The sequence below is a fragment of the Eretmochelys imbricata genome, chromosome 1, assembly GCF_965152235.1.
Source record: "Eretmochelys imbricata isolate rEreImb1 chromosome 1, rEreImb1.hap1, whole genome shotgun sequence".
NCBI classification, from domain to species: domain Eukaryota; kingdom Metazoa; phylum Chordata; order Testudines; family Cheloniidae; genus Eretmochelys; species Eretmochelys imbricata.
In genome coordinates, this window is record NC_135572.1 from 269,776,770 (window position 1) to 269,848,858 (window position 72,089).

The 72,089-nt window shown below is 45.1% G+C and overlaps 2 protein-coding genes across 2 annotated transcripts; both read right to left on the minus strand.

Annotated features, from left to right (window-relative positions):
- Window positions 1-12,677: 12,677 nt before the first annotated feature.
- On the minus strand, window positions 12,678-36,268 carry NFAM1 (NFAT activating protein with ITAM motif 1). The gene is made up of 7 exons (XM_077807605.1): window positions 36,154-36,268; window positions 33,313-33,666; window positions 32,373-32,485; window positions 22,880-23,017; window positions 19,174-19,260; window positions 15,454-15,549; window positions 12,678-13,991 (listed from the first exon to the last, which is right to left on the minus strand). Exons 1-7 carry the CDS (start codon window positions 36,206-36,208, stop codon window positions 13,935-13,937), a joined length of 900 nt encoding a protein of 299 aa, XP_077663731.1. The 5' UTR covers window positions 36,209-36,268; the 3' UTR covers window positions 12,678-13,934.
- A 17,027-nt stretch (window positions 36,269-53,295) lies between these two features.
- LOC144259393 (suppressor of cytokine signaling 1-like) lies at window positions 53,296-53,948 on the minus strand. The gene has a single exon (XM_077807607.1). The coding sequence runs from the start codon at window positions 53,946-53,948 to the stop codon at window positions 53,436-53,438; it is 513 nt and encodes a 170-aa protein (XP_077663733.1). The 3' UTR covers window positions 53,296-53,435.
- Between the last annotated feature and the right edge of the window lie 18,141 nt (window positions 53,949-72,089).

Here is a 72,089-nt window from a genome sequence, read left to right on the forward strand (position 1 = left end):
GTACAACATCTCTACTGACCAATACATGGTAGAGCTGAGGCCGCAGCTCAGTGGACCCTTAGCTGAGGTGGCAGCTGAAATGCCTAAAGAACACATGAACAAGTATGAACTGTTTAAATCCAAGGCGAGAGTCAGAATGGGGATAACACCCGAGCAGTCTCGTCGGAGGTTCAGAGCCCTAAGGTGGAAACCAGACATGTCATTTACCCGACATGCCTACCACATTGTGAAACATTGGGATGCCTGGATATCAGGAGCAAGTGTTGAATCTCCAGTAAATTTGCCCTTCCTAATGCAAATGGAACAATTCTTAGAGGGTGTTCCTGAGGAAATAGAAAGATACATCCTAGATGGGAAACCCAAAACTGTAATCGAGGCAGGAGAGATTGGAGCCAGATGGGTGGAGGTGGCAGAGAAGAAGAAAACTGGTCGCAGTTGGAGCGGAGACCAGAAGGGACCACCCCAGACCACACCCTATTACCGGGGACTGCCCAAGGCCCCACCTACCTCCCAAAGAACCCTCCAGACCCCTTATCGTCCTGCCACCCCGTTCTCCAGCAACCCTCCTCGCCCCAGTGACCCGTCAGCTGGACGATGTTTTAAATGTAACGAGCTGGGGCATGTAAAGGCCAACTGCCCCAAGAACCCCAACAGATTACAGTTCATTGCACCGGAATCACACCAGAGGTCCACAGGCCCAGATACCTCCCAGATACCCTTGGAGCGGAGGGAAACTGTGAGTGTGGGCGGGAAGAAGGTCACCGCGTGGAGGGACACCGGAGCACAAGTGTCAGCTATCCATGCTTCCTTAGTGGACCCCAATTTAATCAACCCAGAGATCCAAGTGACGATTCAACCCTTCAAGTCCAACTCTTTCAATTTGCCTACAGCCAAGTTGCCTGTCCAGTACAAGGGCTGGTCAGGAATGTGGACTTTTGCAGTCTATGATGATTATCCCATCCCCATGCTGTTGGGGGAAGACTTGGCCAATCATGTGAAGCAGGCCAAGAGGGTGGGAATGGTCACCCGCAGCCAGGCTAAACAAGCCGTGAGGCCTAGCTCTGTTCCGGAAACTTCTATCAGGACCCAGTCAGAGGTGATGGACCCGGACCCCAGGCCAATGTCTGCAACAGCAGTAGTGGATCCAGTCCCAGAGACCCAGACGGAACCAGTCCCAGAACCGGAACCAGCCGAACAACCAACACCAGACCCCGTGCCAGCACTGAATCCAGTACTTGCAACCTCAACACCAGAGGGCCCCACCGAACCTGAACTGGCAGCAGCCGATAACCCTACACAAGAGGCTCAGCCGGAGCCTGAATCCCAACCTAGTGCACCAGCGGAGAGCGGTTCACAGTCAACAGAAACAGCTCCATCCCCTATATCGCTTCCAGAGGGACCAAGCCTAGGTCCACAATCCAATGAGGAACTGATGTCCCCAGCATCAAGGGAACAGTTCCAGACCGAACAGGAAGCAGATGAAAGCCTCCAGAGAGCTTGGACGGCGGCACAGAGCAACCCACCGCCTCTCAGCTCTTCTAATCGATCCAGGTTTGTTGTAGAAAGAGGACTTTTATACAAGGAAACTCTTTCTGGTGGACACCAGGAAGACTGGCATCCTCAGAGACAGTTGGTAGTTCCAACTAAATACCGGGCCAAGCTCTTGAGCTTAGCCCACGATCACCCTAGTGGCCATGCTGGGGTGAACAGGACCAAAGACCGTTTGGGGGGGTCATTCCACTGGGAGGGAATGGGCAAGGATGTTTCTACCTATGTCCAGTCTTGTGAGGTGTGCCAAAGAGTGGGAAAACCCCAAGACCAGGTCAAAGCCCCTCTACAGCCACTCCCCATCATTGAAGTTCCATTTCAGCGAGTAGCTGTGGATATTCTGGGTCCTTTTCCGAAAAAGACAGCCAGAGGAAAGCAGTACATACTGACTTTCATGGATTTTGCCACCCGATGGCCGGAAGCAGTAGCTCTAAGCAACACCAGGGCTAAAAGTGTATGCCAGGCACTAGCAGACATTTTTGCCAGGGTAGGTTGGCCCTCCGACATCCTCACAGATGCAGGGACTAATTTCCTGGCAGGAACTATGAAAAACCTTTGGGAAGCTCATGGGGTAAATCACTTGGTTGCCACTCCTTACCACCATCAAACAAATGGCATGGTGGAGAAGTTTAATGGAACTTTGGGGGCCATGATACGTAAATTCGTAAATGAGCACTCCAATGATTGGGACCTAGTGTTGCAGCAGTTGCTCTTTGCCTACAGAGCTGTACCACATCCCAGTTTAGGGTTTTCCCCATTTGAACTTGTATATGGCCGTGAGGTTAAGGGGCCATTGCAGTTGGTGAAGCAGCAATGGGAGGGATTTACACCTTCTCCAGGAACTAACATTCTGGACTTTGTAACCAACCTACAAAACACCCTCCGAACCTCTTTAGCCCTTGCTAAAGAAAACTTACAGGATGCTCAAAAAGAGCAAAAAGCCTGGTATGATAAACATGCCAGAGAGCGTTCCTTCAAAGTAGGAGACCAGGTCATGGTCTTAAGGGCGCTCCAGGCCCATAAAATGGAAGCATTGTGGGAAGGGCCATTCATGGTCCAGGAGCGCCTGGGAGCTGTTAATTATCTCATAGCATTCCCCACCTCCAACCGAAAGCCTAAGGTGTACCATATTAATTCTCTAAAGCCCTTTTATTCCAGAGAATTAAAGGTTTGTCAGTTTACAGCCCAGGGAGAAGATGATGCTGAGTGGCCTGAAGGTGTCTACTACGAAGGGAAATGTGCTGGTGGTGTGGAAGAGGTGAACCTCTCCATGACCCTTGGGCGTATGCAGCGACAGCAGATCCAGGAGCTGTGCACTAGCTACGCGCCAACGTTCTCAGCCACCCCAGGACTGACTGAACGGGCATACCACTCCATTGACACAGGTAATGCTCACCCAATTAGGGTCCAACCTTACCGGGTGTCTCCTCAAGCTAAAACTGCTATAGAACGGGAGATCCAGGATATGTTACAGATGGGTGTAATCCGCCCCTCTGAAAGTGCATGGGCATCTCCAGTGGTTCTAGTTCCCAAACCAGATGGGGAAATACGTTTTTGCGTGGACTACCGTAAGCTAAATGCTGTAACTCGCCCAGACAACTATCCAATGCCACGCACAGATGAACTGTTAGAGAAACTGGGACGGGCCCAGTTCATCTCTACCTTGGACTTAACAAAGGGGTACTGGCAGGTACCGCTAGATGAATCTGCCAAGGAAAGGTCAGCCTTCATCACACATCTCGGGCTGTATGAATTTAATGTACTCCCTTTCGGGCTGCGAAATGCACCCGCCACTTTCCAAAGACTTGTAGATGGTCTCCTAGCGGGATTAGGAGAATATGCAGTCGCCTACCTTGACGATGTGGCCATATTTTCGGATTCCTGGGCAGACCACCTGGAACATCTACAAAAAGTCCTTGAGCGCATAAGGGAGGCAGGACTAACTGTTAAGGCTAAGAAGTGTCAAATAGGCCTAAACAGAGTGACTTACCTTGGACACCAGGTGGGTCAAGGAACTATCAGCCCCCTACAGGCCAAAGTGGATGCTATCCAAAAGTGGCCTGTCCCAAAGTCAAAGAAACAGGTTCAATCCTTCTTAGGCTTGGCCGGTTATTACAGACGATTTGTACCGCACTACAGCCAAATCGCTGCCCCACTGACAGACCTAACCAAAAAGAAACAGCCAAATGCTGTTCAGTGGACCGGAAAGTGTCAGAAGGCCTTTAACAAGCTTAAAGCGACACTCATGTCTGACCCTGTACTAAGGGCCCCAGACTTTGACAAACCGTTCCTAGTAACCACAGATGCATCCGAGCGTGGTGTGGGAGCAGTTTTAATGCAGAAAGGATCTGATCAAGAATTCCACCCTGTAGTGTTTCTCAGCAAAAAACTGTCTGAGAGGGAAAGCAACTGGTCAGTCACTGAAAAAGAATGTTATGCCATTGTCTACGCTCTGGAAAAGCTACGCCCATATGTTTGGGGACGGCGTTTCCACCTGCAAACCGACCATGCTGCACTGAAGTGGCTTCACACCGTCAAGGAAACTAACAAAAAACTTCTTCGGTGGAGTTTAGCTCTCCAAGATTTTGATTTCGACATCCAACACATCTCAGGAGCTTCTAACAAAGTGGCTGATGCACTCTCCCGTGAAAGTTTCCCAGAGTCAACTGGTTAAAATCGTCCTTGAGATGTGGAAAATATTGTTAGTCTTTATGTACTTGGTAGTATATTTAGAGATGCATGTGTCTTATTAACTCTGTTTTTCCTAGAGCTCCAGGAAGAAATCCCAGCCAGTGTTTCACCCTAGCTGAGATTTGGGGGGCGTGTCATAAATATAAAGGGAAGGGTAAACCCCTTTGAAATCCCTCCTGGCCAGGGGAAAGCTCCTCTCACCTGTAAAGGGTTAAGAAGCTAAAGGTAACCTCGCTGGCACCTGACCAAAATGACCAATGAGGGGACAAGATACTTTCAAAAGCTGGGAGGAGGGAGAGAAACAAAGGGTCTGTGTCTGTCTGCATGCTGTGCTTGGCCAGGGATAGACCAGGAATGGAGTCTTAGAACTTTTAGTAAGTAATCTAGCTAGGTATGTGTTAGATTATGATTTCTTTAAATGGCTGAGAAAAGAATTGTGCTGAATAGAATAACTATTTCTGTCTGTGTATCTTTTTTGTAACTTAAGGTTTTGCCTAGAGGGGTTCTCTATGTTTTTGAATCTAATTACCCTGTAAGATATCTACCATCCTGATTTTACAGGGGGGATTTCTTTATTTCTATTTACTTCTATTTTCTATTAAAAGTTTTCTTGTAAAAAACTGAATGCTTTTTCATTGTTCTCAGATCCAAGGGTTTGGGTCTGTGGTCACCTATGCAAATTGGTGAGGCTTTTTATCCAACATTTCCCAGGAAAGGGGGGGTGCAAGTGTTGGGAGGATTGTTCATTGTTCTTAAGATCCAAGGGTCTGGGTCTGTAGTCACCTAGGCAAATTGGTGAGGCTTTTTACCAAACCTTGTCCAGGAAGTGGGGTGCAAGGTTTTGGGAAGTATTTTGGGGGGAAAGACGCGTCCAAACAGCTCTTCCCCAGTAACCAGTATTAGTTTGGTGGTGGTAGCGGCCATTCCAAGGACCACGGGTGGAATACTTCGTACCTTGGGGAAGTTTTGACCTAAGCTGGTAAAGATAAGCTTAGGAGGTTTTTCATGCAGGTCCCCACAAATGATAAATATATCACATGGCCTTGTAATTTAACGTATCACATGGTTCCACAATTTTTCATGCACCTTTGGCTGCCTCATTTGCACTCTGCCCACTTGTCCATCTTCCTCAGACTAACATTCCAAACCCTTCAGCAATCTCAAACAGTTGCCTTTATTTAATAAAATAATCAATCTGCTATAAAAAAGTTTCTTTCTTTCTTGTGAATGTGACCTCTTCCCATCTCTGGTCTGAGTACCAGGATGGGATGTATTCAGTTCTAGAAGTTCAAGACTAGTCACACATTCAAGGGCTGATCTCTTGTGACCCACCATGATTAGAAGTGGGAGATTTATACCATGGAACAGGGAATATAACCCCCTTTCCAGGGAGAGTCTACATTTATTCTTCGAGTACTCCTGTTCTGCCATGGGAGTCTTGAGACGTTTGGACCGCACTTCATCTGGAACCTCACCTCACAACTGTTCACCAAGGGTGGCCCTACCAGTGGTACAAGACTCTGAACAACATAGTTTTGAGGGTCATTGGAATATACAAGCCTCTCCACCACCACAAGGTAACAGTCCAAGGAGGGCATCTGGAGTGGTACCAACATGCTGCCTTAGGAAGATTCTCCGTATCACATGGGAAGATTGTCGCACCCATACCAGCATTCTCTCTGCAGCTAACATCACCAGCGTTGAGGTGAAGATTATGAAACATCAACTTTGCTGGGCTGGCCATTGTGTGTGGGTAGTTGATACTCGTCTTATGAAGCAAGTCCTCTTTTCTCAACATAGTCATGGTAAGCAGACCCGTGGGGGACAGAGGAAATGCTACAACAACATTCTGATAGTATATCTTAAGAAGGGATGCATTGACCCAATGAATTGTTAAGAGCTAGCTGGCATTAGACTGCAAAGGCATAATATCATACATCAAGCCTCAGCCCATTTTGAAGAGAATCGCCTTGCTCAAGAGGTTGAGAAATGGCAGAGGAGGAAGGGAAATGTACAGCCTCCCAGTCAGCCGTTGTGCTCTCTCCAAGCAACCACAGGTACTGGAACTGGGGGTGCTGCAGGAACCCTAGGCTTGAATTGGTTTCCATTATATACAGGGTTTACAGTTTGGTTCAATGACTGTCAACACTCCCACCTCCCCATAACAATTGTTCTAGCACCCCTGCAAGAAACCATCTGTCATATATGTGGAAAAACCTGAAGAGCATGGATTGGACTCCTCAGCCATCTTAAGTCTCATCAGTGATTTTTTTCCCCCCTGGCAGACATCCTCGTATCCAGGGATAGTCACCGACGACATTCATTCTAGGCCTGGATGAACCCAAGATATCTGACCTTGAGATTGTGATTTTTGCGGATAGAAAAGCTATTTTAAGTCATTTTTAGTGGGGTTATAGCTCCCTCTATTAAAATGGATTTCATTTTGAAATCCAGTGTTCGCTTTTTGCATTTTACTCAGGTAAGAGAGTGAAACCAGACTGGAAAGATTTACTTTCTATTTTTCATCCACTAGCATAGCACTATTGTGTTTGGGTAACCAACCTGGCAGAGGAGGATTTACTGCACCTTGAAATTGTGGTTTCCTTTATATGTTACTTTTAAAAAATGTAATAAACATTTCCACACCCATTAGCTCTGTAAAACATCTCCCTTCCCTTTTTTTTTTTTAAGAATCTAAATTTGGAATTAAAACCACTTGACAGTGTTCCCTTTAAATGAGCAGATGGTGAAAGTGTGACTGAAAAGCAGACATTTGCTTACAATTACTGTAGACATTTTCTTTGACTAATACTCTTTGCATGTTAGGGACTGCCTCACAATCAAGGAGATTTTTGGGGGATGTGTGCTAGAATTCATCTTGTTCTCTCCAAACCCATGTCTATTTATTTGGGGAATTACACCATGCGTATTTGAACCTCTGTGGAAATGTTGGCTCTTTTCCTCAATGCCAAAACGCGGAATACTCCAGGAGAGGAAATCTGTATCTTTACCTGCAGCTACACTATCTCAGCAGGTGATCCTTACAAATCTAAGATAAGCAGAATTGATCCCAATCAATATTTGAATTAGAAACCAAAAAGGAAAAAACAAAGTGCTGCAAGAACTGACATGGGCGATTCAGCAGGGAAAAATACGTCCTTCTAAGCCAGTATGAGGCAGCATAGTCTAGTTATTAGAACAGGGGAATGAGGATCAGACAACCTGGATTCTGTACCCAACTCTACCTTTGGGTTCTGTTCCCAGTGTACAATTCTGGGGCAGACATTTCACTACCTTGTGATTCAGTTTCCCCATCTATGAAACTGAAATAACACCCACCCAATGTTGTAGAACAGTTAGAGGTGCTTGGATGAAAGGTGTTGCGGTCTGTAAAGTACCGAACAGTATTACTGAACTAATGCCCTAATACTGTGTTAGAGATGCCTTAGGTGCCAGCTTACTTGAAAGTGCTCAGAGACCATGGTATTGAGGGTCGTAAAAAATCCTAGCTAGACAGATGGAATATAAAACTGAGGCCCTGACCCTTCTTGGTCATTCAGAGATCCAACTTTTTCCAAAGCAGTGGTGTTAGCGCTACTGTGCTGGCCATATTCCTGTTTGGGCAATTACATTACGGCTCCCTAAAGTTTCCCCCAGCATTTTAATTACCTATGATATTCTCAGATTTGAAGGCCAAAGGGACCATCTGATAATCTAGTCTGACAATCCTCCCACATAACAAGGGCCACTTACATGTAGCCCTACAACTTGCATTGCTTCTTCACTTCCTATTGTAAACTCTCGTGTAGCGGTGCTGTGCACTGTTAAACAGCTATCGTACTCCACCCCAGAGGTGGCTTCTGCATTTCAGGAGCAGGTGATACAAGCCCTGCCATATATCATTTGTAATGTCTGCCTGGCTCTTTGGAATCATGAAAGACACTATAGAAACGTTAGTCATTAATGATAATCTGCATTAGTATTTCATCTCTAAAAGAAAGCAGCAATGAGTCATTCTCTCTCTGACAGTAAGTAGGGATTCGTTTGCCCCACTACCAGGCATGTTTTTATATCAACACCTGGAAAAGGCAGAATATTGCTCATGGGAGAATTCAGGTTCACCCCCTTCTCTTTTAGGTGGAATACAGGGGCACAGGGTCCTTGCTGTTGCTTTTTATTCTGAGTACCCTCATTTTTATTTAGTGCATGTTAGCTCAGTGATAGACCCCTACAATAAGGGTAAATCTTGGCCATCAAACAACCTCAGAGGACAAAGGTGTCAGTAACTGGGTTTTCTGACCAGGCTCAAGCAGAAAAACCACTCAGATTGGAAAGGATTTTCCTTGCAGTCTGTACAGCAGACACACAGAGGACATTTTCTGTACCTATATCCTGCCTCACAACAATGGCTCCAAGCCTAGCACAAGACATCCATTCCTTTCCCCTGCACTCACCAGCCATGATTCTAGGACCAGTGGAGGGATCTGGATGCAGCTCTCTTTGGACTTTCATACCCCGCTGGTTTTGCATTTCAGTCTCCAGTTTGTCATAATGATGCTATCTGTAAGAAATCCCCCTCCCCCCCATCACATACCCCACTTCCATAGGACAGATAATGCAGTGCCAAAGTGCAGTAGGCCTGTGGTTGATGATGATGTTGCCAGTATGTGATGCTTCTGAAGAAGGTGAACCTGTGTAGTCCTGCCCCACTGCTAGCTTACACACACCTAGCATCTGGACAAATGCACAGTGCTATCCATGGGGTGGGTGGGTGGAGGGAATTCCTTTCTGACCCCGCATTCACTTCTTATTCTGCAGGTTGAAGCATGGGGTTTGGTTAACCTCCTATTACTGTCCTCACTGTGATTGTTATTTCTGGTCATGAAATTCCAACCACAGAAGTTGACTCAGTTTCTTGGTTGCCCAAAACATAATTTTACGACTGGAGATAGTGAGGCAGGGCTGTGGGAGGGTAAAGAAAGATAAAGGGGATGGACAGGAGATGCACTGGGGATCAAAGGCACCATCTGGTGGCTTGAGGTGTAGCCATTCCTAAATCCCCTTTTCTGTGAGGGTCACATTACTGGACAGTGAAAGTCTGCTGGGGGGGGAGGGGGGGCAAAATGTGCATGTTAAACAAACAAACCAAAAGAGAATAAGAGAGTCTTGACCCCAGCCCAGGTGGGTAGCATAGATGTGCTCCAATGAATACAGATGGGAAAAGCAGTCCAGATCCCACAGCCTGCCTTTGGTCTCTTCAGACTGGATGTAGGGATGGTCAGCATATTCAAGTCGCTCATTGCACCGGGCTAAAAGGAATAGAGAGACACAGAAGGTCTCAAAGGCAGACAGGTCCTCATACATAAGCCTTTAAATACTTCTAAGCCTGAATCTCATTCACTAAGCAATAGACAGCTAGTGCAACTCATGGCAGGTAGGGGTCATTGTCTTGTCGGGAATGAACATGCAGATTCATAGTGCCACAGACACTGCATTGGGTGCAACCTGTTGATAGTATTCAAGGATGTCTTCAGCCTGGAGGTTACAAAGCCATGAATCACTGTACCCAACCATCACCCACAAGATCACACAGTTTCCCATCAACGGCCCTCAGCCTGCAAGCTTCTCATAGAAGGTGCCCAGTATCTTGCAGGAGTGGGCTAAACGTGCCTAACAGTAAAATCTATTTGTTTCTTTGGAATATTGTTTGACAGATCATCTAGCGCAGAACAGCCAGGTGCTATGGTAATACAGGTGTTGTCGAAGAAGAGAAAAGGAAAAAAATAAAACCTTAAACCATCCATTTTATCATAGTTATTTGTTATGACTTTTGTGTTTCTTGATTACAGATAAAGGGCAAAATAAAAACGTGAGCTTGTTAAAAGATGGTACAGTAAAAAGATTTGTACGCTGCAGAAAAAAAAAAAAAAGTAATACCAAAAATATATCCAATCTCTGCATTGTCAAACTGGAATTTGTTGCAGAAGGTCACTGAAAGGGGTTGTGGCAGGATTTTTAAACAGGGGCTAGATCGTTTTAGCACCATTAACTATATGTGTAGCTATGCAGGCTAAGACAATGATATAAAGGCAATCAAAGTACATGCTTCACGACATAAGGTGACCATTTGCTGATGGCTCACTCATAAGGGTGGGGGAAGGGGAATATTACCTTCAATATGACTAGAGCTCATACAGGACAGTCATTCTTCCTTTATGAAGAAGGCGGGGAGTACAACTCCTACTGAATCCAATACTCAGTTTGACATGAGATTTCCCCACCTTCTTTCTGTAATTCCCTAGTTGCAAACAGAGCCTTACCCTCAAGTGTTCCTAGTACCAGGGAACCAAAGTGCACGTGCTTGTTATAAGCTAAATCCAGATGCATATTAGTGTTATGGTTAGGGAAAAGATCCCAGCTATCACCAGTAGTCCCTGGCCTAGAGACATGTTTCGGAAGGGAAAACAATCATTTAATTTAGAGCAAAAATGTGTGTGGAAGAAGCACAACAAGCCAATAAAACCAGATTCCAGGAGGCTGATGGCTCTGTTTTTTTATTTCATTTGTTTAAGCTGTCTGACAGTTACTAAAAACTAACTTATTTCCTCCTGTGGAATACAGACAAACAGTATTAATCCCCTGTACCCACCAGACAGTTAGGTACAAATACAAAGCCATGTAATTACTGATTTTCTCTGCACCACATTCATCATACCAATGCTATTTAAATGCTCTTTAATAACCTTTCTTTCCCTTGGTGGGAGGCCTTTCTTTACAGGTCTCCCTGGAAAACGTCTGTGTCTTAAACACTACCTACCCCACACACTCTCCTCCTTATCCATCCTTCCCTCTGACACACTCTGATTCCATGGGGTGTCTCATTCTTTCGGTAGTGGGTGATGCTAAAGGGGTATTTCTGGCTTGCAGCTCCACATCTTCATAATGGTCTCGCCTTTTTTGAACAATCCTCTACTCTCAATGGGCCAATCCCCAACCCAATGACATCAAAGGAAGGACTCTGATTGACTTCAGTGGGCTTTGGATCAGGCTTAAACTGCAAGACCTTCCATCTTTTCTCTGGTGTTCACATTGTCTTTCTTAACTAGCCAGAATCTGTCATTGTGCCTCCAACCCGTTGCCTACCTTCTTCGAACCATAGTACAGAATGAGGGAATTATGCTATCCTACAGCCCTTTCTTTCAATTACTTTATAATTTTTGATAACCCCAACTATATAATATATATAGTTGGTCAGATGTAAATATAGTGAATTAGTGGGGAAAAAGCATAAAAGAAAATGACAAACAAGACTGACCAAACAGAGGGCAGTTATCAACACTGCATTACAGAGTCTTTTCAAGAAATTTCCAGTTGTACATAAAGCATTTAGTGCTTATAAAATGCCATCTTTAAAACAATTACAAATGTGGGTATTTTTGGTAAATTTTAACTCCATCTAATCTATCAGCTTGTTCTAAAGATTTTCTTGCCACATTGTAATCAATTAAAATATATCATTTATCACCAACATTACTCAAAATTTGGCAAGGAATTTTTTTTTTACTGTAATTGCACCAATTCTGCAAATTTTTTAAGTCTGAATCTTTTTTTTCTAACTCATGTTTCCCATGTCAACTCAGGAAACATTAAAACCTGGTGACCCCAAAAACATTTGTTTTAAAATTCTCTCTCAAAATGATCAAAAGCATTTACAAATGGAAAAACAGTTTTACTGGGTCCTTGCGTCAATGAATTTCTAGACATTGGTAAGAGAAAAGTATTTATCATTAAAGAAAGTACAGATTCCACATTTGAAATTTCTTCTAATAAATGAGCAAAGCAATAAGAACATTATCTCTTAAAACATAATATAGGAAGCCTGGAGATCCTGAAAACATTTTCCATAGCCTTCCATCTTTGATGTATAGCAGCACTGTCTACAACTGGAGAGGATTCTATGACCTTCACATCAGTTTTAATTTGATTTTCCTCTTTAAAGAGATTTGTATGATTCCTTTCAGCTTATTCTACAGATTTTCGTTTTGTTTTTAGAAAAGCTGAGGTACAACATCTTCAGCAGTTTGATCCACTGTTTTGATCAAGTTATACAATATAGTTAATGTCACTCCTTTCCCATCAGAACTACAATGAGCGTAAGTTCAGCTGATAGGCTAGATCGGGGTGGCCAACCTGTGGCTCCAGAGCTACATGCGGCTCCTTGTATAGGCACCGACTCCGTGGGTGAAGCTACAGACACCAACTTTCCCGTGTGCCAGGGAGTGCTCACTGCTCAACCCCCTGCTCTGCCCCAGGCACTGCCCCCACTCCCCTTCCCCCAAATGTGCTGTGCCCTCCCCTCAAGAGCCTGCTGAGCATGGAAAACAGCTGATCATGGCAGGCGGGAGGCATGGGGGGGGAGGGAGGCACTGGGGGCTGGAGGGCGGGGAGCAGATAAGAGGCTGATGACATATTACTGTGGCTCTTTGGCAATGTACATTGGTAAATTCTGGCTCCTTCTCAAGCTCAGGTTGGCCACCTCTGGGCTAGATCCATGTGATGGCAAGGATAAGAGCTTGGGTGGAAAATTCACACGCAGGGCCTCTGCTCCATATATTGTGCGTCTGATAAGCTGGTCTAGTTGCATTTTTTAAAATACCATCCTAAACCCCAGGACTGACATCCTGGCCCCACTGAAATAAATGGCAAAACTCCTACTGACTTCAGTGGGGTGAAAATTTATCCCCAAGATATTACATCTGCCCACGCCAGGGCTTAAAAAACCAATCACACTATATAACAATACCTATTAAAAAGAAGAATGTTAACTCTCCCTCTAAACACCCTTCCTGGAAGGGACATCAGCCTAGGACAGGGTTATAAACAGGACAGACACCAGCAGGGCAGCCACTCTTGCAAGCCCTGTCTCCAAATAATTTATCTCAGGAGGAACATCACCAATGAGACATGGCCACAGGCAGGGAAGACTCCTGCTTCATTTTCTGCATCTCTTTTCTTGCTGCCCCGCCACACCAGATTCTGTTGGTTGCATTCAAAGGAAAATATTCACCCTGCAGAGCTGAATCCGACAGACTGTTTTGGAGCAGCACAGGGCTGTACTGTACATCTGCAGTTACAGTACAGGGCTAGCAGGTCTCTTTGCTTTACGCATCAGCATGTTTCAGCTTGAAGTTGTTGAGAAAGGGAACGCGGTGACAGGGGCCTTGGCTCCCAATCAGGTCCTCAATAGACATATATCAAGTTCATATTGGCATGACAGGAGAGAGCTAGGAGTGGGATAGCATGGGCTGCAGGTCAGGATTGAGGTGCACTGTCAAAAAAAGTAGCAGGGTCCCTGTATTGTACAACAAGTGCTATAGAGCAAGACTCAAAATGCATCGGCATAGCTGCATGAGGGAAACTTGCACAGATCTTGACTAAAACGATCTCTAAAAGTCAGACTTATAAATAACTGAAAGCAATATTCTCTGCAGGAGCACCCATACAGCCTGGGCCACCCTGAGATCAGAACAGAGGAATTCTGAGGTCCATAAAGAACAGATTAGAAAGAGACGAGGGTGGGGCTCTGCCATCAGTGTGCCATGAGTCTCTGGAGCATTCAGATGGATACTAAAGATGTGAGGGGCAGTTCCCTCATACTCAGGGATGTATAGTCCAAGCACGATCAGTCTTTTCCCTTAGATATTCTCATACAGGATATCAAAGGGTTCTTCCAGAGTTTCTTGCTGAGATTTCTACAAAATGATAAAAAGAAAAAAAGAAATGGAGGAAAATTATTGAAAAGAAGCCAGATTGATTCTTAAGAAGTATCCTCTGCAACTCTTTCCACTAGCAATGGCCACTAGTGATCCACAGAATGGAATTTACTCAGCCAGCGGAATGCTGCTCCACCAGAGATGAACATTAATAACCCTGCTCCAGGCATAAAGGTGCTTCCTATTTTCCACTGTTCCAAAAAAAAGCAATCTGCCTGGGAAGGGGGATTGATCTCGGTTATTCCAAAAGTAAAAAATAAATCAGTCTGGATTCTGTGAAAGAGGAATTCCCTGGCCTTCCCAATTCTGTTTCTTCAATAGCTGGATCTTTTCTACACCACTGTATCTTGCAGAGACAAGGCACCGACAGACATGGACATTTTCAGCACTGGGTCACATACTCCTGCTGTCGCTGTGAGCAAGGTTAGACAACTGAGTAGTTGAAATGCCAGTGGCTGCATGAAGTCCTGTCTACACTAGCATTTCCTCTGTGGCATCAGTGGGAAACATTTGACAAAAAAAGCGAAGTGTGGACTCTCCAAAGGGTGCATGTACACCAGAGAACTGACCTATTCATTACTAGCTGGACTGGTGGATATTGCAGTGATGCAGTGCACCCACACCAGCCTTCCAGTTATGGGTGCATTCATGCCTGCATCCACATACGGCATTCCTTGCAAACACAGCCACTGGGCTGGTGGTAGCAACAGTGAGAGTGCTGGTCTAAACCAGTCACTGGAATTTATCGTCATGTTGTCTAGGACTACCTTGAGCAGAATTACCGGAAAGGGTGGCAAAAATCACTGGCACCTAACTCTCTACTCACCTTCCCACTATTACTAGCATTGATGAAACTGCACCAGAGCTAGCGCAGCAGTGGGTGAATCTAAGACTCTTCAGTGCCAATGCAGCAACAGTGGTCAGCCTTGCTCAAAGCAAGTCCCGTCCTAATAGCAGCGCAAATACTTGTGCGGTACTGATGGTAATTTTATGTGTGGGCATGTGATGTGTTACGTGAGCTACGGACTGCAGCGGTAGGCAGCACATCAAATTCTCTAGCACAGGGAAGGCCATAGACATTTTGGGTCAAATTTATCCTCATTGACTTTGATGGAATTACACCACAGATTAATCTGGCCTACCATGTTTATCCTGTTTTCAGTCACTCTGTGTTCACTGCAGACAGAGGCTGGCACGTAAGCAGCTGGGAGCTCCTTAATGCAAACCTTCCCATTCCATTGCTAACATTGCGCCTGCTAGAGAACCTCCCCTCCATCTCTGTCCCCTCACAGAGCTGAGTCTGGACACAGAACACATGATAAGTGAAGGTGAGATTTAAAACATCACTACAATGCTCAGTTCTTTACTTTCTGAATGATGTGATCTGCTGAACACAAGGTATGGGGCTGCTTTTGACGGCAGGGTTGTAGAAGGCTCTTACCATTTCTTTCTTCTTCTTTTTCTTCTTCCCTGTTTTCCCACAGTCTTCATTTCTACCTTCAACCCTGTCTGGCTGTGAGATGATCATGTCTTGAAGCTACAAGAGACATACCCACATCACTCAGTAACAGGTCACTTTGCCTTAGCATCCACTCTCCAAACACTCTAACCTCCAAATTCACTGGCTCGCATGTGGCAGTACCAGGGTTCCGATAACATGCTGAGTGCTCCATATTTAGTGAAGAGCACCATGATGTGTACACAGTATCTCAGCTCCTTGACTGAATCACTCACATTGCCCAAAGAAGAGTGGTCATGATTAAAGTCTAACAAAGAATGAATGGGATAAAAGGTAAATTGGAATCTCCTGTGTTTCTGGTCTCAGAACACAAGAACAAGAGGCCAAAAATGAAATTGAAAGGTGGTAAAAATGTAAAAGTGATAAAAGGAGATACTTTTTCACACAGTACACAATTGGTCTGTGGAGCTCACTGCCACAAGATATCACTAAGGCTAAGAGCTTGGCATGATTCCAAAACATACCAGACGTTTCTATGGATAACTGGACTATTCAATGTTATAACGGTAAATATATTTTTTAAGTAAACAAGAGTTTTGGAAGGGATATGACCATTCAAGCGTTGGGACATATGCCAACCTCTAACTATTTAGGGAGAGGAGGAAACTTTCCCATAACTGCTGTGACAAAGCTCTGTCCTTGTCTCCATGGGTCTCGCGTTTCCTGGCTGATTTCACTAGCCTCAGCGGCTCACTGTGAACCCCCACGTAGCCCTTCTCTCTCTAGAGGCAAGGGTCACAGCCTACTGAGCCATTTTCATCATAAGCCAGTAAGGGAGGTGAGGGGAAGCTACCCTCCCTTGCACAGTCTCTGTGGTCTCCCAGTCTCAGTGATTAATTGGGGGGTAAAGGGGGAAGCCCGGGCCAGCCCTCTACTCCAGGTTTCAGCCCAGGGACCCTAATAGTGTCAGCAATGGTAGCTGACATTTTAGAAACAGGATGCGTACAATTTCCTGGGCCACTTCGCCACAGCAGCCCCCACTTCCTCAAGATCCACTTCACCCTTACCTCAGGGCCTCCTTCCTTGTGCCTGATATGGTTTGTACTGCTCAGTCTCTACAACAGCGCAGCTTCCTCCTACAGCTCCTGACACATGCCCCCACCTGACTAACTGGGAGGCTTTTAACTAGTTTTAGCCAGCCCCCTGATTGGCTTCAGAAGTCCCAATCAACCCAACTGTCCTCCCTGCCTTCTGGAAAGATCTTAATTGGCCCCAGGTGTCTTAATTGACTTGGAGCAGCTGCCATTTGCTTATCCTGGTAACAGGAATTTGTATAGCCTGTAGCTAATATATCTGTCTCCCATTACTTTACTATAGCCATCTGGCCTTGCCCCGTCACACTGCCTACTGCAGGGTTTCTTCCTCTGAAGCTGCTGCTGCTGCTTATTGGAGACAAGATACTGGACTAGATGGACTATTGGTATGATCCAATATAGCAGCTTCTATTATGCCATGTTCAAAGTCATTATGCAGTTGGAGGGCCACTGTTACAGTTGCTAGTAGTGGATTCAGCCCCTAGGCACTGTCCACACTACACTTTTCAACTTCCCAAGAATGTTCAGGCCTAAAAAGTTTAGTAAGACAAGAGAATATGAATAGAAATGCTTCGGTTACAATAATAATTTTAATAAAATTAATGAATCGGGGGGTGGTGGAGTTGTTTTTTATAACCAAAAACTTTCCCTCATATCTTTGCAATACAAACAGACCAATGCCAAGTTTAAGAACTGTGGTGAAGGTGTGTGTAGTTACAGCACCTGGAATGCCCAGCAGATTCTGGACACAGAATTGCAAAGAGTTTGGCAGTGGGAAACAATTGGTATTAACTGGATTCTGAAGGTAGAAATGGATCAGACTGGAGGTAGTTTGTAAACAAGAGCCCTTTCACTGTACTAGCATGATTTATTTTTGTTGTTCCTTTCTGTCCTTATTGTTCTACTACTGTAGGTAATGTGAGACATTATTTACTTAATGGATCCTGGACACATAATATGCATGAGAAGCAGAAAGTGAAACCAGCTGCAAATGAGGCAAAACTCACCAAACCTTGTTTTACTCTCCAAACTGAGTACAAAGGGTAATTGTGATGGGGTGGACAAAGCTCACGTTGGAGAGAGATAGGGGTGCAGGAACAAATCTGCGCCCAGGAAGCTCCACCCCAGCAGGCCTGCTGGGCATGCTCCGGTTGGAGGAGGGCCTTAAGAGAGAGTCTCTTCAGCACAATAGGCTGGTGAGTGGAGAGAGAGGTGGGGCTGCAGCCACTGTGATGGAGGGACTGCGCCAGGAAAGTGTCCCAGGAGGAGAGTGGTTGCATGAAGCTGCGACTCCTTAGCTTGCAAAGGCCCACGGACCAGGTTACAGGGATAACTGCAAGCCATGACACTCCCCAAGGAGGGACACAGTGGTAGGAAGAGACCCAGGGGAGGGTGTTAACTGGACCACACAAAGTGGATGCCTTCCCTGTGGTGACCAAGAGTGCCCTAGGTTGGAACCTGGTGAAGTGGGAGGGCCTGGGTTCCCCTACCCCTAACCACTAGGCAAGGCTGCCACCAGAGATTCTAACCGTTAGGCAGGGGTTTCACCCCGCTGACAATAATAAACAGCAACAACTGGGAAAAGTCATTGAATCCAATGTGTTCATAAGCCGCCCCCAACCCAAAACAACAAAAACAAACAAAAACCACACAGTACAGGGAAACCTGCACGAGAGTCCACCTAAGAGAGGCACTCCCTCATTTTGAGAGTGCTCCAAAATGTCCCCTACCATATAGGGAATAATTCTGCTTTACTTTTATTAGACCATCACTTCTGTTAAGTAGGGGACTCTTGTCGATCTCTTGAGCAGTTGCTCAAGAAGCATTTCACTCAATATGTTTTTCATCTTGACCGTAAGGGGAAAACACATATTATATATAGGGCTTAGAACACCCTGAGCCCAGTTTCCAGGGCTGGTCGACCTGCACTCAGTGTAGGACCAGAATGCAGAGGAGGCTAAACATGGCTGTAGATTCCCTTTCCCTGATCCCCACGGCTGTCAGGGGTTGCATCAACCCTGACAGAAGTTAGGGCAATCTCAGAGCTTCTTTAAACTTTTGGCCCGTGGTAATGGCCTTCAGAGGGCTGTTTTGCCAATCGGGGATGGCTAGGTTCAGCAGTGTCCCAGCCATGCCAATATACAAGGACTTCTCCATGCAGGACGAATCTTCAGCTGTCTGATCTTTGCCCTGCCTGAGCAGTCCAAAATGGCCATACTGGAGGCCAGTACCAGCCCATATTCCATGAAGGCCCGGTCTGGTCTGCATACAGGGAGGTTTCCACTGCCAGAAATGATCTCAAATCTCCCACCATGCCTCAGAGCAAATCTCACATTGCAGCATCTATATCAGCCAGGCCTCCCCGAACTAATAACGTTTGACAAAACAACTGTTTAACCAGAGAGAAGAAAGATTCAACATGCATAAGCCCAGCCTAGGGGCGGGAGGAACTCAGCCTTTCCTTTTCTGGGTGGGAGGAGTGGAAGCAGCAGTTAGATTTACTGCCTTTGTAAAGGCACAGCAGCTCCGTGGTGGTTTCTATGCCAGGCCCAATTTCAAAGGGAACCCCCAGCAGGACAGGGTCAGGATTACTTGAGAGGAAACTTACCGTAGCAGTGGGATTCGTCTCAAGCGACAAGCTGTTCATGTTATTCTCAAGGACAGAATAGACCTCAGCTTGGTGAGATTCTAGGCACTAGAGCGGGGAGAGGAAAGAGGGCTTGTGTCACATCACAAACACGCAGTTCATGGACGTGAAAAAATGCACAGTTGCCTGCTGTGATCAGGGATTGCCATCTGTCCTAAATTTGAGTTTGATGAGCCTAAAGCCTGTGTCCCCAAAGTCTGCCAGAGATCCTGAAGTCTGCAAAAGTCCTGGAAACTGCTTCCTGCCCTAACTGCATAGGGCAACCCTGTCCTTGTCATGATTTTGAATCATGGAGACATGATGAGATAGATTTATATCCTAGGGAGAAAAACAAAGAAAGCAGGGCCCCTCCCACCTGCCTCCATCTACTCCAAATTCTTCACACGGTGCAGAATAAGACCTTCCACTATGGGGGACATTCACTGCTCAGTGGGACAGGAGGTGAACCTGCAAGCAAGATGAGCTCTGAATGGTACAATATGGCACTAGTGTGCACATCACTCCCAGGTTTCAATCACAATCATGCTGGGCATTTGGGAATGGAAAGAGTGGCTGAGCTGATGTCCTGATGCCCAACAGGACACCAAAGGTAGGAACTTCACAGTCACTTATAAGGGGACAATTTGCATTTGTTTTTTAAATCGGGAACTATTTTTCCCTCCTTAAAATGCAGAAATAATATGGGAACTGATACATACACACCCCCACACACACTCTAAATCACACTTACATACATACACCCACACACTCCCCCTGAAACAGAGCTTAAATTCAGCCAGAGCTGTCCAGAGTAGAGCTCCAGTAAATATTTTCAAATTTCTGGCGGTTGCGAGCTGGCTCTGTGGCTGAAGCCTGGAGCCCCAAGCCCCAATACAGGTGCCCCGCAGGGCAGAAGCCGCGAGCCCTGGGTACCCTGCAGGGAAGAAGCCCCAAACCCTAGGGCACCCCATGGGGCAGAAGCCCTGAGACCCAGAGCACCCCGCATGGCAGAAGCCCTGAGCCCTGCCACCCCCCCTCCACCCAATGGGGCTAAAGTCCCGAGACTCCCTGCCCCAGAGCTGAAGCTGGGGCCCTGAATTGTGGGGGGAGAGGCATCTGGGAAATATACTATAAGAATTTAAGCTCTGCCCTGAATGCTCACACACAGGTACATGCAGAAACACACACACATGCTACACATGTGAGCATCTCCTTGTCCCTCAGATAATCGTGTCACTAAAGATCCATGTCAGACTGAATGATGCTCCAGATCTGCCCGGAGGATCTAATAAAACAATCAGGAGGACTTTTCCATGTGTATTTCAAGGATGACAGCAGGTTGCCAAGGCGGCTGTTTCTCTGGCAACAAGAAGGTGGGAGGAGCTTAGGCAGGCAGGAGGGGCAGATGCTGTTAGGGGGGCATTGCAAAGTGAATGAGACTGTCATGTCTCTTAATACAGCAAAGAGAAAAAGCAAGTGCCTGGGGTTGATCCTGGGAGGCGCTGCGCATCTATCACCCCATTCATTTCCCTGGGAATTACACACGTTCAGAACCCCTCTGGATCAAGCTCAAAGTGATCATGATTTAAAGAAGAGCGTGTTGGAAGGGGGATGAACAGCCTGCAAAGGGGCCCTGAGACGGACAGGGCAGCCAAAATCAGCAGAGCATCATGTGGTTCCTACCCCGACTCGCCCCTTCAAAGAGGCAAACATTAACAGTTATTTAATCTGTCCACTCATTCGGAACCCAACACACACGCACGTGCACGCACACAGTGCTCTCCTCTCCTCTTCCTCGCTCTCCGTTCCTTTCCTGCTGCTGGCCACAGAGAGTCTCTTGCCCTGTGCATTTTTCTCTCAGCAACCAAGCAGTGGTGGATTAGCCATTGGGCCAATGGGGCCCTAGCCAATTGGGGAGCACCTGGAAATATGGGCACCCCCATGTCCTGACCCGCTCTGCCCGCTCAGCACTCCTGCGGGAGAGCAGGGGAAGACCCCGCTCCCTGTCAGGAGTGCCGGGCTGGCGGGGCAGGGCAAGCCCCTGTGCCCCAACCCCATTTCCCCGGCAGGAGCACCAGGCGGGCAGGGGAAGCCCCCACGCCCTGACCCAGCTCCCTGTCAGGAGTGCTGGCGGGACGACGATGGGGCGGGGGGGGGGGGGCAGCAGGTGGAAAAGGTGGAGAGAGGCCCCCACTTGCTCTGACCTAGGACCCCACAAACCCCTAATCTGCCTCTGCAACAGAGAAATCAGGCTGTGTGTGCTACTGTGTGGTAACCAGCTCCGGCACCACACTAGCTTCTAATAGCGTAGATGGGACCAAAGGTGGTGCTTCAGGCCCCAAAACATTCCTTTTTACCTTGTCCTGTTAGATCAGCTAGAGTCACACCTGCAGGCACCAGGGAACAGGAGTGCAATCTGCACCCTTAGGTAGCTAGGCTGGAGGAGGCTTTAATCTCAGTGAATGGCACCTTTACATTCTGCCCAAGGTTCCCTAGGAACCTCAGCTGCTAAAGCTTCCCAAGAGACACTAAATGAGTGCATCTCTCAGGGAAATTAGCTGTGCCCCATTCTAAGATAATCCCACCTATATTTTGGGGACCAGCCCGGTCAGTTCCTAGCCCTTCATGGAGAAGGAGCAACGGGGGGGTTGCACCATCATGTCCACCAACACTTGCCTGGGGCACCTTCACAAAGCTGGCCCAGGGTTTAAAACACTGTTATTTTAAACTTTGGGTAGACACCTCGAAAGAGGCAACATGATGGAACGTGTAATTAAGATGGAGCTGAGGCTGCATGACAACGCTGACTGAGCGAAAACTGAACTGGGATTTTTTTTTTAAAACCTCCTTGCAGAAATCATCCACTTTTACAGAAAAACTCTCCATGTTTACTAAACAGTTGAATTAAAAAGAAATTTATTTCTAAAAGTAAAAGATTTATCAGATTAATTTCCCTCCCCCAAATTATTACCCTGGTATTTCCAGATGCTTTTTTTTAAACCTCAATTCCAAAAATTAAAAAACAAACCAAACCAAACCCTACTGGCCTCATAAGAACCTGTGAAGTTTGAGCTAGAAAAGACCTAGTCCATCCTCTTGTCCACATCAGCATCCCACCCATCTTGGCAGTGCATTAGCATTCCCTACAGTACATTCTCCAGAGCTTTGTCCAGTCACAAATTATTCATGCAACTGAGCTTCCATCTCTCCCCTGGCGAGACTTTTCCACTCCATTATATATCTCATGCTCAGAAAAGGTTTCCTGATATTCAGCCAATATTCTTCTCTGCTCACTTTCACCCTTTTACTCCCCCCCATACATTTGCCCTGCCGCCCATCTTAAGCAATTCCTTCCCTTCCTTGGGTAAACAGATGCATTGCAGCCACCAGGCTAGGGGAATGGAAACAGCTGCCCTGGGCCACTTTCAGGAGTGGTAAAAGGGTGTCAATTTTATTCTGAGCAGAAGGCAAAAGTTATAGAGAAGAGACGGCATAAGAAGATACCTCGCCTCCTCATCAACCCTCTCTTTGGAATCAAATCCTTCCTTATACTGAGGTGAATGGAGTGCACTGTGTCTCTCCTCCAGCCCCCAGATCACCCTATTTTTACATGGTGCCATGCTGGTGTACACATGGAGGTCTAGCTGTATGCCACATTGGGGATGGGGGTAGTTCTGGTGGTACTCACTGTGTAGATGGAGCCAGATGGTTCTGAGCTTCCTGAAGGGGCTTGGGTTCCTGTGCTCAGGTCTGGGCATCTCTGGAGGACATCTGGGCATCTCCCACGACACACCACCAACTTAGGACAAGACACTAAATGACAGATCTGTTGTAAACACACAACATTCCAAAATGTGAAATACATGTTTGCATGATTCTTGTACTTAACACATGATCAGTGATAACTAGTGAATCACATTTCTATAGCACTTTCATCACAAAGGACCACTTTGAAAACAGTGGGCTCGACCCTCCTCTCGCACCAGTGTAAACCAGTGAAATCAGCTGGGTTACACTGGTGTAAAATGTTGTGAACCAGACTGTGTTTACACAAAAATGACTTCTACAATACAGGCATCTCTGTGATGCAGCTAGCACCTATTTCACGGCACAGGAAATAAAGACAGCCCTACCCAGCTGCACCTGTAGGGGGAATGTTAGAGGGGCAGAATGCAATTACTTAAAATGAGACTTGGTCAGGAAACTAGTGTTAACATCACAACCCTGAGAAGAGTACCAGGAGACTTTTTATTGGTCAGTAATACACTGAGGCATTGGTCCAATACTGACTTGAAGGAAGATGACCTCTTCTGGAACCACCAACACCATTTCCTTCAGCAAATGAGTTTTCCGTAGAGATCTCCCATTCAAATACTGACCAAATCTAACTCCACTTAGCTTGTGAGATCTGACAAGGTCATCACCCCCTCCGCGGTTGTGTATACAAAGGACAGAAATGTAAGGTGCAGCATAATACAAGGCAATATTACTTCACTTGATTCATGACTTTGTGGAGGGGTTTTCCTCTTGTGAAGAAGAGTGTCATTCTACCAACATGGCGAAGGGAAACCACTACTATCACCACAAGTACTCTCCTGGCTGAGCAAAATTGTTCATAACAACGCAGAAAAGGCAGAAGTATTTGAAACGTATTTCTGTCCTGTATTTGGAAAGAAGCAGGATGACATTTGTCTCATATCACATGAGGATGATGAGCTACTTTCCAATCCATTAGTAATTAGGGATAAACATTTAAATCTTGAAGCCTAGAGAACTTGTGTTAAGAAATTCGATGGCCAGCATTATACAGCAGGTCAGCCTAGATGGTCCCTTCTGGTGTTAAAAAATAAATAATCAGTAGGTCAACTCAAAATCTGGAGATGTCAGCAAGTCTTGACATTTCCCCCTAGGAAGACATCTGGCTAAACTCTCTGGAGTAAGGGGAAGGGGCTTGTCCTCAGCCTTGGTGCTAGTCCAGCCTGTGCTTATTTTCCCTCCATTTGGTTAACTATTTTGGTTGCGATGTGGACAGAGCATTTTTCCTGCTAAGGAGAAGGGGCAGTGTCTGCATCTCACATCCATTCACAGTCACTACCTCTATGGGTATGTGTCCGCAATGCAATTAAACACCCTCAGCGGGCCTGTGTCAGCTGACTCGGGCTCGCAGGGCTCAGGCTACGAGGCTGTTTAACTGTGGTGAAGACATTTGGGTTCAAGCTGGAGCCTGGGCTCTGAGACCCTCTGGGCTCCAGTCTGAGTTGCAGTATAGCCTATGAGGTGAGGCCCCAGGGGTACGGAGGCATCAGCAGGCCCGTAACTAGACAAACTAAAGTGGGGAGTCAGTATAGATCCGAATAGGAGGTCTGGAATCACTTGTGAAGCCATGGTGTTTTAGTCAGAAAGAAGCCAAAGCAAAAGGAGAAAGAAGCTTCCTCCCTATTTATTTGAAATTCTACAATAATTTGCAAGTGACCAATCAAATACCTACAAACATACACAAAACCCCTCATTTAGTTCTCATAAGGCACAAAACACAGAACAAATTGTTATTGAAAAACCCAGCATCAGCACTGCTTTGGTACATTTTGGGGTTTATTTTTTAAAATGCAGGTTAGCCCCTTCTCTATACACACAATAAGGATGATAAGCTTCTGTGCCCACTACTATCTGGCATTCACAAGATTGATAGCTGTGGCTGCATCAAAAGTCCTGAGTGCCTGAACAATCTCCCAAGGGCCTGAAGTTCAGGCCAAAGGCCTGTAGTTTGGTAGGTGCGTGGAAAAGAGAGTGATTAATCAGATTGGAGTCAGGGCAGCAGACCCACAGGACACAGGGTGAAAGGCAGTGATTTCAGAGGGGCCTGAAACAAACTGGCAGCCTCACAGCACATGGTGGGCAAGAGAGACAGAGACATCGGAGAGGCCTGAGCTAGGTGAGCACGCTGATGAGGCACAGGGTGCAAGGCCGTAGCCTCACACAGGCTGCTCCCTTGCTTCAGGCCCCACAGGACACGATGGGGGAGATTGTGACTTTAGAGAGTTGCCAGCAATCACATTTTTGTTGTGAGACTCATGTTGGGTATTTTGACTCGAAGCCTCTTGTCATGTAGGGATGAACATGAGCAACGTTGCAAAGTTTTGCCCTTTCCCCAAATGGCTGCCATTTCCCATACCCCATTAGTTGGGCCTGATGCCAGGCTGCTCTTAATTAAGATGGCTACCATTTCCCTACAGCCTGTGCAGGTGGCAGTGAGGTTGCCCCTAGAAAAGAGGGCCACCACCTTCCAGTGTCTCCAATGAGACTTAAAGTCAGGCTACATTTTAGCAAAGGTGTGTGCTGTCAGGAGGCAGGGAGGGGCCATGCAAAGAGGAGGTGAGTACAGGGCACAAGGAAGGACACTGGCAGATGGGGTGGGGGTGGAGTAGTGAATATAGGAGGACAGGATAATCAAGAGAGGACTGACTCATTATTTTTGACTGTTTTGGGGCAGGCAATGCTGGAATTAGGAAATTGTGAACAGAGAAAGGCAAGTGATGAGTGCCACCCCGAGATAAAGAGGAGAGAAAGTGAAGTCTCCTTCTTAGAAGGAGGTGGGGGGTGGTCAACCTTCCAGGACTGGCCTGGAGTCTCCAGGAATTAAAGATTAATCTTTAATTAAATATTATGTCATGTGATAGAACTTCCAGGAATATCTCCAACCAAAACTGGCAACCGTAATGTGTGTGTATGTGATGAATTTTAGGTTGAATTTTCAACTTGAAATGATCTCACATATGGACTGTGACCAGGCAGCTTCTCTAAAGTTTAAACAGCATTGCCAACCTCAAGTGCTCAGAAAGATGAGACTCGTTTAAGTATCATGAGATTAAAAATAATAAAAATGTTGGTTCTTTTGGTTTCCACATTTTCAAATGCCACAACCTTTGAGGGCTAGAAACTTACATTTTTTTTAAAAAGTGAAAGATGAGATTCTCATGTAATCACATAACTCCTAGAGCTTGGGTTTTAAGCAAAACACTGCATATTGCAAAATTCACAATAAAATCCGTGAATTATCAACACTGGAATAATCAGAAGACAAACAAAAAAAAATAATCTATTTTTTTTCCATCTCAAACCCATGATTTTTGAGGGGGAAGAAGGTATCTCATGATGTTTGAACCTTTGAGGTAGGTGGTACTGCAGAGTCCTGAGGCAGAGGAGCAGTCCCACAAGATAAAAAACATCAAGCATACTTGCCTACAATGGAAAATGAAAAGCCTGACAATTTTCCTACATGCTGCTCTCTGGGCTCCCTCCTGCACTGACTTGGAGTCTGTGACACTTGCCTACAGTGGACTTATTCCAGAATAGCTATTCCTGATTAACACCATGCGTGGATGCTCTTATTTCAGAATGACTGCCTTACTCCAAATTAGCTTAATCCATTTTGGAGTCACACTTTACCTTATTCCGGATTAATTTTCATGTGTAGACAAACTGTAAAAGGCACAGCACAGAACTCTCAGCCTTCCCAATCCTGGGATGCTCTGGGGACTGGAGAGGCTGGGGCCTCTTGGAAAGCTGCCTGTCACCGCCTGAATGCTATGCAAAGCTGCATGCTACAGTCCTGCCCCCTAAAGTCCTGTCCCTGCAATGCCCCTCCCTCTACCAGCCCCACACCAGCATGACCCCCACACCAGGAGTTGTGAGGGTGTCCTTGGAAGACATGTGTGTAACTGTCTTCTGCAGTTCCTGTCCTGGGGAAATCCTGCTCTGACTGGAAGTGAGACTGTTAGTGTCCATTTATTCATTCCAGTCCCTTTACTGGGCTAAAGGAGGGGAGAGGTTCTCACCCCTGATTTCTCTCTCCCATTAATGTCTAATAATTGTCATTTTTTTAAATCAGAAAAATAATCTGTCTCTGACTGCATTATGACAAGAGTGGTACTCCAGGATTCAAGAGCTGTTGCCTTGGCAGCCTGTCTTGGTGAGCTCTTCATTCCTTCTCTAATTTATTTGATGCCATGTTCATAAGAGCTTATGAATAAGAATATAAGAACAGCCATACTTCTTCAGACCAATTGTCCATCTAGCCCAGTGTCCTGTCTTCCGACAGTGGCCAATGCCAGGTGCCCCAGAGAGAATGAACAGAACAGGGCAATGATCAAGTGATCCATCCCCTGTTGCCCATTCCCAGCTTCTGGCGATCAAAGACTAGGGACACCCAGAGCAGGGGTTGCATCCCTTACCGTCTTGGCTAATAGCCATTGATGGATCTATCCTCCACGAACTTATCTAATTATTTTTTGAACCCAGTTATAGTTTTGGCCTTCACAGCATTCCCTGGCAACAAGTTCTACAGGTTGACTGCATTGTGTGAAGAAGTTCTTCCTTTTATTTGTTTTAAACTTGCCACCTATTAACTTCATTAGGTGATCCCTGATTCTCATGTTATGTGCAGGGCCAGATTAACCTTTTGTGGGCCCGGCGCAAAAAGTATTTGTGGGCCCCCATGAACGCAATGGAGCATGGTGCGGGAGGTCAGTCTCTGGAGTGAGGGGCCAGCCAGAGGCAATGGGGCATGGCATGGCTGGGGCAGCCCTGCTCTACCCAATGCTAGGGCATTATTTAGAAACCGGCAGTTGCCAGCCGCACAGTGGCCTGCCCGGCCCTGTGCTGCCAGCATGCCCCTTCCCTCAGGGGTGGGCCTATGCCACACCACACAGAGCCCCCCCCCCCCCGCCCTACACTCCCCAACTCCCTATGGCCAGAGGCCCCCCAGATCCACTATGCCCAGCACCCCCCCAGACCCACCCACAAATGCACAGTGCCCTGCACAACACCACCCCTACCCACAGCCCCACCACAACTGCCCAACACCCCCCACTCCCTAGTGCCCCAACACCCACAGATCCTCCTCACCCCTTCACAGCCCAGCACCTCCCCCCCCAGGCTCCCCACAGACCCACTCCCCCAAGCTCTGCCTCCTGGCCGCACTTACCGGCCTTGCTGGGAGGCGACTGTGTCTGCCAGGCTGAGCCGGCAGCGCAGCCAGGGCCAGTCCCAGGGCCAGGAATCGCTCCAGCCCCTCGGGAGTGGCATGATCAGTCAGGCCAGGGCCTGCCCCGGCCGGGCTCCCTCAAGATGCACTTGCCTGGAGGGGCCCAGCCAAGCTGCTCACACTGTCTCTCCCCCTACACCTGGCTGAGACTAGCCAGGCTTCTGCATCAGTCCCAGTTGGCTCAGCTCCACGGAGACAGGTGGGGCCCCGCAGATGGTGGGAAGCTGAGACTGGCCACAGCCAGAGATGCACTGGGGTCCAGCCAGCGGGCTGAGAGGAGCAGGCGGTGCAGCCAGGGAGTGGAGAGGAGGTCTTGGCCAGCCGGCAGGCAGGCCAAGAGGAGCAAGTGGTGGGCGGGGGGAGCCAGCAGGGTCTTGGGGCGCAGTGCAAGCAGAGCAGGCCGGGGCCCCTTCTCAGTATGGGCCCGGCTCCATGGAGCCACTAGAGCCATTGTAAACCCGACACTGGTTATGTGAAGGAGTAAATAACACTTTCTCCACACCATTCATGATTGTATAGATCTCTGTCTTATTCCCCCTTTAGTTTTCTCTTTTCCAAGCTGAATAGTCCCAGTCTTTTTAATCTTGTCTCAGATGGAAGCTGTTCCATACCCCTAATTGTTTTTGTTGACCTTCTCTGTACCTTTTCCATTTCTAATACATCTTTTTTAAGATGGGACAACCAGAACTATACGCAGTACTCAGGGTGTCAGTGTACCATGGATTTATATAAGGGCATTATGATATTTGCTGTCTTATTGTCTATCCCATTCCTAATGATTCCTTACATTGTTACCTTTTTTGACTCCGGCTGCACATTGAGTGGGTGTTTTCAGAGAACTATCCACAATGACTCCAAGATCTCTTTCTGAGTGGTAACAGCTAATTTAGACCCCATCATTTTGTATGTATAATTTGGATTATGCTTTCCAATATGCATTACTTTTGCATTTATGAACATTGAATTGCAGCTTCCAATTTGTTGCCCAGTCACCCAGTTTAGTGAGATCCCTTTGTAGCTTTTTGCTGTCTGCTTTGGATTTAACCATCTTGAGTAATTTTGTATCATCTGCAAATTTTGCCACCCCACCATTTACGCTTTTTCCAGATCATTTATAAATATGTTGAACAGCACTGGTCTCCATACCGATCCTTGGGAGATACTGCTAGTTACCTCTCTCCATTCTGAAAACCAACCATTTATTCCTACCCTTTGTTTCCCATCTTTTAACCAGTTACTGATCCAGCAGAGAACCTTTCCTCTTAGCCCATGACTGCTTATTTAAGAGCCTTTGGTGAGGGACCTTGTCAAAGGCTTTCTGAAAGTCCAAGTACACTACACCCACTGCATCGTTTTTGTCCACCCCCTCAAAGAATTATAATATATTGGTGAGGCATGATTTCCCTTTACAATAGCCATGCTGACTCATCCCCAACAGATCATGTTCATCTATGTGTCTGACAATTCTGTTCTTTACTATTGTTTCAACCAGTTTGCCTCGTACTGAAATTAGACTTACTGGCCTGCAATTGCCAGGATCACCTCTGGAGATTTAAAAATTGGCATCACATTAGCTATCCTCCATATTAGCTACTGGTACAGAAACTGATTTAAGTGATAGGTTACATACCACATTAGTAGTTCAGCAATTTCTTGAGTTCCTTGGGTGAATATCAGAGAAGGGCATGCCTAGTAGTTAATGTAGGGCAGGAGGGCTAGGTCCCCACACCAACCAGGGTTCAGAGCCAGAAGGTGAAGAGCCAAAGGTCGTATACCAGGAATCACAGGTGCCAGCTTCCAAGTTTCCCCGTGGGTGCTCAACCCCCACTACACTCCTGGTCCTGCCCCATCTCCACCCCTTTCCCCAAATCCCACCCCCACCCCACCTCTTCCTGCCCTGTTCCGCCTCAGGCCCTGCCCCCACTCCACCCCCTCCCCTAAGCCCTCACCCCACCCCGCTTCTTCCCGCCCCCACTCTGTCCCTTCCCTGCCTCTTCCTGCCCAGTTCCACCCCATCCCCATCTCTATCCCTCCCCCTTCCTCTCAGTGCTTCCTGCACACCACAGAACAGCTGATCTGCAGCAGGCGGGAGGTGCTGGGAGGGAGGGGGAGGAGTTGATCGGCGGGGCTGCTGGCAGCAGGAGGCACTGGGGGGGTGGGGGAGAGTGAGGAAGGGGAGCTTGGCTGCCGGTGGGTGCTAAGCACCTGCTAATTTTTTTCCGTGGGTGCTCCAGGGCTGGAGCACTCACGGAATTGATGCCTATGCCAGGAATCATGCTGTGTCAGGAAACCAGAAGGTCAGGACCAGGAGACAAGTGCAGGTAGTACAGGGAGAGGGAATCCAAAGCAGGGTGGAGACCAGTTGTACCAGCCAAGTTCCTGTTCCTCCTTCTGGCTTAAGTAGGCAGAGTAGGCCAATCAGGAGGCCCAGCGTTCCAACAATTGGGGCTCAGAGTGGAGCCTCCTAGATGAGCTGGACTTCAAGGAAAGCCAGGTCTAGCTGATCCCAGCAAGCTGATAAATGGCGGGAAAGAGAGTGATGACCTCCCTGTAGACCTGGGTTTAGGACCTGGATCATGACACTATAGTTATAAATGCCACAGAAAAGTCCATAAGGAAATTAATAATTCATCTGCAGAGCAGTGTTTGAGTAGCAGCAATAAGGCCTAGGGCCACACCTTGAACAATGCAGAGAAACCAAAATATTGAATAGTTGCTCATTAAGTAAGTACTGTCCATCCTGTGCTGAGATGAGGCAGAGGTCCAATGGAAAAAATAGCATGTAATCATGTAACTAAAGACTCTATCATAAGGCATACATATAAGTGGCCCAATTCAAGGATGCATAGGCAAACTTAATTCTGGCATTTCCTAAGTTTTAATTGCTTGACTTTGCAACATTAATAATGTTTTTACTGCAGGTTTTTGTATATAACATCCCAGGTTTTTAAAAAAAGCAAAGTGGAAAACCAGAAATTTCGTCATGTGGAATCATATTGATACCCACACGGTTTGTCAGAAGAACTGGAAGTAGTAAGTCCACAGCACAGATCTTTGCCACTTGAGCTAGCAGCATCGCTGAATGCAGTAGTAGATTGCCATCCCCTATTTAGACCAGCCACCAGAGGTGGATGAGACACACACTTTGCCTGTGGGTTACAGAGATTTGCGGCAGCAGAGGAATGTTGAGATTCAGGAATTCTAGGTTCCGTTCTAGGTTCTGGAGAGTGGTGCGCTCCAATGAGCACAGACTCTTATGCCCCTGCTCCCCCTAGACCTGACCCCTTCTGCCCCATCCCCAGTTGTCTGTTCCTGTCCCAGCCCTGACTCTTCCTCCCCCTGGCTCCATATCCCAGTTTCCTCCTGTCCCCACCTCTTCATCCTAGTCCCAGTCTTCTCCTTGGAGTTCCAGTCTTCTCTGACCTTAACTGCCAGTCCCAGTCTCCTTCCTTGGGCTTCTCATCTCAGTCTCCCTTCATTTTCTTTGCCCCAGTCTCCTTGCCCAACTAGTTCCTGTATCCCACCTCCCCCACAAACCCCGCAATGTCCCTCACCCCTTTTCCCTGGCTTCTTGTCCAGCCAATCCCAATATCCACCCAAGGCTCCTTGTCCATTCTTTTTCCTCCACTGCACACCTTCCCCAGGGGTCTAGCTCTTGCCCTTCTGCATTCCAGATTGGCTGCTTCTCCACCACACTGCCTGGGCGCCAGCAGTGAGGGAGCATTGGGAGCATAGGAGAGAGAGTTTTTGAGCTCTGAATTCCTGTGCCTGGTGCTGTGAGAAGCGATTGCAGGGGAAGTCCTGCTCAGCCTGGCAGCCCTGGGCTTCAGCATGCTCAGTTACTCTTTGGGGATAGTGCACACACAGTCTGGTTGACACAAGTCACTTTTAACATGAGCAAAACTATATATGTACCCTTCATCTTGTTCTCTGATATGGCTGAACCATTTTTGCTGAAACTTAAAAAAAACCAACAGTCTGAGGTGGACTCTCAGCATGGAAAATTTCAGTCCAAACAGTTAAAGTTTGGTAAAGTTATTAACTACTAAAAACAGGGTTTTATAATGGGAAGTGTCAAGAAACCTTAGCTACAGGCATCACTACCAGATGCGCCTGTAATACTTATCTTAGGACTTGCCTTTCTCTTCCACAGCAGCAGAGCTGTTTCAGTGATGCTCAGTATGGTGAGGATAGTGGTAAGAGCGATGAGAAATTTCCACGCGCTGGGGGAGGGCTCTCTGTACCCGGTGTCTGTGAGGAGGAAGGCAAATGATTCATGGCATGAGTGGTGGTGAGAACCCACTATTCATTTTTACCCCCAAGTTTTCCATTCAACAGCTGTCAGAGGGCTAAAACTCACAAGCAGCTCTGAAGAACATATCTTTTAATACATGTTTTCTTTTAAATCACATCCTGGATGAATGTGAAAGGTCCCAAAAACAAAGACTGATAGTGATGGACAGAATCAGGTACAGGTAGGTCCTTGCAAGTTTTCCCAACCCCTCCAACTTTGCCACTGACACCTCACCTTCTCTGTGGGAGAAGTAGACTGGGGAAGACACGGATGGTACGGTGGAGCACAGGAAACAGGGACATGTGACAGACATGGATAAGCGGGGGGTGGCAAAGCCATGAAAGGGTCTTGAAAGTGAGGGCTAAAAGAATGACTTTGATAATGGTGTAAGACAGGGAGAAAGTGGAGAGATCCAAAGAGGAGGTTATGTGGTCAGAACAGCAGGCAAAAAAGATGATATCTGCAGTTGCATTTTGTATGGATTAGAGTAAGATGGCACTCCTTGCTGACATAGCTATGTTGGCAACACTTTGTAGTGTAAACCAGGCCTTAGCCTCTTTGTGCCTCCATTTCCTCGTCTGTAAGATGGGGATAATGCTATTTACCTCCTTTGTAAAACACTTTGACATCTGTGGATGAAAAGTGCTACCCAAGTGCTAGGTATTACGAGTTTCTACCTTGTTGATGTAAAGAAAAAAAGGGCAAAAAACTCCAGCAAGATTTTGCCTTTCAAACCTCTTCTTCTAAGCTCTCATTGGCTAGGTGAGGCGCAGTCGGAGCTTACCTCTAAAAAGGATGAATACCCCTTTTCCTGTTATCGTTATGCTTGTCCACTTGGCCTCGCAGTAGTAGGTGCCAGTAGCAGAGGGGTTTCCTGGTGGCCCAATTGTATGTGGGTAATCCTTCTCTGTTGTCTGGTTCGTCCGTCCAGGAGGGATTGCTTCAGATACTAAAGAATTTTTGATTGTGGCGGTCTTGCCTTGTGAGTTCACCCAGTAATAATGGATCGTGAAGGTGGTGTATTCCTTCATGTAGGGGTAGCTGACCAGGCAGTTCACAGATACTTCTTCATTGGCAAAAGCAACCTGGATCAGGGGGGTTTGTTTTACAGAGACCTTCTGTCCTGCAACCTGCCGTCCTAGACAATAGGAGATAATCATTAGCATTTGATGTAACAACATCCCCAAACACACACTCGTGCTCTTTCTCTTTCTCTCTCTCTTTCACACACACACACACACACACTTAGATGCATTATTACGGGGGTTGCACCCAGCTTTGCTGCATCCAGGATTGACTACTGTCAGAGACAGGATGACACTGGACTACATAGACCACTGGTATGTTTTGGCAAGGCAACTCCTGTGTGGTCTATAGAGCCCATTAGATAAATATTGTGTGGTTTTAGATACACTTGCAATCCCAGGCTTCCCCTTTTTCTTTGTGAGTTCTTCTCTAAAACTCGAGCATGCTGAAAGGGGGAAGAAGGAAGGAAGTGGACTGATTACTCAGTATGTGAGAATATGTTATGGCTGACAAAAGTGGAAATTAACTCTGGTTTGATGTTTTGTATAATGCATCCTCTAAAATCCCATGCCTCTGGGTCAGTGTGCAGATGTGTGTGTCAGTGTGCAAATGTGTATTTGGGCACAAGGGGGTGTGAGAGCGAGGAAGGAAATGGCACATACTGTGCATGCCAGTATTGAGACCATGAAAAACATTAAGAGGATGCAGCTTCATCACTCAGAACTTTTGCCACTCTAAACAGCAAAGCAAAGGGTGAGTCAGCACATAAGACACAGGAACTATTAGCAGAACTGTGAAGACCTGAAGTAGCCATGCGTGATAGTATCTCTTTAAGAGAGAGGGGAAATAGTTCCCATGATTGTTGTCAAGCAATTGGAAGGATATCTGCTGCTGCAGTTCACCAAGTGGTGCTCCATAGGAAGTTACAACAGAGGCTGCAGAAGCAAAGGGGAGATGCTGTCTCTAGACTTGTTCCCTTTTTTGTTTAGCATAAAGAAAAAAAAAGCTAAAGGGGAACACCATATAGTGTGAAAATGCCAACAGACAGCCCATTTCACAGGGTATATGCCCCCGTTCCTTTGACATCATGATTCAAGTTCTAAACACTAGACAACCTTTGATCTCTTTATGTTAGCACCTGCAATTCCCATCTCAAAGCATTTGACATAATAATGAATAGAGAACAATAGGAGCGGAGGAGTGTCAAAAGCATTTTAAAAGTTATCAAAAAATCATCAGTACAGCTCTAGCCAACTGCTTTTTCTTTCCATTTGCCAGTGGAGCTAATTTCCTGTCACTGTTCCCATGATAAGTAAGGGGGCAGGAGAGACCTTAGTCACCGCTGTACTTAGACTCTGTGGATAGATTAACTTGAAACTGGGCCCTCAAGATTCAGGGCAGCTGCTGCCCTTTCCTCTACAGACAACCTGCATCATCTTCCAAACTGTATCTGACCTTTACTGGCCTAGAAAGAGATGAGGCGCTGTGAATCCTGTACCTCAGTGCTCTTCCCTCATTAGGACAGTGAGTCAGAACCTTATGGACAAGTCTCTCTACGCAATAGGAATTTTGATTCTTTCAGTGATACATGAATTGAAGGATAGAGATGTCAAGAGAAAGGTGGAGTGGTCATCTTTGCTGGTTGTGAGAGGATTCTCTGACATCTTGCATTCTACAAACAGGGTCGCTGTAGGACCCTAAAAGAGTCCCATAATGTATTCTGAGCTTGGTGTGACATCATCATGTTATGACACCATATTGTGACACAAACATCACAATTCTTTAACCACCACATTTCAGAAGTGACAACCCAAAATGAAAGGAGCTAAATACAAACCGCTAAGAAGAGTTTGGGGGGTGAGGTGATGGAGGGAGAACATGATCGTGGTCTACAAACAACTTCAAGGTAAAGCATGCCAATGAAAGAAAGGCCTCTGCAGATGACATAAGAAGTAGCAATGGGCTGAAGTTAAGGGAAAGTTTAGGTTACCGCACTGGGAACCGTTTGTAACCATAAAAGCAACTGAGCTGTGGGATACTCCCAAGGGAAATGCTCAGGGTATTGTCACGGCAGAGTCAGGAGCAGGTTAGATACTATGTGAGAAAGAGGGATGTAATGAGGGATCATCCAAAATGCAGCAGTGGTATGGGAGGACCAGTGATCTGAGTGGCCTCTTCTGGCCCTACTCTCGAGTCTAGGACATGATCGTTCATCCTCCTCTTCAGTTCACCCTGTATAACAATGCCAAGGTTTACATGAACCTGGCTCTCACACAAGCCATTGCAAAGTGCCATTGTCACAATGCAGGGCCGATACCTACCCTCCTGTTAATCCCTGGAGCCCTTAGCTTGAGAAGAACTTGCCACAGAGGACCTGAACCATTTAATGTAGGTTACACAGCACTACTTCCATAGTCCCCCTCCCTTCCGGGTTTTCTTTATGAGTTCTTAAAAGAAAGAATGTTTAAAAGACAGAAATAGCAGGAATGTGCAAGTTACTAGTGGGGGCTCTCTGGAAATTAACAAGACACCAGCTGAAAAAATGCCATAATGTGACCAAATTAGAACATAAACAAAAGGAACAAAAAGAACTTTTTACCTCCACGCTGAAGGAGCCAGAGAAGAAGGAAGATGGCATTTAGACTGGAGACCATGATAGAGTCAAAGGCTGTAAGAAAACAACCAGATCTGACGCACCAAAAGACGAGAGATGTTTTTGGTCAGGTATCTCCACAACTAAGATGTCGTTTCTCCTGTCCCTTTTGCAAGGGAAGAGGTGGGGAGGCAGCAGGATGGGAAACACAATGCAACAGGCAGACTGTTCCTGGTAGTCACGGCTCCCTTCTGCTTTTCCGCTGGACTCCTCCCTGCCTCTGTGGTTGGTGTAAACTGCTACGCTGGTGTTACTTCAGTCAATTGATGGCCACGCTATATATAGCCCTCGCTAGGATTGTGTGTTGGCTGGAGTGGGTGATGGGGAAGCAGAGTGTACTTTGCATGCTGGCTGGGGCACTGGCAATAGATAGGAAGGCAGATGTGGCTGTAGATGTACTATGTATTGTTTTTATGGGTACTTTTATTGATTTTGATGGGTTGCATTAGTGAGATTTGCTCTTAAGCACCCTTTATTTTAGCAACATACTGTGCCCAACCCTGCACAGGTGCACAAAAGGAAGGAGTCTCCCGCCCAACTTGAGCACCCATACAGGGAGCAGTATCACTCACTGCACTTCCCCGAGTACAAAGATTTCTCCTGGGTAACACTTAGAGCCCTTGACAGATGGGGAGAGGGGAAAAGCAATGACCCAACATGCTCTTCAAGGCTGGTACAGCAGCTGCACTCCTCCAGAGGAGATTTGGTTCAGATTAGCCAGAATGAAGGCCCCTTTCCCCCCACCCCACGAGCTGAAAGGAGCTGCACTGGGCTGGTCTCAGCTGAAAATCACTCTTTAGAGGTCTTACAGCTGAGCAGCAAGGACAATCAAGAGTGGTAACAAGGCACTTGGGGCCCATTTGGTATTTCTGGATTGGACAGCACCAGCCCTGTGCAGATGTGGGGTCAGAGTGACACTTGACAGCATCTGTCCAGCGTGAAGTGAGTTCTGAGATTGTTCGTTGGGGTGGGAGTGACACCTCCTCATGGAAGAACTTTGGTGCCCCAGCTGAATAGCAGTGGCTTTCTGTTATCTTTATCCTCGTGGTACCCGCATACCTTTGCGTATTCCAGCGTTGATGTGTTTCTGGAGGACAGTGCATGCTGCTTCTGTCTATCATGTGTTTTAACTCTCATCAGCATTTATGGATTTCAGGAATTCAGAGTGATGAGTAAATTAAGTAGAGTGGGTTTGTGGGGTGGCTAGGTCAACATCCTTTCACACACACACACCTGTCTACAAACAAGTTCTTTGCCACCCTAAATATGCAGTCCTAGAAATATCACTATATGGAATTTTGAAATATATATATTTATATCTTCCATTTCAAAAGAGCTTGCACATGAGAATTATCTGGGGGATTTAGAGGCACTTCGGGCCAGAAATAAATTCCGTGCTGCAATTTGCTATGGTACAGCTTTCTGAAAACAAATGGCTTTGAAATGACTACCAGCGGCTAATAACTGCAAGGTAACAGTCTATTCCTTTGAGCACCAGAGGAGCCTGAACCTTTGAGTGTTATTCTCAAGTTCAATTTGCTTCTGGAATTTTGAACTGGGCTGTAGCCCTGGAGATTTAAACGGGGTGGGGGTGGGGGAAGTATGGGACTCTTGTGCTTTTGTATCAGGCCAGTGGTGGGTGTGAGGTTATTCAGTCTGGTTCCCCCTAAAACTCCTGTGGAGCCCACTTAGGAAGGTTCTGCTAACAGAAGATTGTACCCAGACAGCACAATCCAAAACTGCCAAGTGCTGGGTAACGTTGCTACCATCAATAATACGTGAAGCTCTGTAGGTAAGATACTCTTCAGAGCGTGAGCTGGCCATCTGTAGCGTGATTAGAAAGCAACCACTCTTCCCCCAGCCCCTATGGTACAGCATTACACAGATTGGCCAGGTACATTATGGGTTTGGTTTTCGTCTGAAGCATCAGGTATAGGCCACTTCCTGAGACACAACCCAGGACTGGCCCAATGGTCCAGACTGATGTGGTGCTGTTTCTGTGCATAGCTTGAATGGATCCAGGATTGTTGGAATGACAGGGGCCTGCTGTCCGCACAGTAAAAAAGCATTAGCAGAAAAGCACGTTGTATTGCAGATCAGGGACAACACCTACTCTATGCAAGATCTGAGCCCCTTAGAACTGCCTGTTCCTAGCTGAATCTGATGTACATGCACCAGCAAGTACATACACACCTTTCCAGGTGAAGTCTTTTATTCAAGTGATCAGTCGAATGCTAGCAAAACAGCTCTGCAGAGACCACAACAAAGTCTCTTTATTGCAGTCACATTTAACGCCACAACGAACAGAAGCAACTATTGGTGTAGAGAGGAGAGAGAACAGCTTAACAAGCTTGACTGCAGATTCTGGCTGATAACATTTCAGAGGGCTTTCCAAAACAGCTACAGCCTAGCTTTACTGTAATTTCACAAACCAGCTAGATTCCCCATTCCTCTAAACCCGGGCCCGAGACCATGCCCGCATCTCAGTACATTCAGATTATTTTAAGCAATAAAGTCTAGTGTAGAAAAGGTCTAAAGCTTCCCTGTGGTGGCAGCCATGGTGGACGTGACAGTACAGACATGGTCCAGGCTACTGCTGGCATTTTTACCACCACGTTATCTAGATCGGCTCTGGGCAGCGTGAGATGGCACAGTAAAAACACCAGTATCCTGTCTACACTAGCATGACCACCAGCAACAATGGCAAATGCCAAGACAAAAAGGGGTAGACACCGCCTGCGAAAGGGAGGATACAGTTCTGTAATCTCCTTAGCTAGCAAAATGAGCCTCTCAGAAATTTCCCATGCTGGTTCCTTCTGTCTTGATCCACTGAAAAGGCTCCTGGCATGTGAATCATCATCATGTAGCCTCAGGGCTTCCTTCTCACCACCCTTGCTACAATCCCTCACTCTCACATCATTCCCCCCTGGAGCTTCCCTCAGGAATCCTCCTGGTGTAACCTGTATGTGCCAAATGAAGAACTGAGCATTACTTCTCTCACTTCACAGGCAGACATCTTCCAGGGATGGTTCTGTCGGCATTAGCCCCAGAGTCCACAAGGATTATGGGAAACGTGGAAGGTTGGTGAGCTTTGTTATATTGATGCAGGAGGAAGGCAGCTTGACACTACCTACGTAGCCCTAGACTGATCTACAGGAAACAAGTATACAGAGCATTAGTGTGAGGCTGAATATTGTCCATATGTTTAATGTTTTTGTTCTTACCCTTCTGTTTGCGTGCCCCAATTAGCTACTCTTCACTTTAAAAAAATGAAGTTTGACATCTCATTCCTCCCTGATCTGGAACATCACCAGTTGGCACAGAGTGTGATTAAACCTTATGCTTCAGGGCATTAACTGTTCTGCATCGAGATCAGGAAGGAAAGGTTTCCCCTCCTGTGTTGGAAAGCATTGTGTAAATTAGCCAGCTGTATTATGGATTTTTCCTCCCCCTTCCTCTGAAGCATTAGGTAGAGCCTTTGCTGGATGCTGGACTAGATGAGCAGTGATCAGTTCTAGGGAGACAATTTAGGAATTTCCATGTAAAAATTACATTGTCCACAATGTAGTCAAATGTGGGGCGCTTGATCAGCTTACGGTCAGTTGTGACCATAAGGAAGTGATGGAAACCTCATGGCATGGGATGTTTAAAACAGAACTGGATACAACACTGCTCTTATTATCATAATCATTTACCCTAAGGCCCCAAATCAGACAGGGACCCCATTTTTCAGAGCCCTGTATAAACACATGTACACACAATCCCTGCCCCAAAGAGGTTACAGTGTTATTTGGAAAAAGACGCAGTGAGTTACAAACAGTAGGAGGGAAAGGAGGAAATGAACCAGAGAGAACAATCTTGCATGGCAGAGGCCAGACAAGGCTTTTTGCATCTCTCTGAGTGGTGCACATTGAACCACCAGGTGGTGCCCTATTACAGAATGTCTACTTTTTCCTTTGTGTGTGTGTTAGTTTTGGGGATGGAGGTAGCTGTATAAATCTACTGCCTTCCCCCCTCCTATCTTAGTCACCTCTGCAAAAACATGGTTCATTTAGTCAGTGGTCCCTTTTCCTTAAGCCTCAATATGGTTATATGAGCAAAATATGAAATTACACTCTATGGCATTACAGAAAGTGAGGCCTAGCCAGGGCACTTCAGGGGGATGACATTACACACACACTATCCTTAGTTTGTTTATCAAACAGCAAAGATTCCTCACCCAGCCCACCTTCAGACCTGGGAAAAAACCTACAGTTGCCCTTCTCCTTCCTGATGTTATAATGCATCTTCAGGGAATTATTCTTTGCGAGGATAATTCTGCCTCTGGTCTTCTTGTTTTGCTAATGTCGGGGCTAAGGGAGGGGGTGGATGATATGAGATCACACACACACACATCCCTTTCCAAGGCTATTCAGCCATCTTTCTCTGCAAAGAACAAACAGCAGAGTTACAGTCAAACACTATGTGGTATTGTACTTACAGCCCGGCCCCTGGCTCCTGGAGACAAGTGATTACATGAGCAGCTCAGTTTTCATTTACGAAAAAAGGATGTTTTTAGCTCTCACAGTTGCAGGAAGAGGATTATAAATGTGATCCAAGCACTTGCACATTAAAGGCTCAGAAACTAGAAGTAAGAATGCACATTGTCTTAAAAATCATGAGAGAGTTTTTTGTTTTGTTTTTTAATTCATGATTTTTTTTTAAACGTTTTGGGTTGGAAATACTGTAAACAGCAAGAGAAAAACTGAAAGTCTTATGAAGACCGCACTAAAACCAGAGAAACTCCATTTAACCTGCATGCAGCACACGCATTGTAGAGAAAGAGGAGCAGAAATGCCAATTAGTATCTGGTATTTATTGCGCTGAGAGTCTTCTCTGTGTAGGTTCTCTGGTGTTTTATGAGACCTCCCTCTGCAAACAAAATAGGATTTCCTATAGGTTTTTAAATTTTGCCTCTTTGGTTCTTTTAATATTATAAACAATTTATATCCTATGTAGTAAATAGAATTGAATTTTTTTTCACCTCAGGACAGATTAACATTAAGCTTCTACTTTCATACACATAAAAGCATTTTCTATTAATACAATAAAAAGCTTTGTACCTTGCACAGCATCTGGATTTCATGCAAGGTAAAACGCCAAACTCACACAGGTCAGTGGGAGAGAAAAACTTTTGTAAAGTATAGGCTATGCTGATTTCCCTCTCCCTTCCCCTCCTCCCCTATCTCCCATCATCTTGCTTTGGCAGAATTATATAACCCAGGATGTAAGATGTGACATCTGTATTTTGTCTTCTACAGTCAAAGTTCTATTGGAATTGAACAGCTCTTCCACTTACCAGCACCAGAGCTAGAACCCCAGAGAAAAAGAGCACAACTAGAATACGCTTAAGGCAAAAAATAATGCTAAAGAACTGTAATCAGCAATTTAAAGAACAAAAATGTTTACTTGTCAAGCTGTAGATGTTACTGCAATGGTTCACACATTAGACAAAATATGGGAAATAGAAGAGGAAAAGCACTTCTCTCACTCATTCTAGGTCAGGTCTTTGCTAGAAATTTTTTCCAGGATAGCAGCGTTGGTTAGGGGTATGATTTTTGATGACATTTTTATACTGACAAAGCTTTTTAGTGTAGATGAGTCCCTAGTCACAAATTCCCCTGATTGATATCAAGGCATGGCAGGCAAGGGAAAATAGAAGATCTGCTTTACTGATATGTTTACTTGATGAAGGAATTGATGGTAAAAGCTGATTAAACCTTCCCTATTACTCCCAAAGCCCAACCCCATATTCTGGAATTAAGAAACTATACCAGAGCTACCCAATAGCACTGTGCGAACAATCTATTTCCTTAACTGATTAACTGAGGCCTAGTCTTCGCTAAATAGTTACTTGGATTGTACTTAACTCAATTTAGTGTTCTCACATTACTGGCTGAGAGGCCAGTGGGGTGATACTGGGCAGGAGGAGAGGACACACCACTGTGAGCTGGATTTTTAAAGGTAATGGGGTGCCTAGATATACAGATAAACACCGAGTGGGATTTTCAAAAGCACCTAGACACCAAATTCCCATTGAAGCCCACGGGGCACCTATCTACATCTTTAGGTTACTATTACCTTTGAGAATCTGGCCCTGAGTCAATGGCTGTATGGTCTCCTGGTGGAAGAAGTGTGTGTGGCTGAGCAGTGCTTTTCTGGGGGGAAGACAGTGGGGCGGGGGGCTGAGAGGTTGATCCTGCAGAGGGCAGACACAGAGTTGCATGTATAAATACAAGTTGTCAAAAAGAGCCAGAGGTTCCAATTCTACATTAATGACAGTCCAGCTGTGTGGACACTCTGTACCTCATCTACGCAAGAAAGTTGAACTGGTTTAACAAATCACGTTTTCAACCAATTTAGTTAAACTGCTGCAAAGCACTGTGTAAACACACTTATTTTGGTTTAGCTTAAACTGATTCCTAATTGATTTAAACTAAATGGAACTAAGTCGTCCCCCCTGCTCCCGATTTTTGCTTAACTAAATCGGTATAAAACAACAACACCTTAAATTAAAATGGTGCAAATTTCTCATCTAGAAGAGCCCTAAATCACTTATCTCTGGGTAATCTCATCTGCAAAACACAAATTCAACTCCCTACTGACAACTCACTAACATAGTTTTGTGTTCCACACCTGTCTCCTTTTGTCCAAACTAAAATCTCAGCCTGTCTCCCTGACATCTCCTCATGGATGTCTTGCCATCAACTCAGCTTCAACATGGCTAAAAAAGAGCTCCTAATCTTCCCCCTAAGCACCCCCCCGCCCCAGCCACTACCTCCTTTCTCAATCATTGTGGACAATACCACCATCCTGCCTGTCACTACGTTTGCCAACCCTCCAAGATTGTCCTGGAGTCTCCAGGAATTAACCTTCAATGAAAGATTAATCTTTATGTCATGTGATGAACGCTCCAGGAATACCTCCAACCAAAACTGGCAACTCAACCAGGCTCTGGCTGCAGGCTCCATCCTCTAGCCCCATCCTCCAGCTGCAGGACTTTGGGCTCTGGCCTCAGGCTCCAACCCTTGCTGACTCTTCTGATCCCCACCAAGAACTAACCTGCTGAGGCCAGTCATCTCCTTTTATCTGGGCCAACAGAGGCCTGATTGACCAGGTCTCTGTGGTTTCCAAAATGGCCACTCCAAAGAGTCCTTTCTAGGCAAGTTTGGAAGACCCATCTTCACTGGTCTTTTCCTCTCAGCTCACTGCTTCTTGGGGCAGAGAACAGTAAGTCCAGGGGGCTCCCATTACGGAGCCACAAAGATCAAATGCACCCTATCACAAACACTTATGACTGTGGCTACAGAGAATGGCAATGGGAGTAAACCTTTCAAAATATTTTCATTTGTACAATTCTCTCATAACAGGAAAGACAGACGATACAGGAGAATGTATAATTCACATATAGAGTGCCCATCTCAGGAAGCAAGAGACAAGGGCTGGGAATGGAAGCCAGGTTTTCCAGAAGGCAGTGCAGAGCACTAACCACTAGGCAAGCAGATCTGGCTAGCAAAGGGGATTTTGGCTTTTAGTATCTTCTGGTGTCTAAGAGTAAAAAGGTATCAGAATACAGTGAACAAATACGTCTGAGCTTACCCAATCAAACAAGTCTCTTGGTTTTAAATGGCTGCTATTGTTAGATATAAAATCCAATAGTATTTGAAACAGCAAATAAGTGTTGTAGTGGGTGAGGCAGAGTGCTTTTTCACACAGAGAAATAGCCTCACCAAGAAAGGGTGCATGGAGGGATTGTTGTTCCTTACCAGGATTCAAGCCCCTGCCACAATATTTTAATGCATATGTAAGGGGACTGTTGCCCCCTTACTAACATTCAGAGAGGTTGTTTTAGTTGCTAGCTCCCAGTACTAAAAAGGGGGAAGGGTCGATGGGGAATCAGGACCCTGAGACTGACAACCCCCAGGAACAATGGGGGAGGCCAATGCTCCAGGTCAGCCTGAATGACAGGGCGGGCAGGCTAATCAGGAGGCCAGGGAGGTCCCGTCCTCCGTGTGAGCTGAATTGCCTGGGTCAGACAGAGTGGGGACGAGCTAAGGAGAAAGCAGGGGCCCGAGCTGAGCTGAGGAGCGGAGCTGGGCCAGATCCAGAGAGAGCAGACCCTGTCCCGGGAGCAGAGCTGCAGCCCCAAAGCCAGAGGCACAGCCCAGAGAGAGCAGACCTGTCCTGGGAGCAGAGCTGCAGCAACCAGAGCCAGAGGGGCCAGAGAAGCAGCCCAGGGAGCTGGAGGCAGAGCAGCAGAGACAGAGTGGTGGAGCTGGGGCTGGAGCAGTCCGGAGCTGGGTGCGGTGAGCAGCTGGGGGGAGCAAGGGGGACCCTGGACAGTGGGCCCAGCACAGGGAGACGCCTCAGCCAGGAGGCTCTGCAGGTCAGACTCGAAGGGAGATTAGTAACCCCGACAGGGCGGGGGCGACGCTGGGAAGAAGGGCCCTGCCACCTAGAGCCTGTGGCCACCACCAGAGCAAGTGTCCAACCCACAGCATCCCTGCAGCACAGCCAGGGCCTGAGAAGGAGGCCTGGGACTTACAAGGACAGACTGTGAACTGCCCGGACATTCCAGAGACACTGTTTGTTTTGTGTTCCCTGCCACAGAGCGGGGTGATGTGTTCCCTTTAACTTTTCCCATTTTTCCTTATTCTTTTTAAAATTAATTGTTGATTAAATAACTTGCATTTGCTTTACCTTGTATGTAATGGTCAGTGAGTCAGAGAAGTGCCCAGTGCAGAGAGAGTACCCCGGAGTGGGGACACCCTAGCCCCTGTCCTAGGTGACCACAGCAGGGTTGGGGGTCGAGCCCCCCAGGAATCCTGGGCCCAGCCTTGTTGGGGTTACGAGGACTCTGCCAGACAGGAGAGTGGAAGGGGAGTCCTCAAGGACAGGGAGGCCACTGAGTAAAGGAAGTGGGAGTGAGGACTCAGATCCTTTCGCTAGCCCACTTCACCGGGGTAGTGCAGAAGCCAAGAAAGTTCCTCACAATAGTGGGACTATTCCCCCGCTTACACATACCATACTCAATAAAACTTTGGTAAGACTTCGCTTTCATTAACCCTTCTCCCCCAGCCTCACAGCCCCTTGTTCAGATCCCCCCCGCCATCTCATCTCATCCTTCTACAGCCACAGGAGAGCCCTCCTGTCAGCTAATAGCTCTCTGGGGACACCCCTCCTCACCCCGTCAGTACGTCCTTCATTATCTCTGCCCAGCTGTGGTTTATAAATTGTTTAAATCTTTTCTAGGTACAGATAACGATCACAATTACCCAGAATACAAAAACACAGTCAGCTCAAAGTGTGGTTAGGCTCTGCCCTACTTTCATTGACTTAAGATGAAAATGCTCTGTTTGAGGGGTGGGGGAGGGGGAAAGAGACAGAGAAGAAACCCACTTCGAGAAATACAGCTGCATTTGTTCAAACCACATAGTCCTTTCCTGCTGTCCTGCTTTGGACCTTATGTGAATAGAAACAAAATGCTTTTGAGATGTGAAACCGGAGACAGAGGCTCAGATTCAGCATAGCACTTAAGCACATACTGCATCAGGGTCAGAGAGAGGCCCAGATCCTAGAAGGTATTTAAGCACCTAACTTCCAAGGCCAGAATGATTATAGAACAGAGCAGGTGCGGCAGATAAGGACTGAGATGCATTGGCAGAGTACCTCCCACAGTGCTTAATATATTAACCCATGTACGCAGAGATGTCTTTCATCATATTAAGTTAGTCAGTGGCCATGTCCAGAGAAGTGGGGTAGAAAAGAGCCCTGGACTTTCCTTGCTGTGACAAAACCCCTATAGAGGTAGCACTTAGCAGTGTTTGTCCTAACAACATCTAAGTAATTGTGCATCTACATTGCAATGTCTACATCCTTATAGCATGACACAGCAACAATTTGCAGTGATCAAAAAATTGTTATAACTGAAATAAATGTGGGAGACCCTTTAACTTCCCTGCATGGAATAGGCTTACACGGAGTAGGATGGACCTGTAAATTTCAGCAGCAAGAATGCATGCTACCCAGATATATATGACTCTAGACTTGAATCTGCAGTTGCTAAACTCCTCAATACCGTATTTTTTCAGGACTTTCACTTCTGGAAACTGTAAGGGACAGCTGAGGTTTCACATCTCTGGGTCTATGGCCTTGCCTAAGATAGGAAATATTTGCTGAATTCTCTCACCTTTTCCACTCCACCAGTGGTAGCAATGTGGAGGGAATACTAGCATAAACGAGATAGCAGCCACTTGCACTTAAAGCACAGTGTTGTGTGGCCCTCCTGTGAGCAGGGTTAGACAACACAGTAGTAAAACACCCTCAGCATTGTATTTACACTAGTGCTCCCACTGGTGGAGTTGAACCAGTGGTAGCAACAATAGTAAATTTCAGGGGAAAAGGTCTATTGTAGTGAAGACCAAGGAGAGACTAAGAGGATATAGTGTGAAATATGATGCATTCACAGATAATATTTATTAACACCGTTGACAATGCCCAGCTCATACAGCCTAGAAAGTGTGAATGACAGAATACCCAGAAAACACATTAGAAAATTCAGTTAAGAAGTTTTTCATGCTACTGGAAAAATGTTCCCGAGAAAGAGAAGAAACAGTAATAATAATGCACTGCAGTTATACTTAGTGCATCTGTAGGGTCAAAACAGCTACCACCTTTCTAGGTGGATACATTCTTTGATCTAAACGTAGAAGTAAAAAGTGAACCATCTTGTCCATTTAGAAATAATTTTGTGCATCATCAAATTTTTAGGGAAGCCTTCTGCCTTGAGAATCTGCAGCTGAAGGAACTTTAAACAGATTGACTTGTACAGACAGGTTCATATCCTGCACTTACTGTAAGAAAGTAACAAGCATAGCTGCATAGAAAGTAAAAGCAAAAAATGAAGTTAATTCAAGAACATCTTAGCCCTATCCCCAACTGGTAGGTAAGCTCTAACAGACGGATTCAGCACTAATCATTTCAGAGGTATAAAACAAGACTCAAAGAAAGAGATGAGGGACCTGGTGTGTGTGGATTTACACTATGTGTAATGAGAGAGAGAAGGAATGCATAAAGCTCTTTGGGATCCTTCTGGATGAAACAGGAACCATTTTACATGTATTTCTCATCTGAGAGTGTTAGGTTGGCTTGTTCCTGCTATGGGTCCCAATTCAGCAAAATATTAAAATATATGGGGAGTTTTATTAAAGTCAATGGCGTCATTGACTTGAATGGAACTCGTTGTATGCTTATATACCTTACTGAATCAGGGCCATAATGAAGTAGATTCAATTCTAACTTATTCTCATGAATTTTAAGAAACAAATGCAAACACTGAGTGGTGTTTTTTTTATGAAAGAGGATTTTTATTAATTTTAAAAATATACAAAATATAGTTTATATAAACTGAACTGTTCTCAGCCCAGAGTTCATAACGTCACATTCATTAGCTTACATCATAGGGAAGTGTCCTTTCAGATTTAATCCATACAAGAGATAGAGTGAGTGGTCTTATCTTTTAAGTGAATTGGTGCAGGAATCTTCTCTATGCCCAACCAGGTATAGCTCAACCTGTACAGTAGCTGTTCTAAGCCCCACCCCCCTCCCGCACCCTGTATCCCCGCACCACTATGCCTCAGCATTGATGTAAAGGGCCACCTCTAGGGAAGCTGGGTTTCAGTGGCCCATTCAATCCTTGGCCTCTCTACTGGACTATCAAGAGTGGGGTCGTTAACTGCCATCTGTGATTATGAGTTGCCTGATGTGTACACAGGCTGGGGAAAAAATTCTGTTCAGTTGGCCACAGGCAGATAAGATTTCAAAAGCTGGTTGCCTGACTAGAAAATGTGGTTGTCCAGTTTCCAGATTGTGGACTCATTCTCTTGAGTAAGTTACACTGAAATACTGGTCCTGATGTGATTGCCTAAAGACTTTTCTCTGAATTGCACTTGTTCTGTCTTGGAATATTATGCACAGGCTTCCCACTTCTGTTCTCTAGTTTTTAGGGCCTACATTTTCCTTGGGAAAGACATATCCTAATGGACTTTGGAGCCTAAGTCACTTGGACATTTCTGAAAATGTTACCATGTCCATGGTTTGCTCTAGGTCCTCTCCCACCCTTAAAGCCAGAAGAGAATAGCCTGAGGGGATTGAAAAACATCTACATGAGAGCTATTCATGTATAACTCCATCAATTCCACAAGCACAATTTGTTATTTATAACAGTGGCAGTGTGGGCTTGTTTTGATTAAATGTATGATGGAAAACCCACTTTCTACCAGGACTGTCTTATTGCAAAGTGCACCTGATCCAAAGATCATTGAAATCAGTGATAGTCCTTCCATTGATTCAATGAGATCTGGATCAAGCCAAAATCTAAAATATCGCCACCAAGAACAATATCCTGAAAAGCAGGCGGCTAAAAGCTTTGTTAAAACATGCATGTGCTGTCATTTTATTCTGGATCTGATGCATTAGTGCATTTTGAGAGCAAACCATTGACAAGGCATTCTCCTTTTTCCTCCACACGTTTGTAAAGCTGTCTAGCTTTACTGTGGCTGACATTAATTAGGCCCATTCTTCTCCCCTCTGACTGGCACAGATCAAAGCTGCTGCTCCTGAAATTACTCAGCCTGCCACCAGCATCCCTTGTTGTCCTGGTCTAACAGATAGGAAGCTTGACTGTCTGTCCATCCCAGGCAATATGATTTTCCCCCAGCCTATTTCCATGCTTGTCTACTAGGAACTAGACTGAAACCCCCACATCTCAGTTCAGAAAAGCAGATGGTAACAACTTTAGGTCACTACAGACCTGGACCTGGACTCAAATCAGTGACAGAGGTAAAGGGCTGGGAGTCACATCTGCAATTCTTTTGTGCTATCCAGTTCCTTCCCGTCTGAACAAATTCAAGAGAAGTCACATTTGGAACTCAACTATTTAGCTTGAATCAAAATTAGATTTTTCTGACAATAGTGCTACCAGGTGTAGTGGCCTGAAAGCTCAGACAACTCTCCAGAAGGGAATCGTGAGTCAGAATGGCTGTCTCAGCTCCCTTTTTTGTCTTTCTTTATGACTCCTATTCTCTCCTTTCCACATCCTCCCTAATGTGTCCCCTCTTCCTGTAAGGCAATTACATGACACAAACAGAAGATTCCATCAGTCTACGTATACAAGTATACAACGCTAATGGGGTTATACATCCAAGGAACTGGTATATTTGGTGTAAACTAAACTAAACTGAAGAAGTCAATACAGTCTAGTACCTGAGTTTATCCTTGTAAATTATCAATTCTAGCAAATTACAAGGAATACCAATGCAAACATACAGTTTTGGTAACATTGTGAGAAGTCAAATCTGAGACATTATTGCATGTGTAGGGAAAATTATATTTGGAATTCTGATAACATAGGGGGGCCATTCAGGAATCTGAACATTCATCATGCCTAATGCTATGCAATATATAAGATGTGGGGGTTTGTGTACACTCAGTGTTTCTAGGTGGAGTTTGATCTGGTGAGGGGGGTTCATAATGAACACAGACTCTTTTCTCAGAGGTAGTGATAACATAAAAGCCATCAGCTGGGGGGGGTCCTCTGCTGCACATGTGCACACTGGGAGACAACTAACAAATTTCAGCCAAGGACTCTGGGAAAATTACAACATGACTGGTTAAGACTCAAGAGCATTATTAAGAGAGCTGGTGAGAGCCAGGTTAGTAATCCCATCCGTTAGGAACTTCCAGTTTTTTATGCTTTGTTTGGGATTAAAACTTGAGCACTTTAAAGCTTGATACACAGAACCTCCTATGAGTTCAATCAACTTTAAACTTTTACCATTAGCAAGAACACATTAAAAATCCATATGTGCGTTTGTATCATTTCCTCAGCAAACTGAGGTGTGCCAGTCAGAAACCTGAACCAACCTTGCTTTCCTACTCCCTGAACAGGGTTTTGAGGGTAGTAGATAACGAGACTACTATAAAGAAATTACAGACCTGCAGACATCCAAAGAGGCACTAGGGTACATGTCAGGAGATGTTTTCTCCTTCTTGGGGTGGGGATAGACAAATCTACATTCAATGCGTCTTACAGAAATATCTCCCACTGAGTGTCAGCAGCAAAATCCTTCTTAACAGAACACACTTTACAGAGAGAGAGAGAGAGAGAGAGACATTTAAACACTCCCACAAGCAAACAGTTATGGTTTTACTTACTTAGTCCATGTTTTTCCAGAAGTTTTAAAAAGTTTTTCTATAATCCTGGGGAGGGAAAGCACCATCTCCAAAACCCTTTACACCCAAATTGCCACAATATGTTTCCACACCATAGTTCTCCCAAAATTGGTTTCTTTGTCCCACGCTGTGTTCTGAGAGACCTTTGTCTTTGTATTAATTGGGACAGACATGCGTATCATCCTTGTTTTAGACATTAATAATAAAAAATACTTAGCACTTATATATTAGTTGTCATTCATAGAGCTCAAACCAATTTCCTATGGGGTGTGCACCGATTAAGCTATTTATAATAGAGTGTTAAGCATGTGCTGTGTGGTTTAGGTATAAAGCACAAACATTAAAACTAACTAAAAGATCCTTCTATTAGGAGCTAGAGTATTTTATTTATCCTTAATGTAATTTTCAAATAGAGCAATCGCGGCCATTAACAATGGAATGATTCAAGAGCTGTTAGCTACACAACCCAAGGTGCTCATTTTTAGGCCAAACAATCGGATAAGAACAGTTCACAGCTGGGTCAAAGCAATGGCATGAGATAGCTCTTCCCTCAGTGTGTTACACAACCATTGTAAAACAGAGCCATTCCTGAGCACAGCTGTGAACTTTGAAGAAATAAGTCAGTTCCTTTTCCTAGTGCATGGAGTAAATAGAGGAAGGCAGCCAGCACACTTCAGGTGTTGCATTTGCAGTGGGGCAAAGGAGGGGAGTGAAATACCACGTAGGTAGAGAGGACTACATCCCACCTGTCTTCCAGAGATGAGGTGAGTAAGGGAATGCACAGCACAGGGCAGGCAGGTGGCATTCATGGTTGAGGAAGGAGCTCAGAGGCAGTGGTTCTGCAGCAATGCACAGAAATAGAGTGTCTGAGGCTTCGCCTACAGACTGGGAACACTGATGAAGAAGTTTAAAATGGCACAAAATACTGCGGTCATTGACTGCCTCCTGTTGACCCACCTGCCTCTCCATCTACTTTGCCATCAGTCCCACCTGTGGTATGACAGAGTACTTTGGTTGTGCTGTTGAGGAGCTTGTCATGCCAATTTCACTGAATAAGTTTCTTTTTAAAAAATCCTTGTAGGGCCTGGGGCAGGGCCTAGTTCCTCTTTTCACTTTGAAGTGGGCAGCAGCCTAGGACTCTTGCCATTTAGAGCTAGTGCTGAAAAAAAAAATGTAAGCTATTAATCAGAGGAACACCTTGCCTCTGAGACATTAAAAAGAGAAGAGATGTACCTCAAAGGGTACCAAGAACATACAGTCTACTTGTCAACACAGACTTGGTTATTTAACTTTGTATCTGCTATTGAGGCAATTTAAGTTGGTTTCTCTTTTAAAAGGAAACTGTTCCAATACAAGTTATGGACCAAATTTTCAAACATTTGCTCTGAAGTTACACAGAAATCCACATGTTGAAGTTACACACTCACAATGCCATCTGTGCACAGAAACATCTGTTTTCATAGGTACATTTTTAGGGACACCGCTTAAATGCTGATGTCACTCAGATGAACCCAATCTTTATCAGACCTTATTTTCATAATTCTGTCTAATCCCCATGTCCATTCTCACCCTCACCAGCTGTGACATTTATAATGTGTATTCTTTGCATCCGGGCCTTGTATAACTAGCTGTTCTTTGAGGCACCTAGCATACTATTCAATGCAATACAAATACAATATTTGAAATCTAGACCTTATATATTGAGACACTGTCCTCTTTGTGGTACCTATATTTTAGATTAACACACTAAAAAAAACCAGAAATGAAATTTACTGTTCCTAACTAATCCTTGTTTTGTTTTTCACTTCACTCAGCATGGCCAGTGAACCTTTGATTTTTATGTACCGGCCCAATGCTAGTTTGTTTGGTTTTCCAGCACTGCAGGAGAATTATTACATTTTTGAAAGCTCCTTTCAAAGACATTTTGAAAACATTTTTATTAGTAGTAAGTTTTATAAACCATTCCTCCATCCCTTTTAGACAAAAACCTAACTTTTTAGAGTATTGCTTTAATGATGATCTGCAGGGGGCAGCAGCATACTGCCAGATGACCGCACGTTATGGTGCTTTAGACACATCTGCTCATACAATCAATAGCAGAATGGACTCTCCAAACCAAGACTTAGTTGGCTGAAATATATTATCATCCCACTAGAGTATAGCCCAGCTGCCCTTAAAAAATGAAGCTATGCAGTCCAGCTTCCAATACAACTGATGCAGAAGCTGGTGGAACTGTATTATTACACATGCCTACAACTGTTTCCTCCAGTGCAAATATTAGACAGTCATTTCTTGTATTTCTGAAGTAGCATGTTATGTATTTCCATGGTGCAGGGAAGTGAAGGCTGCTGGTTGTGAAATCTTTCTCTCTCTCTCTCAACACACACACACACACAAGTTGCTTTGGTATCAGAGATCAGTGTACAATTCCTGATGACATTGAATCGGAGCTTGTCAAAGTCTTTGAAATTCAACTGGACCTTTCCACGAGGAGAGATTTTTCAGCAAGAAATAGCTTAGGCACTTTGGAATACAGGGAGAAGACGGGTGTGCTGGGAGGACAGGCGATGCCTGTGTTTCTGAAGCTTATGCATCACAACTGGAATAAAAAGTGCTGGATTGTGGCAGTTCTACTCTGCCACAGGGAGAAGCTACACACCTTTACCTCAGGAGGACATGGCTCCCATAGTCAGCAGGTTTAAGCTACCCCCCCACACCCGTACCCCAGTACAATCCAACAGCAGTGGCACATTCAGTTAGTGTGTCACACACGCTCAGTTTTGCCTGCCACATGTATGCAGCTGTCTCCCTCTCTGCATAGGCAGTGCATTCCAGGTGATATTATGCCTTGTTCCTTTCCACACTGAAAAGTAACTGCCCCTCCCATGTACCTCTTCCAATCTCTGACCTTCCTCCCTTTTCTCATTGTAAGCTCCCAGGCTTTGACAGCAAAGTTCCTACAACTTGGGCACAACCCTGTGGTTCCTGCAGAGGGGTTTGGAGAACACCAAGGGGGTTTCCCCCATTTCATCACAGTAGAGGGGGTTGGCCTGGGTTCCTGCCACCACCATCTCCAGCAGCTTAACTACACAGTCCGAGAACCAGTCCTTCAGCCAGAAGTAGCCCTCCCGGAAGGAGATCCGGAGGCTGACTGGGCCTTCTGGCATCCGAACACTCACACTGAAGAGGCAGTTCCCCTGTGAGCTGTCCCGCACCAGATAGGTCCCTACCGGCTCCTGCTGTAGCTTGGCGTGTGCTTCACTCACAGGTAAGGGACCCCAGTAGAAGCCACTGGCCTGCAGGATATTGAGCGATCGCTCCACTACCTCCCACTCACAGCTGCGGAAGGCCCGGTAATGAGTGGGTAACCTGGATGGAGCTGGAGGGTGGGGAGTGCTCCGATGCTGACTTTGTGGAACAGAAAGGTTCTTGTGTGCGTTCAGTAGATCATCCGGCCTCCCTCTGATCATCTCTCAAAGGGCCCATGGATCCCAGAAAGATGTTATCTTTAATACACTTTCTTCTTTGCATCCAGCCTGGAGAAGAGAATGAAAGTGAGGCAGGCAGATAGGAGTTTTAGTGTCTTTCTAATTGGATAAAGTTTCATACAAAGAAAACTGGGGAGCAAGGACATTAATGGGAGGAAAAAGTACACAGAATTTATACAGCTGCAGAAATCAGTGATAAAAAATTTTTCAGTAACTCATACTCTCTCCACCCTGGCTCTCACCTCAGCCAATGCAGGATTATTCCTTATAACAATCTGCTTACTCTAGTCTTAAATGACTCCAGCAAAGGGGCTTTCACCACATCCCTTGGCAGACTATCTTAATCTAATAAAGCGCACTGCTGGGAATTTCCCAACACATTCCCACAAGTTAGAGAATAACTGTAGGTCTGAAGATGGGATCTTTCCTTGCCAGGAAATAATCTTGTTCATTATCATTTAATGGCTGATCAAAGGATTTTTCATATCTGCCTCCACTTTCTTCTTCGAGGACCAATATGGCTATGAAGAAACAGGAGCCGGGAAGGACTGATTCCCACCAATACCCACAAGCCCCTGTAATCAGTGACTGAATTATAGAATAGCCCTGCTCAATACAACAGAAGAAGGTGAAGCTCTCTGCCCCAGTCCCCAAAAATATGCCCTGTGTAGGCAGGAATTTAACCTACCTCCCATATTTGATGATCTGTTTAACCCTGAGCATGTGGGTCAGAATCACCATGAGTTAGATTTTAATCCCATTTATACGGCTAGGTACGGTTGGAGTCCAAGTAGTGATCCTCTCCCCAACCCCAGCCCCTTACCATTGAGAGTCTCCTGTATCACAGCCTCTGGGGTGTTTCTCCCCTGTGCTCCATGAATCCTGTTGAATAATTCCAGATCATATGCTTCTGCCCTAACAAGTTATATCCTGATAATCTATTTTTAATTGTCTGCTTGTTACTCCTTCTGCCACTGGAATAAGAATACTTCTCTTTCTCACTGTCATGGTCTCTTTCTGTTTCTGTGTTCCTATCAGGTTCCCTATATTTAGCAGTGTTGATTCCTGCACCCGCCCGCTGCTGCAGACATCAATCCATCTAAGTTATTACAATTATAAAATATATATATATATACTGTGTGTGTGTGTTTGTATATATATATATACACACACATACACATATATAAACATAAAAACCACAGCCTGAGCCAGAGGCTTGTTCTGTATGAGAAGTCTGAGTGTTACATACCACTTCCCCAGGCATACGAGTCAGTAACTCACCGCCAAAACCTTGCCCTCAATCCTCTGACGTGCTCCATTAACCCAGTCACTCTCTCTTTTTCTGACAGAAAATGAGAGGGAGAAGGCAAGCATGCGAGCAGACTGAATTGCCCCCAAGCAGCCTATGCACTGGGGAAGAGACATGCTTCAGTTTCCTCTTACTTCACCTTGGGAAACTTCATAGCTTATCTCAGGCATACCACAGTACTACTGCAACAAAAACCAACGTCCATGTTCCTTCAGTCAAAAGACAGGGATTTTCCATTCCCTCAGACAGGTCAGGCAAGCCAAACCCCAACATAACCCCCGTGAAGCCTGCTACAGTAGTCACTGTTCTAAAGCTCAGCTAATCACATCACTCAATTTGCTGATTATTTTGAACCCTCCTTTAATTTATTTAGTTTGGTACTTGTACCAGATTGACTGCTATGTAGCCTGAAGTCCTCCAGCAGGGGGAAAAGGTATAACACAAGCAGCAGGAGCCAAGCTTGTTTCACATGGCCCTGCTAACAGGTCTTACCCCTTACCTAAGAGTGGGCTTTGGAGGAGGGTACAGGAGTTCAGTCTCCATCGTCCATTGTCCTTCTGCTGAATCTACCAACAAAGGACTACGGCCAGTTGTCGTGGTGGTTTTGGGGATGTGGACACTGGCCCACTAAGGCCCCATCTTCGCTAGCCTTTTTGCCACTAATGTTTCTCACTGTGGTTAACAATGACACAGCACCACCACCCGTGGCAGTAACAAAGTGAACTTTTCTAGATATAGAACTGTGACTTTACCATCTGATCTCTCATTGGGAAACTTTTACAGTGGGAGAAAGATTCACTTTTTAGTCCTGAAAGCGTGTGAAATCCAGAATCTTTAACCCATCACTGGTACAGGACTGATTATCTATCCTGCACCTCAGCTGTGTGTCATTTTGGGAACGAAATTCCACTTTTATTGGTGGGGGAGAGGGAGGATAAGGAGAAGTCAGCCACTGGCAGGTTGATTTTTATTTATTTATTAAATAAAGTCAGCTGTTGGAAGCTGCTTCGGAGATTTGGAATGTCAGAATAAATCCCAGAGGAGATTGATCAATGGGCAAAAAGCAAATAATATAGTCAAAATTGCATTATAAGAACTCACCACCACAGAGGAGACAAAGTAAACACACACACACACTTAAATGGATATATCCAGTCTGTAAAGTGCTTGGAAATCAAAGGTACTATAGAAATGTATTACTACCACTGTTTGCTTCCCAGGATGTAGCTACAGCATTGAGTTGAGGAGGCAAGACCAGAACCTCACTTCTTTCAATTGCGTTCCCTTTGGCCAAATCAAGACCTCCAAATAGCAGTTTAGCAAAGTCAGCTCAGCTATGACATGTGACCTCAAGGGTACAGGTTGTAAAGCAAAGAAAATTGCAGCTTCACGCATATAGATCTGATTTTTCTGCACCTTTACATCCAAACTCCCCAAAATGCTTACCTCTTTCAATTTGCCATCCATCAGGATAAGCTTTTGGACATAAGGCCCAGGACTATCCATTTCCAAGAGTTCCAGCACAGCACTTCCTAACTTTTGCAAAGCCTCAAGTAAGAATAGCTTCTCACCTTGAAAAGTAAGAGACATCAGTCAAACTGGTGAGCAAGTCCATCAGCGAAATACAGCGGGTCCCAAGTTTGCCCATCTTGATCTATATCAGTCCAGACTCATGCTCTGCAGTACATTTCAAATGGTGTGTGACGGAATGTACCCATGTCCACACCTTACACACGACTGTAATCATCTTTGTACAAAGTATACCTTGTGAGAGATCACTTAAAAACCCAATCTGCTGATAAATAACATCGTGGCAAAATGCACGTAGCAGCGTTACATGTGAAGTTACAAATGTAAGCTGAGATCATTACTAAGACTATGACTACACTAGTACTTTTGTCAGTATAACTTATGTCACTCAGGGGTGTGAAACCTTCCCCCCCCCTCCCCAGCGACACAAGTTGCACTGACAGAAGCGCCGCTGCAGACAGCTCTATGTTGGTGGGAGACGCTCTCCTGACGACATAGCTACCGTCGCTTGTTGGGGGTGATTTAATTATGTTGACAACAGGAGAGCTCTCTCCCGTCGGCATAGAGCGGCTTGACAGGAGATCTTACAGCAGTTGCGGCTGCCTTGGTACAGCTGTGCTGCTGTAAGGTCTCTGGTGTAGACATAGCCTAAAAGTATGTTTTCCAGAGAAGTCTTGGGAATGGCCAAACCAGTTCCTCAGAGGTGAAGGACAAGCTGATGCCTCAGCCAGGTGTGAACAAGGCTGATGGACCATTACCTGGGAAGTGGCCATTCTTTGGCAGGGAAAAGGGGTGCAGAGGCAAAAATATCTACATCTTGGCAAAGAAACAGCATGGAGTTCCCTTCCACACAGACTGCCTGTCACCTTGCTCCCAGCTGGAAATGCTTCTCAAAGGGGGGACAGGATGTAAAAAGAAGGGGCAGATACCCCAATGGACCCACCTCCTCTCTCTGCCCAATCGATTCACTGTACCAGAAGGGACAAAGGAAGCAGCAATTCAACTGGAGAAGGGGTCCATACTTAAGTTTGGTCACTAAGACTACTGAAAGCATGTGGTGAGAAATCCTTGCTTTGAATTTGACAGAGTTTGTTACGTTAGGCACCGGTGACATTTTATCTTTATTTTTCTTGCAACCATTTCTGACTTTTATGCCCCATTTCTTGTACTCACTTAAAATCTCTCTGTAGTTAATTAACTTGTTATATTGTTTTATCTAATTCAGTGTGTTTGAACTGAAGTGTCTGGGAAACTCCATTTGGGGTGGCAAGCTGTGTGCATATTATTTCTATTAAAGGAATAACTGACTTTATATACCGGCAAAGAGTCCTGTGGCACCTTATAGACTAACAGACGTATTGGAGCATAAGCCTTTGTGGGTGAATACCCACTTCATCGGATAAGCCTTCATGGGTGAATACGCACTTGGTCAGATAAGCCTTCGTGGGCGAATATGCACTTGGTCGGAAATCCGACGAAGTGGGTATTCACCCATGAAAGCTTATGCTCCAATATGTCTGTTAGTCCTGTGGCACCTTCTAGACTCTTTGCCGCTTTTACAGATCCAGACTAACATGGCTACCCCGCTGATACTTGACTTTATATAATTTCTATTGTCCAGGAGAAGGCTAGACAGTACAGGACATACATTTCAGGGAGAAACTCTAGAACCTGTGGTGGGTTGGGGTCACCCTGCATAACCAAGGCTGGCAAGAGCCCAGATGTGGTTGGCTGGTTGCAGCACACACAGACATAGCTGGGAGTGACTTGCATGCTGGAGAGTGTTTGTGAGCAGTCCAAACTGGAGGCTACAGCAGCAAAGCATTGTAAAGGGCACCCCAGGTTAGAGGGCAGGGGTGACACAACTACTCATTAGTCTGGATTGTACCCAGGGTATGTCACTTGGCGACAGTCAAATGATATCTTGATTATCAGTGCCTACAATGCTCTGGCCTGACTAGCAACCCAGTGTACATGGTGAATACCTCCAAAATAGCTCTCAGTCGCCTCAGAGGCATCAGGAAGAGCTTTGAGATGGTCATTGTCTTTTGGAATTTAAATAGTGAAAACCGAAAGTGTCTTCAAACTAATTTTAAAAATTGTTCAGGATCTCAAAGATTATGCTTCCCACAACAAGCTCGAAGTGGTGACTGATACAGTGCCTAACATGAGAAGCATCTTGTCTAAATTTGTTCTGTATGCCATTTGAACAGCCCTTATTCACTACTGAACCATCTGAATGCAGCTCCAATCGATTTTGATTTGAGCTCTTCTGCCTTGATTCCCACAACCTCTAGAGCTGTCTTTTATTCCTTCTGCTGGCCCGGTTACCAAGGCTGCTATGTCAGCAAAGAGAGCACACGTCCCAAAAATACAATGTACAATGACTTGCTCAGCTACAGACCTGTTAGTGGATTCATCAACAGGCAGAAAAATAAACCTAGCTTTCTATACATATTTCTGAGGCACTTCCCTAAGACCTTGTCTACACTATGGAGTTTCATTGTTTCTATTTAACTGGACTGCTTTGCAATGTTTATAGTCCACGCCATGAAGTGCATCCATACAAAAGAGGTGTATTTAGCTGATTTGTAGTTCTGCTTCATGTCTGCACTAGTGCTACACAATCAGTGTAGCTACAGTGCTTTCTGGGTATCTATTCTGGAGTTCCCAGAGCAGCTCCAGGCTGAACTCTGGGCAATTCTGAAAGGTCTCAATATATTTATGGGAGGAGGGGATCACACTCCCACAACCCACTGGGGAAATTCTCTGCTGCCCAGGAGGTATCCCAGAAGTCCCCTGGAGCATGGCAATCCATTACAAAGTATTTCATGCAATCTGAAGTCCAGTCAGAATGCTGAGCTTGCACTTTTGTATCAGCAGCAAGGGTTATAATTGGATCCCATAAAAGTGTATCATGAGTCATGCAAGATGGTGGCAGTGAGAGGGTGAGGAGCGTTCCAATAGAGAGCCCAAGAGTGAAGCTGGAAGGGAGTCCAATCTGGAATGAGCCAAGTGAAGGGCTGTATACTTTAATGGTTACCACATGCTCCATCCACATTAATCATAGAATCATAGAATATCAGGGTTGGAAGGGACCTCAGGAGGTCATCTAGTCCAACCCCCTGCTCAAAGCAGGACCAATCCCCAATTAAATCATCCCAGCCAGGGCTTTGTCAAGCCTGACCTTAAAAACTTCTAAGGAAGGAGATTCTACCACCTCCCTAGGTAACGCATTCCAGTGTTTCACCACCCTCGTAGTGAAAAAGTTTTTCCTAATATCCAACCTAAACCTCCCCCACTGCAACTTGAGACTATTACTCCTTGTCCTGTCCTCTTCTACCACTGAGAATAGTCTAGAACCATCCTCTCTGGAACCACCTCTCAGGTAGTTGAAAGCAGCTATCAAATCCCCCCTCATTCTTCTCTTCTGCAGACTAAACAATCCCAGTTCCCTCAGCCTCTCCTCATAAGTCATGTGCTCCAGACCCCTAATCATTTTTGTTGCCCTTCGCTGGACTCTCTCCAATTTATCCACATCTTTCTTGTAGTGTGGGGCCCAAAACTGGACACAGTACTCCAGGTGAGTACTCCAGATGAGGCCTCACCAATGTCGAATAGAGGGGGACGATCACATCCCTCGATCTGCTCGCTATGCCCCTACTTATACATAATGCTAACCTTATTTAAGCTGTTACCACAATACTGTAGTATCTCCTTTGTCCACACCAGCACTAACACAACTGAGACCCAACCAAGGTTGATGGAGAGCGGATGGACACAAACAAACGTAGACTGCATAGTACACAGAGAGGTTTGCACGTAGCTAAAGGTGGTGTTACTGTTATGCTAACAGTGTTAACTGCCATTCATTTCTTTAAGACAGTTGCAAAGTCTTAGGCCTGCCCTTTCTCTGTTGTTCACTCTGTGGTTATAAACATAGGTTGATTCAAGAATGAGGCCATTTATTTATTGTTTGTTGGTTAAGGCCATTATGATTGGCAAGTTACGGGGCATTTGAAAAACTCAAAACTGAAATTGCATCTACTAACTGTACAACTAGTGTTTAGCAAGGAAGCAAATGTATAGCTCTCCTTATATTGCAATCTAGTAACAGAAGCCACATGTAGAGAGAGTGACATTTCCTGCTTCCATGCATTATATATCATCAGCAGAACTATCATGTACAGGGAAGGAATCAATTCTACAGACCTTGCAAAAGGATTGCTCTTATCAGAAAGCTTTTCATTAAGCTGCTTGGCTCTAGCAGCTACAGCCGGGTTCATTACAACCCTGCAACTGCAAAATACCAGAGAGGCCATCGCTCTCCTAAAAGCCAAAACATGTTTTGCAAGAGCTGTAAGTAACCAGTTCCAGTTTAGTTACTACAAACCTGCTCTGGTTTAGTTGTCTAATTTAATTATCACTTGCCTTTCTGGCAAAAATAATTTCCTTTGGACTACTTAACTCTGGCCTACAGCTTGGAATTATTTTTCTCCCTCTTAAAAAATCAAACTGTTTTGCAGCAGCCATATTGGCTGATGCTAAGTTTAGGAGACTTTAACAGCTGCTACTTAGCCTACTCGAGTCTGACTAAAAAACTGAATTGTTGCTTGCCTTTCTGGCTAACAAGCCTGCCTTTTCTGGTAGTTGGCCAGCTGCAGTGTTGCCAAAATCGCGATTTTATCTTGTGATGCAAGAAGCTCCAACCTTCACACAAATTTCAGCGCTGCCTGGATGAAAACTGCTCTGACTGGCTGTCTTCCCCACCCCCTGGGGAAGAGCAGCTGACAAAGCTGCGGCAGGAAGAAAATAGCTCTTCCCCCTTCACTTGGGAGCACAGGGAAGTTTTTGGTGGAGGATGGGGGGTGGGGGGAGGAGCAGCTGACACCCGTTCCTGCAGGAGTGGAGGGAGGAGGAGGAAGCAGAAACAACCTAGAAGCTCAGGGTGGCTTAGCTCCCCCTCTCTCCATTGAAAAAACGTCAGCTTCTTCCTCCTCTTCCCATCTCTCTCTGCAACATCAGGCCTGGGAAGGTGGAGGGGGGAAGAATAAGCTCTGGAGCTGCCCCGTGCCCCAGTCCTGGGGAAGGTGAGAGGGGACTCCATTGTAGCTCCCCCCGAGGCCTGGTAGAGGGGGTGAAGAGCCACTGGAGATGCAGGAGAAGCAGAGGTGCATTGAGGGGTAAGGGGCAGATGTGGAACGGGGTGGAGGATGGATAGATGTGGGGTGGGACGGCACAGAATTAACTAACATTTTGGGGAGAAGTTGGCTCCCTCCTGGTACAGAGTTTCCAGTAGACCTCTCATAGCAGGGCCCCAAACCACTTTATAAATCTGGAAGGGTTGCCAATTGTGTGTGTGTGTCTGTCTGTCTGTCATAATTTAACCCCCACAGATCCGAATAGAACACTAACAGACAACACACTCAGACCAAGGCATGTGCAGCAGTGCATTTTCCCTTGGTCTCACCCCTATCCCCAGTGCAGTACTTTTATGAATAACATCACTTACGTCCATTCACCTGCCCTCTGACTGCCAGACTCTCCTCAACCCCTTCTCCTTCTCTTTTCCCTGACGCAGCTCAATCCTCTTTACTCCAACCCCATGCAGGCACCGTCCCCATCTCACTGGGGGCTCAGTTGCTGCTGTGCCAGCTTGAGACCACAGAAATAACTTCTGGAGAAGTAACAGGCTGTTAGTGGTTTCAGCGTGGTGAGACGACTGGCCCACTGATCAGAAAAAGGATATTGAGTGAATGGTGCTGAGGGAGATCTAAGACGTAACTAGTCATAACAGACAGTTTCAACTACCCAGGTGCAAAACTGGTCAAGTGTTACAATGGGAAAGGTTAAGAGAAAATGTCTTGACATTTAAATAGTCGCTTCTTGGAACAGTTAGTCCTACAAGCACACAGGAAGAGAGGATATCCTTAACTTAGTCCTAGGTAACCCACAGGAGTGGATTGAAGAAGAAACAATAGTTAGGCCCCTAAGTAATAGGGATCACAATATAATTAAGTTCAATATCCTCAAAGGAGGGAGCATATAAAAAAATTGCATTGACACACTAAGCGTTAGAAAGGGGAATTCCTGTCCACCTGCCCTCTCCATGAAAAGGAAGCTGAAAAAAAAGCCCTGAAAGTCAAAGTCACCATAGAGGTTACTTAAGCAACCAGGGTGGATTTGATTTAAATCAAATTGATATAAATCATGATTTAAATCACTAGTCAGGAAGACTCAATTTAATCATGGTTTTCTACATAAAACCATTCTTGTTGGTTGTTATAACCTTAATACATATTCTTCACAACTCAGATATAGATGTAGGTTTCATTTTTAGAAGGTACACACTATACATTTTTAAACAGTGATTTATTTTGAAAACTTTTCAGATTAGTTTTATAGCTATATCAGAAAATGAATGATTGTTTGGTTATTTCATTTACCAAAGGTAATTGAAGCAGATAGTCACGAAGTCATTGGGAGGTAAACTATCTCCAATTCAACAGGTTATTCATTAATATTTGGAGGGGTTTCTTGCCTTGCTGTATTAGGAAGAGATTACCACCAGACAGACATTTAAATTGTTTTATTTAACTAAAACAACAAAGTTAAGTATTCTGGATTTTTTTTCTTCAACAGCAAACATATAATATTTTAACAAAACAAGCATATGTCCCTCGCTTCTCACATTTATCTCCAGACTTCTTCTCCTTATCCAGAGCTATTCTGCCCCCAACAATCTTCTATTCATTGAACTTTTTGAAATTTGCACTTTTCGAGAGAGGTAAAGGATTGACTCTGTGTACACAAATTTGCAGAGGGACAATATAGTTGAGGTCTATTATTTCTCACCTCTATATATTATTTATTTATTTAAAATATTTTTTGCTGTTAACAAGCATGTTACCTCTGGAGACACAAATCCACAGTTTGAGTACTGCAAAACTAAGCATCTCTGATGGTATCCTTCTAGACTGAACACTGAGTCCCATTGGGTAGATAGAAAGATTAACCTAAATAACCTATACAGAAGCCTGTGGAACCCCATAAAACTGGGTCCCTAATTCATGAACTATTGGAACTCATTTACAAAACTTTTCTCAAACATTACATGACTATATTGTCTCATACAATAGAATTAGAATTTATAATCCCTATTCCATGATGAGATATTTTTGAGCTATAACGTATCTTAATTAAAACTATCTTTAGATGGGTTTTTTCCTCAAAAAGCATTTTGTCAAAAAAATCCGATTTAAATAAAAAAAATTGATTTTTATCCACCCTGTAAGCAACCCTAATACAGTCCCAAAAGTATACAACCCCCTAAACAAACAAGGAAGCAAGAAGGGAACCAAAATGGCTAAAAAGCAAGTTCAAGAGGCCACTCAAGCCAAACAGGTATTATTTGTATTGTGGTAGCACCAAAAAGCCCCCGTCACTGATCAGGACCCCACAATGCTAGGCAATGTACTAAACATGCAACAAAAAGATGGCTCCTACCCCAGTGTGCTCACAATCTAAGTAATCGTTAAGAAGATGGCATCTAACCCTAGTGAAGCCAATAAACTACAGAAGGCAATATGTACACTGAGATTAGGGTAGCTATGATGAGATTGGGTCAGCAAATAGCAAAGAGATATATAAAAACAAAAGTGTTTTCCGTAGATCAGAAGCAGGAAACTTGTGAGAAAATAATCAGGTCTACTAGACTCCTAGTAAGTAAAAGGCACAATTAAAGAGAATAAGGACATTGCTGAAAAGCTAAATGCATCAGTCTTCACTATCAAGGATGTAAAGGAGATACCTCCCCCAGATCTATTCTTTTCCAGTTATTACGGTTAGGCACTATCAGACATTAAGGTATCAAGAGAGGAGATGCTGAGACAAACTGATTAAAAAAAAACCAAGTCATGAGGACCAGATGGTCTACACCCAAGGATTCTGAAGGAACTAGTGGAGGAACCAGCTGCAAACAAAAACAGGCAATCTCATTAAAATCAGCTATCTATCAAAGGGTCGGAAGATAGCAAATATTATCTTTTTTAAAAGGCACTACTACAGAAGAGTAAGCCTCATTTCAGTACCAGATAAATTTATTGAGAAATCTATTGCAATTCTATGTCAACAAGATAGTGGATAAAGGAGAACCAGTTGACATAATTTATTTTTAACTTTTAAAAAGTTTTGGTTAAAGTCCCTCACCAGAGGCTACTTCTGAAAATAAAGCAGTCATGGGGTGAGCGTTAAAGTAGATCATCACCGATTACAGACAGGCAAAGACAGAAAACAAAGAGTAGGAATAAGTGGTCAATTTGCAATATGGGAAAAGGTTAACAGCAGTTAGCCTCATGCCACAAGGTTTCATACCGTTTAATATATTTATTAATTATCTGGAAAAGCAGGTGAACAGTGAGGTGGCAAACAGTACAGATGACAACATTATTTAGGTTAGTTAAAACCACAGAAGAGAGGAACTTCAGAAGGAACAATCAAAGCTAGGTAAATTGGCGACACAAGGTCAGATTAAATTCAGTGTTGATAAATCAAGGTAATGCATGTTTGTAGGAAAAATCTGAACTACTCATACAACTTACAGGATTCTAAATTAATTGTACTAACTCAGGAAAGATATGGACAACACTGTAGACCAGGGGTGGGCAAACTTTTTGGCCCGAGGGCCACATGTGGGTATGGAAATTGTATGGTGGGCCATGAATGCTCATGAAATTGTGGGTTGGGGTGCGGGAGGGGGTGACGGCTCCAGCTGGGGGTCCAGGTTCTGAGGTGGGGCCAGAAATGAGGAGTTCAGGGTGTGGGAGGAGGCTCTGGGCTGGGGCGGGGCTGTGGTGGTGGGAGTGAAAGGGCTCCCCCTGGGGATGCGGGTTCTGGGATGGGGCTGGGGGTGCAGGAGAGTGCTCTGGGCTTGGACCGAGGGGTTTGGAGGGCGGGAGGGGGATCAGGGCTGGGGCAGGGGGTCGGGGTGTGGGAGGGGGTCAGAGGTGCAGGCTCTGGCCGGGTGGCTCTGCGTGCTGCCCTGTCTGCAGGCACCTCCCCTGCAGCTCCCATTAACTGTGGTTCCCGGCCAATGGGAGCTGCAGGGGTGGCGCTTGGGGCAGGAGCAGCATGTGGAGCCCCCTGGCTGCCCCTGCGCATAGGAGCCAGAGTGGGGACATGCCACTGCTTTCGGGAGCCCCAGCATTTGTGGAGTGGGGCAAGCCCCTGACTCTGCTCCCCGGCGGGAGCTTGAGGGCCGGATTAAAATGTCTGACGGGCCAGATGTGGCCCCCGGGCCGTAGTTTGCCCACCCCCACTGTAGGCAGCTCAATGAAAAAAGCATCTGCTTGATGTGCAGAGGCAGTCAGAAAAGCAAACCAAAGTGCTAGGATGCATAACAAATGGAATGGAAAATAAAAATGAGGATGTAATGACATTAAGAAAGTCAATAATGTGCCCTCACCGCTCACCTGGAATACTGTGTTCAATTCTGATCAAAAAGGATACAGAAGAGATAGAGGGGAGTTCAGAGACCGGGGATGAAAAGGCACAGAAAAACTTCCAGAAGAAGAGGGACAGAAAAGACTAGCACTGTTTAGAAGAGACAGGTGAGAAGGGGCATGAAGGAAATATCAAGACAATGAAGGTATAAAATCAATGAGGCAGTTCTTTATATACGCTCTCATAATGCAACAAGAAGAGGACAGTCAATGAAGCTGAAAGGTAAACTTAAAACTGACAGGTTTCAGAGTAGCAGCCGTGTTAGTCTGTATCCGCAAAAAGAAAAGGAGGATTTGTGGCACCTTAGAGACTAACCAATTTATTTGAGCATAAGCTTTCGTGAGCATCCGATGAAGTGAGCTGTAGCTCACGAAAACTTATGCTCAAATAAATTGGTTAGTCTCTAAGGTGCCACAAGTACGCCTGTTCTTTTTTTTAAAACTGACAGAAGAACTGCTCTCCCCATGCATACTTTTTTTTTGGCGCAGTCCCCAACATTCTCATTTCTTCATTGCTTGTCCTGCACAAACCCTATTAAATACCCATCAGTCTGGGAAGATTTCATAAAGCACACCTCACCATTCCAATCCATAGGGCCAATTTTTGTGCCTTTTTTTTGGTAACAAAAATTTTATTGGTCAGTTTATGCCCTGGTTTAATAGTATTTAGCTATTTGGAAGTTTTAAAATCAAGTGATTTTAAAGTAGAGCAGACCAGAGGCTCCATAGTGAGTGATTTTAAGTGTCACTTTTAAGCAACCATCACTTAAACATTCAAACTTCCCGTAAGAATTCCAGTGTACTCTGATAATGATCACAAACATACTTTTCCTTTGCAAAGTTAAGGAAGTGAATACAGGGCTTATAAAGGATCCCTATTTCAGTCTCAATTACGGAGTTGCTACTGAATAGCTCTATATCAATAACTTAGACAACTTTTCTTCATACTATCGTAAAAAGAAAGTTATGTACCATTCTCCAGTGAATCAGTTGTTACAAACAAAAACACAATCAGACCTCTCCAACATTTTGAGGGGCAGCACTTACTTCAGTCCTGTTGTACATTACATTCCACACAAATCTGGTGTCCCATCACTTACTTTCAAAAGTTGCTTACAACAAAAATAATCATGAAGCTGATGTTATTGAAAGTCATTTACATTAAAGGGATAAATCCCACAGTACTTTCAGTTTCTTGCATTCATATATTTGCGTCCTCCTCACTTTGGTTCCTGGTCACACATTGTCTCCTGTATGTGGGCCTTGGAAGGCTGAGAAATATGCACACAATTACTAAATTAGTGACTAAGTCTAAAACTGGAGCTAGAACGCTGTTCCTTTAGGGCCAAAAACAGAGACCTCTACCATTTGAGAATAAGGGAAAATCTCTGTTACACTTTTGGAGAGAGCAGTAATGGTTCTCCTATTCATCAGTGTAAGAGCACACATATACACTATGGCCCCAGTCCTGCAACTGGCTCCTCAAGGGCAGATCCATGCACCCGTGTAGAACCCCACTGACTTCAGTAAGACTGCATGCTCATGGAAGCGTCCCGCCCTATGCAGTTCAAACTGCAAGAACAGGGGCCTACAACAATTACAATTAAATATAATTTGAGTAAATTTGCTTAATTATAATCTATTTTCTTCAACTATAGGTGGGACATAAGTTTTCAAAATGATTTAATTATGTGGAAAGTACGACAGAGTAGTAACAAGCTGTTTTTGAGCTAGAGAATCACAAAGTGTTGGACAAATCAAAATTTGAGATCAGGTTTGCAGAAAAGCCTTCAGAGTAAACCTGGTAATTTTTGATCTAACCCAATTTTGCTAACAAAAATTCTCAGGGAGGTAATACAAAGCTAACGGAACCTGGTTGCAACCTTAACCATGGAAAGTTGATCCTCTATATAGTATGTTACATATGTTTATGAGTATGAGAGAGCATAAGAGAACTGTTGAGGGGAGGGCAGGAAGGGGGAACACAGAAAATGAGCGTTACCGAAATACCTTGAGAGTAGTTCTTGGAAATGTGCAGTCTGCAAATTTGTATCATACTTCATTTCCTGTGAAGTGCATACTGACTTTTTCATCTCTCCACCAAAGGAAAGGAAAATGAACACGCTTTAAAGGGGCAGCTGTGCACTCTCCAAAGACAACACAGCAAATGTTGCCATTAAATGAAATGCAAGCAAATTTTGCCATTAAATAACACACACAAAAATCGACACCTTTTGCTCATTTAAGCTAGTTTACCAGAACTGAACTATTATGATTCTGATACAGAACAACTGGATATAACCTAAGATTCAAAGTAGTTATTGATTATACCTTCTTAAAACTTTCTCTTCTGGAGACGTGGGTTCAAATCCTGTGTTTGGTCATGGCTGTAAATGAGTTTGAAAGGTCTCATCTTGGTCATTTTTGGACACTTATTCACAATACATAATAAACAAGGACCAGTTGTGCCAGACATCTTTGGTTTAAGAAAGGCCCCAAACTGAATTAATAGATGGATCTGATCAAAAATAAGGCAGAATCATAGAAATGTAGGGCTGCAAGGGAGCTTGAGAGATAATCTAGTCCAGCCACCACGCCAAGGTAGGGGCAAGTAAACCATCCGAGACCATCCCTGACAGCTGTTTGTCTAATCAGTGCTTAAATACCTCCAATGACAGGGATTCTGCATCCTCCCTTGGTTCCAGTTCTAACAATAAGGATAGTTAAGCAAGTTTTTCCTAATATCGAACCTAAATCTCTTTTGTTGCAAATGAAGCAGATTACTTCTTATTCTACCTTTCATGGACATGAAGAACAATTGACCACCATCCTCGACAACACGCTGCAACCACGTTAAGGGCTGTTATCAGGTTCCCCTGGGGTCTCCTTTTCTCAAGGCCAAACATGCTGAATTTTTTTAATCTTTCCTCACAGGTCAGGAGGAAACCTTTCTCAACCTTTTATCATTTTTGTTGCTCTCCTCTAGACTCTTCCCAGTTTCTTAAAGGGTCGTGACCGAAACTGGACACACACCCCACCTGTGACCTCTTTGGTGCTGAATAGAGCAGAACAATTACGACCCGTATCTTACATATGACACGCCTGTTAATACACCCCAGAATCATATTAGCCTTTTTTGCACCTCCATCACATTGTTGGATCGTGTTCAATTTGTGATCCACTGTCACCCCCCAGGCCTTTGCAGCAGTAGTATCACCTATCCAGTTATTCCCCATTTTGTAGTTGTGTATTTTATTTTTTCTAAGTGTGGTACCTTCCACTTATAGTTACTGAATTTCATCTTGTTAATTTCAGACCAATTCTCTAATTCAGCGGTTCTCAAACTATGGGTCAGGACCCTGTTTTAATGGGGTCACCAAGGCTGGCTTAGTCTTGCTGGGGTCTGGGACTGAAGCCTGAGCTCCACCGCGTGAGGCCAAAGCTGAAGCCCAAGGGCTTCAGCCCTGGGCAGCAAGGCTCAGGATACAGGCCTCCCAGCCGGGGCTGAAGCCCTTGGGATTTGGCTTTGGCCCCACCTGCCTGCGGCAGAGGGGCATGGGTGTGCTCAGGCTTCAGCCCTCCCTTCTGGAGTCATGTAGTAATTTTTGTTGTCAGAAGGGGCTCGCTGTGCAATGAAGTCTGAGAACCGCTGCTCTAATTTGTCAAGGCATTTTGAATTCTAATCTGTCCTCCAAAGTGCTTGGTGTCATCTGCAAATTTTATAAGCATACTTTCCATTCCATTAACCAAGTAATTAATGAAAACATTGAAAAGTACCAGATCCAAGATTGACCCCCGTGGGACCACACTAGATATGCCCTCCCAGTTCAACAGTGAACCACTGATAAATACTATTTGAGTATGGTCTTTCAACCATTTGTGTACCCACCTTATAGTACTTCATCTAGACCAAACTCTCATAAGCAAACTAGGGCAATATCATGTGGGACTGTGTCAAAAGCCTTACTAAAATCAAGATACATCATGTCTACGGTTTCCTCCCTATCCACTAGGCCAGTAACCCCATCAAAGGAGAAAATGAGGTTGGTTTGGCGTGATTTGTTCTTGACTATTGGCTATTATTTATCGCCCTACTCTCTTCTAAGGCTCAGATTTTTTAAGACATTTAGGCACTGCAACGCCTATCTGATTTAGGAGCCTAAATATCATTTCAAAGGGACTTAGGCACTTAGGGGGGCTTAAATCTCATTGACCTTTGAAATCCTTTTTGAAAATGAGATTTAGGTTCCTAAATCAGTTAGGCATTGCAATGCTGAGCACAACAATGCCTAAATACCTTTAAAAATCTGGGCCTAGGTGTTTACAAGTTGATTGGTTAATAATTTGTTCCAGTATATTTCCAGGTATCCAAGTTAGGCTGACTGGTCTATAATTCCCTGGGTCCTCTTAGTTCCCTGTTTTCCCTTCTCCCTCCTCTGGGACCTCCCTGGTCCTCCATGAATTCTCAAAGATAATTGCTAATGGTTCCGAGATTGCTTCAGCGAGGTCATACCCTAGCATGAATTTCATCAGGCCCTGCTGACTTGAATACATCTAACTTATCTAAATATTCTTTAACCTGTTCTTTTCCTATTCTGACTTTTGTTCCTTCCCCCTTGCTAATATTAATTGTGCTAAGCATCTGGTCACAATTAACCTTTTTAGTGAAAACTGAAGCAAAATAAGCATTAAAAACCTCAGTCTTCTTGATGTCATGAGTTATTAGCTCTTCCTCCCTGCTGACTAGTCGACTTAGGGCAGGTCTATACTACAAACTTGCATCGACGCAGCTGCTGTAGCACTCCTGGTGAAGACACTTTAAGCCAACGGGAGAGAGCTCTCCCATTGGATTAATAAATCCACCTCCGTGGAAGGCGGTAGCTTCCCCCACTGACACAGTGCTGTCTACATGGCGGGGGCTGGGTTAAGGTCGGTATAACTATTACTCAGGGATGTGTATTTTTCATAACCCTGAGCGACATAGTTATACTGAAGTGTATAGTGTAGACCTGGCCTTACCCTTTCCTTTGTCTTTCTTTCACTCCTAATGTATTTGTAGAACCTCTTCTGAATGTCCTTTATGTACCTTGCTAGGTAAAACTTGTTTTGTTCCTTAGGTCTGGTCTACACTACAGAGTTAGGTCGACATAGGTTGCCTTGCATCAACCTAGCTGTGGATATGCTTTCACATAAATTTTGACATAATCACTTATCTACACTGATTTAGTAACACCATCTTCCCATGTGGCGTAGAGTCATAGTAGATGTAATTAGGTCGATGCAGTGTGAGTGTAGACACTGCGTTGCTTACATTGACTCTCACTGGCTTTCAGGAGCCATCCCACAATACCCCACACTGACAATACAATCGACACAAGCATGCCTGGTGAGGACAAAGACCACTGACACAAGAAGCCAAGCATGCACACACACATGCGATTAAATAACTGTGGTGGGTGTATGCTGATGTAAGTTAGGTTGACATAATTTAGTAGTGTAGACACGGCCTTAGTCTTTCCGATTTTGTCTCAACATGTTTTTGCTATTCTTTTGTACTCATCCGTAGCAATCTGTCCGTGTTTCTACTTTTTGTAGGATACTTTTTGTACGATTTTTGATTTCCAGGCAATTAAAAAGTTCCTGATGGAGCCATATTGGCTTCTCACTCTTCTTCCTGCCTTTCCTTTTCATTGCGATAATTTGCTGTAGTGCCTTTAATATTGCCTCCTTGAGACACTGCCAATTCTCCTTTACTCCTTAGTAGTAGTAGCAATAGTAGGGATG

Excerpts from the sequence above, each read along its gene's own strand:
- LOC144259393 (XM_077807607.1), bottom strand. The coding sequence starts at position 53,948 with ATGATCAGAGGGAGGCCGGATGATCTACTGAACGCACACAAGAACCTT.
- NFAM1 (XM_077807605.1), bottom strand. The coding sequence starts at position 36,208 with ATGGTCTCCAGTCTAAATGCCATCTTCCTTCTTCTCTGGCTCCTTCAG. Across the intron at positions 32,486-33,312 it reads GGTATTCATCCTTTTTAGAG|ACACCGGGTACAGAGAGCCC; the intron begins GTAAGCTCCGAC and ends TCCTCCTCACAG. Across the intron at positions 23,018-32,372 it reads TGCTGCTGTGGAAGAGAAAG|ATCTGTCATTTAGTGTCTTG; the intron begins GCAAGTCCTAAG and ends TGTTTACAACAG.